The sequence below is a fragment of the Sphaeramia orbicularis genome, chromosome 21 (assembly GCF_902148855.1).
Source record: "Sphaeramia orbicularis chromosome 21, fSphaOr1.1, whole genome shotgun sequence".
In the NCBI taxonomy this organism is placed as follows: domain Eukaryota; kingdom Metazoa; phylum Chordata; class Actinopteri; order Kurtiformes; family Apogonidae; genus Sphaeramia; species Sphaeramia orbicularis.
Window position 1 is genome coordinate 13,396,174 of NC_043977.1, and position 72,089 is coordinate 13,468,262.

Genomic DNA, 72,089 nt, shown 5'->3' on the forward strand with positions numbered 1-72,089 from the left:
TCTGCCACAGCGCTCTTCCATCTCGATTAGAGGTGGCCTGCTGGCAGGACAGTTCTCTGTGTGTTCGTATATATGTGTGTGTGTGTGTGTGTGTGTGTGGTCTAAGACTGGACTGACCGCTACAGAAACATCCACCTCCTCTTCTTTTCTGTCATCCACCTGTCAAAGTCATAGCCATTGTCACAGTGTGGATTTGAAGAACATCGCTACTTTACCTCCACAATGGCAATTACTTTTCCCTAGAGATGGGAAATGGCAGCTAACAACAGCCAATCTCAGATCTGGCATTTCTGATAATTGATGTAATGGTGTGACTCACTTTTTTTTTTTTTTTTTTTTTTTTTTTTTTATAGACGTCCCAGCCCTGAGAATGCACACACACACACACACACACATACACACACACATACATGCCATGTGTCAATACTTTCCACCGTGATATGATGGATTCGATTCAATTTGCTGACTGAATTAGATGACCTTTTCACGCCTGCGGAGAAAAAAAAAAAAAAAAAAAAAGAAAAAATGTTGCTTTTTCCATTCACAGATTATCAGTCATCCATCTCATAATGGAAAACTCAATGGAATCAGCTGTGTCTTTTTATACACATACTATATACTTGTATGGATTTTTACAATTGAGATACAAAAATGTCTTTTAAATGATCATTCTTTCTTTACTTTTTCTTTCATAACGCAATTATTGTTTACCCTCAACATGAAAACTAAAAAACTACTGGAAATATAGTTATTGACCATCAACGTCATCAAAACATACTTATGCTAGGGCTTGCTCGATTATAGAAAAAAAAATAATCACGATTATTTAGCAATAACTCGAAGCACTCGGAGAGTGCGACCTCCGCCAAGGCTGATCAGTGGGCCCCCCCGTTGGCCCCCCCACCACCAATCACCCCAAAAAGTTAATCATTTCTTCCTTATCCCATTTCCAACAAACCCTGAAAATTTCATCAAAATCTGTCCATAACTTTTTGAGTTATGTTGTTCACTAACGGACAGACAAACAGACAGACAAACAAACCCTGGCAAAAACATAACCTCCTTGGCGGAGGTAATTATTAAAAACGATTATTGTTAACCTTAAAGTTGTTTATTTTTTTCTTGCAAAACAATGTAAGATATACTCTTAAATATAAATAAAGCTTTTAACCATTAAACAACAGTATGTTCACTTTTGTATGAAACAAAAAAAATCTTTGAATGCAAATAAGTGTACTGTAAATTCAAGTATGTTTCCTTTTGTAAACAAATAGTGCACTAGAATTAAACTGCTATAGACTTACCATAGAACTGGAGCAATAAAAAAAAAAAAAAAACTCACATAAAGTGCAAATTATAAATTCAAGTATGTTCAGTGTAGTATGAAACATAGTAAATTCAGTGGCGTGCCGTGAGGTTTCAGTTAGGTTAATACGGGAGTTGCAGCATAAAGAGATTCGGAGATTGAAGATTGCATTGCGGACGAAGTTGTAGACGGAGTTGTTTTATGTGTTTTAGTTTTTCATAAGATTATGATAAAGGTGGCGGTGGTTAAACTTTAGATGGTTAAAAAGGTTTGCTGTGTTACCGGTCGGTGCGGACACAAGTACGAAACACTTTTTGCACGTAATGGGTTTTTGCTCTTCATCAAACCCAAAGTGATTCCATACAATTGAATTTGACTTGCCTTTTTTGTTTACCAAGCACTTCTGCTGCGATTCTCCTGCTATTTTTCCAGACCGCTAGGTACAACTTTCATCTTGGGGTGGACCTGCCGGCTAGCAGGCAGCTGTAGCTTAGAGGGGGGCGGGGCAGAGCAGCTCATGGTAGCTTGCGTGCGCGTGAATTAAACAACTCAAATTAATAATCGTTTTTTTTCGATACATAATTTTTGTAATCGTTGCGTGTAATAATCGAAATCGTAATTGAATTTCGATTCATTGCACAGCCCTAAGTTAGCAATCCAGTACTTACTCTTGTGTGTATCATGTGACTAAAACAGACAGAAAAGAAAACATGGAATGTCTAAAAGCACTGTTTTTGTCAGTACAGTGTCATAGATACTGATGTAAGAACTGAAGTGATTTTGGTTATTATCAAGAAACATGGAAAATGGATAGATATCAGCTCTGAAATTAAACTACTATGAGCTATTTTTGTTGTTATCATTATATTTGTCCAAACAAATGTACCTTAGTTGTACCAGGCATTAAAATGAAAAAGAAACTGAAGAAGAAAACAACGCAGTCTAATAATAGTATTTTTATTTTTATCTCTGTAACATATAGATAACATAGGACATCTGGGCTGTCAAAGCCTGTAACATTATACTGTACAACAAGTATCTGGAGCAGGAGGGGGATGAAGAAGGTGCTTTTGAAGAACAGAAATATTTTCTTGAGGTAGGATCCATACCCAAGCAGAAAACCCCCCAGAAACCTGAAGGGAAAAGCATGAAATGAATGTCAGACTTTTATGCTGCTTTTCATGTTTTCAAATACTCCAACCAAGAAACAAAGAAAACAATTCACATGTGTGTTTTTACAACTATTATTATTATTATTATTATTATTATTATATTATTATTATTATTATATCTTAGTAGTATAGTAGTAGTAGTAGTAGTGTAGTAATAGTTAGTAGTAGTAGTAGTAGTAGTCGTGTGGTAGTAATAGTATTAGTAGTATGTAGTAGTAATCATAATAGTAGTAATAATAGTAATCATAGTAAATATTAGTAGTAGTAATAGTAATGAGTAGTAGTAAATGTAGTAATCATAGTAAAAGTAGTAGTAGTAGTAGTAGTAGTAATAGTGATATTAGTAGTAATAGTAGTAGTAGTATAGTTAATCATAGTAAAATAGAAGTAATAGTAATAGAAATAGCAGTAATAGTAGTAGTAGTAGGAATAGTACTAATAGTAGTAGTAGTAATGTGGTAGTAGTATAGTTGTAGTAGTAATAGTATAAAGTAGTAGTAATAGTAGTGATAGTAGGTAATAGTAGTAATCATACTAATAGTAGTAGTGGTAATAGTAGTAAGTAATAGTTGTAGTAGTGGTGGTAGTAGTAGTAGTAGTAGTAATAGTATAATCATAGTAATAGTAGTAGTATGGTAATAGTAGTAGTAATAGTATATTGTAGTAGTTGTAGTAGTATAGTAGCATTGGTGGTAGCTAGTAGTAGTAGTAATAGTAGCAATATAAGTAGTAGTGATAGTAGTAGTAGTAGCAGTAGTAGTAGTAGTAGTGGTAGCAGTAGTAGTAGTATTAGTAGTAGTAGTAGTAGTAGTAGTAGTAGTATTGGTGGTAGGAGTAGTAGTAGTAGTAATAGTAGCAATATAAGTAGTAGTATGATAGTAGCAGTAGTAGTAGTAATTAGTAGTAGTATGGTGGTAGCAGTAGTGTAGTAGTAATATAGCAGTATAGTAGAGTATAGTAGTAGTAGTAGTAGTAGTAGTAGTAAGTAGTAGTAGGATTGGTGGTACGAGTAGTCGTAGTAGTAATAGTAGCAATATAAGTAGTAGTATGATAGTAGTAGTAGTATAGTAGTAGTAGTAGTAGTAGTTGGTGGTAGGCAGTATTAGTAGTAGTAATAGTAGTAATATAAGTAAGGTAGGAGTGGTAGTAGTAGTAGTAATCATAGTAAATGTAGTAGTAGTAACAGTAGTAAATAGTAGTACTCATAGTATCTAGTAATAGTAGTAGTAATAGTAGTAATATCATCGTAATAGTAGTATTAGTGGTAATAGTAGTAGTCATAGCAATAGCTGAGTAGTGATAGTAGTAATCATAGTAATAGTAGTAGTAGTATATCTTTTTGTGGACTTGATGACCGCTTATATATGTTCATAAATAATCCTCATTTTAAGATATACAGACTTAGTGTTATTATCCTGATATTAAATGAAGTTTAATTAGGTTATAAAAATTATACATATTATCCAAATTAATGTTAGTTAGTGGAAAAGACATGATATGAGATTAGAGGTTAGGATTAGTATTTTTTTTATATATCTCTTATTTACACTTGTAGTATTTTCTCTCATTTTATTTTCTGTTTTATAACTTTAAAACATGTTTATCCAAATGTGCGACTGTTGACTCACTGGATATGGATTTTTTTTTTTGTGTTTTTTTAGCATTTTATTTTATTTTCTGTATGTTGCAGCGATGTTGTATGTTCTCACTTCATCTTCAGTGGCTACACAGTTTCATATTCAGTTCCAGTCTGTGTTGAGTTAGCCTGTTCTCATCGCACCATCCTCATTTCCTCATGTCCTCTGGTTCCCCCCACCATCCAAACATGTAGAAGTAGGTTAATTATCCTGTCAGTGGTCTTCTTTACTAAGGTACTGATGAAGATCTGGAGTGTGTGCCTGAACACTTCAGTGGCAGCTCACTGCACCTCATGGGCTAATTGCTAATACTAATGCTAGGGTGCTGCATTATTTCCCTACAGGGATCCTAAAGTGATAATATCCTTAACCTTTAATGGTGTAATACTCAGTGCTTTTTTTTTATTTAACACAGTGATATAATTACAGCTGTGGATGAATAGGGGGGGGGGGGGGGGGGGGCATGGATCTGGACTGAATGACAACAGGTTTAACCCATGAAGACCCATCCTTTGTCCCCTCCAATTTTTAACCTTTTTTAAGTAATTTATCACAATTTATTGTAATATTAAGCTCTGGTGTTTTTCTATTTTTTAAATGAAAATCGGGTATTTTCCTGCATTTAATTCACTGATCGTGTAGATTGTTGAGGCTTATTTATCAAAGACAGAGAAAACTAAGAAAAAGTGACTTTTTTAGTAAGATTTACATTAACAGAACCTAAAACAAGTGTGTCCATCCACTGTCATTGATTGAACTCCATGGTTTTATTGTGAATCAATGTTGTAGAAGATGATGGTGTTTCCATGGTACTACAGAGCTCCTGACGTCCAAACGGGTCACATCTGATGACCATGAAAGATGAAAATCTGCATTTTACACCAGTTATTTAAATGTATTGAGAGTATTAATGGATCAACAGGTATTTAACATTTTATATCAGTAAATTATTTTGGTTGTCGGTGGATGTTTGGGTCTTTATGGGTTAATGTCTGGTTTTGTTTCTTTTGCTTCTACTAATCGTTGTCCGGCCCCTGTTAAATCCTGAACCATTAAATCATTGACAGAATATTCCAGTTCTTTGAAACCGGAGCCTTTATTGGTCCTTCTGAACACCCCAATTTTTTTTTTTTTTTGTTTTTTTTCCCAATATCAATTCCTTGAGTTTCAATTATGTATCATATTAATACATTGGGTCTCAATGCTCAAATATTATTTTTGAACAAACAAAAACATAATATAACACAAACATGTCTAACAAATTGGTAATTCCTTTATCTTTTTCCTCCTTCCTCATTAAAGCTTGAAACCATTAAATCATTGACAGAAAATTCCAGTTCTTTGAAACTGGAGTCTTTATTGGTCCTTCTGAACAACTAAAAAATATTTTTTCAAATATCATTCTCCATGTATGAATGTCAATTTTGTATCATATTGATACATCAGGTCTCATGCTCAAATATTTATTTTTTGAACAAACAAAAACATAATATAGACACAAACATGTCATACAAATTGGTATTCCTGTTCAAAATTGGCAAAGTTTCTTCCTCCTTCCTCATTCATTTAATCTTGTAGTGGTCACTGGAACAGGCCTCGTGGTGAATGAATTCCTCCCCCCTGGTGATTATCTGTGTATTGCATGTATCTAATTGTATACATCAGGTTTTTCAAGAAAAAAAAATCACACCGATCATGTAGATGCTTCAAAACTCATGTATCAAATATGATATGTTTGGCATTAAAGGGTTAAAATGAACTTTTCATCTTCACATGATATTTCATATACTGTGTTCTTTCAGGTTTAAATTTGTACAACCTGGTGGACAAAAGCTCGTTTCTGTGGCTGATGTTTTGTTATAATTCATTTTTGTTAAATCCCGCATCAGCAAACACACACAGACTACTGGGTCATGCACACACTGAGCTGGCCTCTACTGTGTGTTTGTCTTGACTAAATGTGTTTGCTCCTCTCTTCATTCGGACCAAAACCATTACGGATCTATCACCACCACATTTACTGTCATACCGGTGTCCTTCAAAACGCCTTGGCTGCACTACATCAATTGTCATGTTGGCACTATGTTCAAAATGTATCTGTGAAGACCTGATGTAGCAGGAGTAGTGCTTTGGCAAGTATGTACAGGGTGGGGAAGCAAAATTTACAATGGACATTTAGGTTGTTTTTTCTCAGCAGGCACTACGTCAATTGTTTTGAACCAAACATATTTGATGTCATAATCATACCTAACACTATTATCCATACCTTGTCAGAAACTTTTGCCCATATGAGTAATCAGGAAAGCAAACGTCAAAGAGTGTGTGATTTGCTGAATGCACTCGTCACACACAAAGGAGATTTCAAAAATAGTTGGAGTGTCATAAAGACTGTTTATATGGAAAAAAGAGAAATGACTATGAGCAAACTATTACCAGAAAGTCTGGAAGTGGAGGAAGCAACAAAAAAACGTACCAAAGCTTTATTAAAGCTCTCAAATCCAAATCCTTAAGGATCCAACCAAATCCATGAGAAAAATGGCAATTAAACTTGAGGTAGACAACAAGACCGTTAGAAATGCAGTAAAATATGATTTGAAGTTAAAATCTTACACAAGAACACCAAAACACTTGTTGACAACAGCAACAAATCCAACTTAGCAATTTTGGGAATCATGTTTATGTCCGCCTTCTAGCCCAGATCTAAACCCTCTGGATCTGCTATTTGGGGCGTTTTAGAACATGCTACTAATAGAACATCACACAGCAATGTCGACTTTCTTAAAGATACTATTAAAGAAGAATGGGAGAAGTTGTCACCTGAAATATTTGAGGAACACTTGCGCAAGTTTCAGGAAGCGTGTGAAGGCAGTTATTGAGAAAGAAGGAGGACACATAGAATGAAAACATTTTCTATTATGTCAATTTTCTTGTGGCAAATACATTCTCATGACTTTCAATAAACTAATTGGTCATACAACTGTCTTTCAATCCCTGCCTCAAAATATTGTAAATTTTGCTTCCCCACCCTGTACAAAACCCCCAAGGAGGTGTATACGACGGTGGGCCATACTGGGACGTTTGGTATCGATCTGATACCAAATAAACGTTAATGTGTTCTTTTATGGGAAGCTCTAAGGATGAGTCTGGATTCAGATCGGGCCTCAAAGTTGACAAAATTTATTCAGATCACAAATAGTTGGACTCTCAGTGCTGAGGACTCAAAGACGATGAGCCCCGAACATTACATGAAAGTGTACATTTATGGACCCTATGGGCAGGCTCACCCGTACAACTGGGCTGGTCTTTAACTTAACGTTATCTAAAAAGATCAAACAGATGTGGGGCCTTAACTGTAAGTAAACTTATGCCAACAATCAGTTTACCCTCATCACCTGTATTGACAACACGATGTGTATGATGTGTGTGTTCAGACGTGTATCTAGAAGAAGAACAGAACCTACTTAACTCTTGTGCAGACAGATGGTTCCTATCTAAACAAGCTTAACCTAGTGTAACATACTTAACCCTTTCATACACAGAGGTCACTACAGTGGACAGCTATTCTACAGCTGTTCTCTTATATATTCATGGTTTTATTGTGTTAGTTCCCTATCAGCCAACACAGTGGACACTTCTGCATCATCCCATACAGTGCATTTCATACCGTTACTGTAACTATGCTGTTCTTGATAAACCTGATCTGCAGTGACATGTTTTAGTGTAAATCAACAAACAAAACAGTTTTTTTGTGCATATTATCTCCATGAAATGAATATAACTAGTATTAGAGCATGTTAAAATGTGGGAAAATATCTGATTAGTAGCATTAAAAAAAATTTTATTGCATACTTTTCCATATCACTTTCTGATATTAGGTTTTAAATACATGTTTCTTGCTTGAAAAATTAAATGCTGGGGTCCGGCTGAGTGGACAGTTTGTAACTCCTTAAAAAAAAAAAAAAACAACTAAATTGCATGTTTTTTTTCATGCCTAAAGACAATAAAACACACAAATATTGTGACCAAGGGTCTCATATTGCATGAAAGGGTTAAACTACAACAGAGTACGAAACTCACAGTCGTGAAAACTTTGAGACCCATATTTTCGACATAATTTTATTTGAAACCCTAAAACTGGATTTTTTTTTCATATGAATCATTACCTCCGCCAAGGAGGTTATGGTTTTTTGCCAGGGTTTGTTTGTTTGTTTGTTTGTTTGTTTGTTTGTTTGTTTGTCTGTCCGTTAGTGTGCAACATAACTCACAAAAAGTTATGGACAGATTTTGATGAAATTTTCAGGGTTTGTTGGAAATGGGATAAGGAAGAAATGATTAAATTTTGGTGGTGATCGGGAGTGGGGGGGGCCCACGGGGGGGCCATTTCCAACAAACCCTGAAAATTTCATCAAAATCTGTCCATAACTTTTGAGTTATGTTGCACACTAACGGACCGGACAAACAGACAGACAAACAAACAAACAAACCCTGGCAAAAACATAACCTCCTTGGCGTGGGGGGGCCCACAGGGGAGCCACTGATCAGCCTTGGCGGAGGTCTGCGCTCTCTGAGTGCTTCTAGTTTGTTTAGGATACTGGCATACAGAAAACAAAAATCTAAAGTTTCAAGAATAATTTCAAAACAAAAAACTTAACAAAAGAAAATGGCACCTGCCGGCCTCGTCCCCATCTTTACTCTATAGTTCACGTTGTAAGAAAGAAATTGCACATTCAAATAGAAGTCCATGTGTTGTGTTGTGGCAGTCTGTCCCTGGTGGGGTTCCACTGTGGGTTTAAGTGTCATCCATGAGGAGGGGGATGTGGGTTCAGGCCGCTATGATAGCTTGGTTGTGATCCTCCTATCTCCCACCACCTGCACTGTGACATGGGGGGGGGGGGCTACTCAGGACAAAACTGGCCTTCTGATTAGTCTGTCAAATCTACTCCTGTTGGCAGTTGAGATGCTGCCGTCCCAGAAGACCACCCCATAGAAAAAGGTCCTCAGGAGAACTCCTACACCCTAGAGGACCTGATCTCTGCTTTGTCCTTTTGTAGGATGATAAGATTGGCACTGAAATGACACTCCTTTATCCTTCTAAGGGGGTAGCTGTGTATTTTCTCTAAAGTTTTCAGTTTTCTGGAATAAGGAGTTGCAAAAGGTTTTACACCCAAGAAAAGTCTAATGATTGATTGATTGGTTGACTGATTTTCCATTCATAGCTCTAATGCACACAAATAATTTAGCAATATTTCCTGCAGATGTGGTCTTCACAGGTCTTGAAATAAAATCCTAAGTCTGTTTCGTCCAATACCAAGACAAAGCTGAACAATACCATGCTCAATCATAAATGGTGCACCACAGGGCTCTGTTCTTGATCCATTTCTATTTGCGTTATATATTAAACTTATTAATGCTTTAATATTCTTTATATGCAGATTCTACAATTTTACACCCCTCAGTTCCTAATCTAATTCAACTGTGGTCTTGACAGGTCGTGAAATAAAATTCTAAATCCTCTTCATCCAAAACCAAGACAAGGCTGAATAAAAAAAAAAAAAAAAAAAAAAAAAATGTACATACTGGTTAATCATGTTTAATACTACAGATAATCTTAAACACAATATATCATACTCAATGATAAATGGTGCACCACAGGGCTCTATTCATGATCCATTTCTATTTGCATCATATCTTAAACATTTTTTCCTTATTAGTACTTGAATATTCTTTGTATGCAGATTCTACAATTTTATACACCTCAGTCCCTAATCTGATTCAACTGTGGTCTTCACAGGTCTTGAAATAAAATCCTAAATCCGTTTCAACTAATACCAAGACAAAGCTGAACAATATCATGCTGAATGATAGATGGTGCACCACAGGGCTCTATTCTTGATCCATTTCTATTTGCATTATATAGTAAACTATTCTTCCTTATTAGTACTTTAATATTCTTTATATGCAGATGCTACAATTTTATACACCTCAGGCCCTGATTCATCTGTGGTCTTCACAGGTCTTGAAATAAAATCCTCGGTCCTCTTCATCTAAAACCAAGACAAGGTTGAATTAAAAAAAAAAAAAAAAAAAAGAAGATACATACTGGTTTATCATGTTCAATACTACCGATAATCTAAAACACTGTATATCATGCTCAGTGTTAAATGGGGCACCACAGGGCTCTATTCTTGATCCATTTCTATTCACATTATACTATAAACTATTGTTCCTTATTAGTAATTTAATATTGTTTATATGCAGATTCTAGAATTTTGTACGCCTCAGGCCCTAATCTGATTCAACTGTGGTCTTGACGGTTCTTGAAATAAAATCGTAAATCCTCTTCATTCAAAAACCAAGACACGGCTGAATTTAAAAAAAAAAAAAAGTTACATACTGGTTAATCAAGTTTAATACTACAGATAATCTAAAACACAATATATCATGCTCAATGATAAATGGTGTACCACAGGGCTCTATTCTTGATCCATTTCTATTTGCATTATATAGTAAACTATTCTTCCTTATTAGTACTTTAATATTTTTTATATGCAGATGCTACAATTTTATACATCTCAGGCCCTAATCTGATTCATCTTTGGTATTCACAGGTCTTGAAATAAAATCCTCAGTCCTCTTCATCTAAAACCAAGACCAGGCTGAATTTAAAAAAAAAAAAAAAAAAAAAAAAAAAAAAGATACATACTGGTTTATCATGTTCAATACTACCAATAATCTAAAACACCGTATATCATGGTCAGTGATAAATGGTGCACCACAGGGCTCTATTCTTGATCCATTTCTATTCACATTATACTATAAACTATTGTTCCTTATTAGTAATTTAATATTGTTTATATGCAGATTCTAGAATTTTGTACGCCTAAGGCCCTAATCTGATTCAACTGTGGTCTTGACGGTTCTTGAAATAAAATCGTAAATCCTCTTCATTCAAAACCAAGACACGGCTGAATTTAAAAAAAAAAAAAAGTTACATACTGGTTAATCAAGTTTAATACTACAGATAATCTAAAACACAATATATCATGCTCAATGATAAATGGTGTACCACACGGCTCTATTCTTGATCCATTTCTATTTGCATTGTATAGTAAACTATTCTTCCTTATTAGTACTTTAATTTTTTTATATGCAGATGCTACAATTTTATACATCTCAGGCCCTAATCTGATTCATCTTTGGTATTCACAGGTCTTGAAATAAAATCCTCAGTCCTCTTCATCTAAAACCAAGACCAGGCTGAATTTAAAAAAAAAAAAAAAGATACATACTGGTTTATCATGTTCAATACTACCAATAATCTAAAACACCGTATATCATGGTCAGTGATAAATGGTGCACCACAGGGCCCTATTCTTGATCCACTTCTATTCACATTATATAGTTTACTAGTCTTCCTTATTAGTACTTTAATATATTTTTTATGCAGATTCTACATTTTATACGCCTCAGGCCCTAATCTAATTTAACTGTAGTCTTGACTGTCTTGAAATAAATCCCAATTGTCTTTGTCCAAAACCAAGACAAGTGTAAAAGTCCAGACCTTCAACAAGTGGTGGATGAGACTGATAATACAAAACTACACCTTAATCATATTAATATGTAAATAAGACATGGCCATATTATTGATATTAAACATTATCGCTGATTTACATGTAATTAAAATTTACATAGCACCAATATTCCTATTAATTGTTACTACTGCAAATATATATGTAATTTGTGTGATCTAAAAATACAAATTAGACTTATATTCTGAAATAATAATTACTGTCTTTTCCATTGGTTTATATATATATATAGTAATACAGCATAGTTTTATATTATCTTCTTTTTTTATGGGTTTTAATGGGGGTAAATGCCATGAAATCCCCTTGATATCGACACATACAATGCTTTCTATCTTTTTAAGGGTATAAATAGTATAGTTTAATATATTTCAGTTCTTTTTTTTTTTATCTGTACTTTATGGTGGGAGCAGGGTCATGCTACTCCATTATTTCTGCAGTTCCACATAATACTATAGACCGTATCACTAATGATCATATCTGGACTCATCACTGCTCTCAGCGTCGCAGAGTTCAATAGACTTTCTTTCTGATGAAGAGCTAATCATATGATCCGGTTCTTATAGAATATTTGACTGTTAGCACCTCAAAGCTTTAGTTCTCTCAGAACCATGTAAGTACATGCACCATTTACGATTAATCTTTAATATTTCATACATGTATGCACCAGCTGCAGCAAGAATTCAAGTATGAAGCTTTTGAAAATACACGATCTCCAGTCAGTCTGATGTTACATAACTTCTCCTTGTGGTTTATTACCTCCGCCAAGGAGGTTATGTGTTTTTTTGCCAGGGTTTGTTTGTTTGTTTGTCTGTTTGTCTGTCCGTTAGTGTGCAACATAACTCAAAAAGTTATGGACAGATTTTGATGAAATTTTCAGGGTTTGTTGGAAATGGGCCCCCCGTGGGCCCCCCCACTCCCGATCACACACCAAAATTTAATAATTTTTAGTCAAACTCAAACATTTCAGGGTTTGTTGGAAATGGGATAAGGAAGAAATGATTAACTTTTGGGGGTGATCCAGAACAAATCCTGGATTCTGGATCACTTTGAAATTTTCATTAACATTGTGGTAAATGGGGCCAAAATTTTCGTTTCCCAATATCTCGCTTAATTATTGACCAAAACTCATGAAATTTCACTCAGGAATTGACAATGGGGTCCTCTATCACATTTCAAAGGCTGATCCGGATCTGATCCAGAAGGCGGATTTTATCTCAATTTATATAAAAAATGGGGGTGCCCTTACTTTTGGCCTACTGTGGCCTTTAATATTAAAAGAGAAATTCTGACAAGCGCCATCGTGTAGCTCAGTCAGTTCCGCATCGGGAGGAGGCCACCAGATTTCATGTAGCTTTAATACTTAAGGAGCCAGATCCAGAAGAAAACCGCCATTACGAGAAATGTGATTTTCGTGAATAACTACTGAACTAATAAGGATATAATTATGAATCCAGTTGCTAATGGTATGTTGTTCATGGTCAAGGAATCTTAAAATATAGGTCAAATAAATATGGGACTAATATTTATGGTGGAAATCACAACATGGGGGAATTGTGGCAAATCTCATGCAGTTTGACTCAGGGATTTACAAATGGGGTGTTCTATCAAATGCAAAGACTGATCCGGATCTTTCAAAAAGTTATGGACAGATTTGGATGAAAATTTCAGGAAATATTGACACTGGCACAAGGAACAAATGATTAAATTTGGTGGTGATCGGGGGGGGGGGGGGCACTGATCTGCCTTGGCGGAGGTCTGCGCTCTCAGAGTGCTTTTCTAGTTGTGTATGTTTTATACTCTTATAGTCATATGATACATGCTTATATTTAGAGCTGGTTTTCAGGCTAAGAATTTGTTCTATACTATATACTGTAGTACACACTGGATGAGACAACTTAGAAAATATTAATGATATTTCTATATATGTACATTTCATCATCTATAGTAGTTTCCATTAATGCAATTCACACACTATTTGATATTTTGCACTGAAAAAATCTGTATGAAACAGCAAAAACACTTCCCAAATGTGAGAAAAGGGTTTTTTTTTTGTTTTTTTTTTGTTTTTGGGGGGGGGGGGGGGGTGGGGGGGGGGGGGGGGGGGGGGGGGGGAGTTCTCACTCACCTGAGGTGTTTCTTTGTTTAATTTTTCACCAAGAATAAATACACATAGAAGGAAATGAAAAACTTCTTTTTGAAATGTTTTGATGGAGCGAACATTTGATTGTAATACGTCAGCGGACTGAACTGTTATCTATATCGTCGCAATATTCCATTAAAGGGGTTATATTTTGTTAAACCCACTTTTAATGATCTTTGGTTCATGTATTTGTGGATTGGACCCTAATAGTTTGCATAAAGTTTTGAAGTTGAACCCTCCGGTGCTGCAAAACTATCATTATATTCATTTTGGTAAAAATTGAGTGGATTTCTACAACCTGTTTTAATTCCTGCTTAATTTGATACTCTATAACTAGCTACATCACGACATTTGCACATATAGGTCAAGACTTCGGACGAACATTTCTCCGAGTACGACATAATTGTTTATCAGCAGCAGCGGTTGTAGTAAAAACTGAAAATATGTCCAAACTTCGAGCCGACTACCTGAAATGTTCAGTTTTGTGTGTATTGTCTTAAACACAAAAAATATTCAAACCACAGGACACATAAGATAAGATAAGATAAGATAAGATAAGATAAGATAAGATAAGATAAGATAAGACTTTACTGATCCCACCTTTGGGAAATTTCACAGTTGACAGTAGCAACAAACAACACAAAAGAAGACAGGTAGAAAAAAAAAACACAAGTGAGAAATGACATATAAAGGAAAAATAAGAAATTTGGTGTTTACATAAATATTTATATAAATAGAGAATTAGATTTTAAACATTCTTACCATTTAAATTTAAATGGTATTTACATATGTACATGATTTACATTGTGGTTGCAGGGGACAGATAAAAACAGTACTCCCAGCAGCTCAATGATCATGGTTAAAACAAACTAGAAATAAATATCCAATCTAATCCAACTTTATTTGTAAAACACTTTAAAACAACTACAGTGGACCAAAGTGCTGTACAGAAAAATAAATACAAAACCGAAATAACAGAGTAAAAATACAAGAATAGATTAAAAGACAAAGACAACTGTAAAAATAATGAATAAATAAATAAATAAATATACAGAAGAATAGATAAAACCTAAATAACGAATAGAAATAGATTTTTTAAAAAAAGACTAAAATAAATAAAAGTAATCAGACATCACTAAAATATCACTAAAAATGCCAATGTAAAACCTGTAAAAAGCAGGATAAAAACATCATAATATAATATAATATAATATAATATAATATAATATAATATAATATAATATAACATAATATAATATAATATAATATAATATAATATAATATAATATAATTTAATATAACACAGGGGACAATAGATAAATAAATGATAAATAAGTTAAGACCATGTTAAAATAAGCCAGAACCCCAGATATATGCTGTTTCAATGCACACTCCTTTTTTTTTTTTTCTTCAACTTTATTGAAAATATATAGGTATACAAAACAGAGACATTTTGAACAAACATCAAGATGTCAAAAAGGAAAAAGCATCCGAACAAATAAATTAAATATTAATAATAAAAACTTAAAATACAAAGAGCTAAGGAAAAAGAATAAATAAATACATCAGAGTGAGTTCAGTCCATTTTAAAGAATTCTTATAAATTGCCGGAGTGTTTGTGCTTTTTTTTGTTAAAGATAAATCCCATTGATTTAATATACTTTTCAAATTCTCAATGGCACCCTCCTTGGTTCAGCACAGGTTATTGATGACATAACATGTGATGACACTAGGGGGTGAAATGACCATGTTTAAGTTCAGGGTTCCAGTCCATTAACTGTGTGGAACAGTGGGCTTCTACCTCAGACCTGCTGCTCTGTACAACATTATACAAAAATATGGACTGGTTTAAACATGGAATGATGGATAAATATAATTAATTATTGCAGTTTAAATTGTAACTTTACACAAATGACTAATTCTGTTGTAGAATGAAACTGACTTTTTGTTTAAATGTAATTGTTTTGGAAGTTTTGTGCCTTTCACAGTCTGTTCAGTGCAGACACACAGTGTTCAAACTCAGGGAACAAACGGACTCAGTGTGTTTGTTATGAGGGAAAATGCAGCCACCTGTAGTCTAGACCTAATTTTAACGGCATAATGAGTCCTCGTCTGCTCTACTTTTATTTCCCTTTTCATTCAGTCTTCATTTGTGCACTGGAAAATAAACCAAGGAAAAAAAAAAAACTTAATAATACAAGATAATTTTGCTTGTATTTCGCAAAAAATCTGCCGATGGAACAGGTGAGAATTCTCTTGGAATGTTTCTTGAGATAAGACGTTATGTTTAAGGCCAAGGATAATCTTGAAATTCACCTGTAAAAGTCATTCTTAGCCGTATTTTATTAATATTGTAAAATTTGTGTCTCATAATAAACTTATGATACTCAAAAGTAGTATTTTCCCTCTCAAAAATTGGAATTTTTTTTTTGTTTTTTTTTAAAAACCCTTGTTGAGCCGCATTATGTAATAAATTCCCATTATGTAATAAAAGTTCAAAATGTAATAAGAATGTCACGTCATCTTGTAATAAAGCTGCATTATGTAATAAACTGACGCATTTTGTAATAAACTACATCAACGCATTATGTAGTAAATTTTTTCACAGTATGTAGTAAGTTATTACAATTTGAGAAATTTATTACAAAATGCGCTTGACACATTTTTATTAAAAAAAATGTAATAACATGGTTCATTATGTAATAACAATCCAAATTAATATAATTTCAGAGCAATCTAGAAGAAATTAGTCACAGGAGCTACAGGTAATGGAATCAGAACTTTAACCACACAGTTTAAAGATTAATTTAGCACATTACATTTTCCTAAAAATAAAAAATGTGTCAACGTGCATTTGTAATAAATTTCTCAAAATGTAATCACGTACTACATAATACGAAAAAAATTTACTACATAATACATTGAGGTAGTTTATTACAAAATGCATCAGTTTATTACATAACGCGACTTTATTATAAGATGACGTCACATTCTTGTTACATTTTGAACTTTTATTACATAATGGGAGTTTATTACATAATGCGGCTCAACAACCCTTCTTTATAATTTCATTCATTTTTAAACCCCTTTAGCCCTATCGGCCCCCCCGCGGGCCTAAAAAATTATATTAATATTCATCTACTATAAAAAATATAATATATCAGGACAATGGATGTTTTTTTTTCAACTTTTGCTCAAAGTTTAGACCCTAATGTTAATAAAAGTACATCAAAAGTGTATTTTAGTGCAAACTTTAATGTTCAAACATGATTTTTAATCTTTGTGGGGTGAAATATACGCCATTAAAAATCTCCGACACGAACAATTAATTTATGCACATCATCGTCAATCCAGCCGAAAAAAAACAGGCGAGGATAAAAAAATTCTGATTTCTCTTTTAGTTTGGTTACAGTTTACTCAGGCATAGTAACAGAAACAATATTTTCGACAATGGGAATAGATTCTGTGAGGTCTGTAAATGTCCACAGACACCAAGAACATCCATATGAACCTTATTATTGTGAAGTAATTCTTCGTTTACTTGGGTATGTCTTTTTAGGGCGTTTTTCCCTGAAAATATGGTCAGGGTTAAACAGGTTTTAAGTGTGTTCAACAAATTTTTAGTTCCAATTGTGACACTGGTCTAGATTTAAAGTCCAAAGTCTACTTGAAATAACAGCGTTCCTACAGGTTTCTACAACTGAACCCTTTATAGTTCACTCATAGAAATACTTTGAAATTCACAGTTTCAACCTTAGTGTGTTTATTGGAGGACATGACACATTATTATTGTGAATTTTCTGTTATGTTGAAAATCATGGTCCATGAAATTACCATATTTTGTTCCTTACCCATAAGTGGCAGAAAACATTCTAAGAAGTAAATATAAAAAAATACAAGAAAAACACATGTAATATGAAAGGAGCATGTATTTTAGAACATGAGAGCATCATAAGTGCTGCTCCAGACCCCTGTCCACATCCACATGATCCCTTTGAACATCATTCCTTCCATTAGTACCAGTACTTCATGGTACCGAACAAAGCAGGTCCACTCACTGTTCATGCACAGGTGGACCTTACAGACCCTGGAGACCACATTGGACCTTACAGACCCTGGAGACCACATTGGACCTTACAGACCCTGGAGACCACATTGGACCTTACAGACCCTGGAGACCACATTGGACCTTACAGACCCTGGAGACCACATTGGACCTGAGAATGTTGACTCACTGGAACTGTTGCTGTCTTGTAATGTCAATGTGTGCAGAAATGACTAAAAATAGTCACTTGTCTGATAAAGGGTTAAATTGCAGAGGACAGTGAGAGGTATGAACAGTGGTTATTGCACATTTTAAATTTCCATTAATGCACATTTTACATTTTCCTTATTGCACAATTTAGATTTTCATTATTGCAAATTTTAGATTTCCATTATTGCACATTTTAAATTTCCATTATTGCACATTTTAGATTTCCATTATTGCACATTTAATTTTCCATTATTGCACATTTTAGATTTCTGTTATTACACATTTTAGATCTCCATTATTGCACATTTAAATTTCCATTATTGCACATTTTAGATTTCCATAATTGCACATTTTAGAATTCTATTATTACACATTTTAGATTTCCATTATTGCACATTTTAGAATTCTATTATTACACATTTTAGATTTCCATTACTGCACATTTTAGATTTGATTTCCATTATTGCACATGTTAGATTTCCATTACTGCACATTTTAGATTTCTATTATTGCACATTTTAGATTTCTATTATTGCACATTTTAGATTTCCATTATTGCACATTTTAGATTTCATTATTGCACATTTTAGATTTCCATTATTGCACATTTTAGATTTTTGTTATTGCACATTTTAGATTTCCATTATTGCACATTTTAGATTTTCGTTATTACACATTTTAGATTTGATTTCCATTATTGCATATTTTAGATTTCCATTATTGCACATTTTAGATTTCCATTATTACACATTTTAGATTTGATTTCCATTATTGCACATTTTAGATTTCTATTATTGCACATTTTAGATTTCCATTATTGCACATTTTAGATTTCCATTATTGCACATTTTAGATTTCCATTATTGCACATTTAAATTTCCATTATTGCACATTTTAGATTTCCATTATTGCACATGTTAGATTTCCATTATTGCACATGTTACATTTCCATTATTGCTCATGTTACATTTCCATTATTGCACATGTTAGATTTCCATTATTGCACGTTAGATTTCCATTATTGCACATGTTACATTTCCATTATTGCACATGTTACATTTCCATTATTGCACATGTTAGATTTCCATTATTGCACGTTAGATTTCCATTATTGCACATGTTACATTTCCATTATTGCACATGTTACATTTCCATTATTGCACATGTTAGATTTCCATTATTGCACATGTTACATTTCCATTATTGTACATGTTACATTTCCATTATTGCACATGTTAGATTTCCATTATTGCATGTTACATTTCCATTATTGCACATGTTAGATTTCCATTATTGCACGTTAGATTTCCATTATTGCACATGTTACATTTCCATTATTGCACATGTTACATTTCCATTATTGCACATGTTACATTTCCATTATTGCACATGTTACATTTCCATTATTGCACATGTTAGATTTCCATTATTGCACATGTTACATTTCCATTATTGCACATGTTACATTTCCATTATTGTACATGTTAGATTTCCATTATTGCACATGTTACATTTCCATTATTGTACATGTTACATTTCCATTATTGCACATGTTAGATTTCCATTATTGCACATGTTAGATTTCCATTATTGCACATGTTACATTTCCATTATTGTACATGTTAGATTTCCATTATTGTACATGTTAGATTTCCATTATTGCACATGTTAGATTTCCATATTTCCATTCTTCCTCATTATAGTTTACTTCCAGTTTCCCAGTACCATGTGCTACTGTTACTACATACATGTTCAGGTGTTTGTTGAAACCAGTCCAGTAGAAGTTCCCGTCTCAGTGTCTGCTGTTTAGGCTGTAGATGCGATGGCGTCCCCTTGTGAGATACGAGCACATAACGCTACTAAGAAGGTGGGTGGACTTTGAACTTTGTATCTAACACAGCTGATTCAGGCAGCGTTGGCAATTAAAGCGTGGGCTGTTGAACTGTAAATTAAAACATGTAATGACCCCCGGCACCAGCGCATACCCTGGTCCCAACGGGAGCCTTTCATATCCACATCCCGCACTGCCTCAGTTTAGTAGGCGAGGCCACCACCCTGGGTATCAATCTTTGCGATTGGCTTAATGACGATGGTTTTGACCTCATTATCCTTGCCCCTCTGACCGTTTTTCTCCCTTCCTCATTTGTCTTTTCTTCTTCCCCTCTTCCTCCTGTTGTATGTGACCCATTTGTGAGGCTGGCACTGGGCTGCAGTTAAAAGGCCCCGAGGAAAAGGATCCTGCTGACTGGTCCCAGTATGTTTAACTGGTATTAGGATCCAATCACAGCCGAGAGTGGAAACTTAGATACAGATACAGATATAGATACAGATACAGATATAGATATAGATATAGATATAGATACAGATACAGATATAGATACAGATATAGATATAGATATAGATATAGATATAGATATAGATACAGATATAGATATAGATATAGATACAGATACAGATATAGATATAGATATAGATATAGATACAGATATAGATATAGATATAGATACAGATACAGATACAGATATAGATACAGATATAGATATAGATATAGATACAGATATAGATATAGATATAGATACAGATACAGATATAGATATAGATATAGATATAGATATAGATATGGATACAGATATAGATATAGATATAGATATAGATACAGATATAGATATAGATATAGATACAGATATAGATATAGATACAGATATAGATATAGATACAGATATAGATATAGATATAGATACAGATATAGATACAGATATAGATATAGATATAGATATAGATATAGATACAGATATAGATATAGATATAGATATAGATATAGATGCAGTTACAGGTACAGATATAGATACATATAAAGTTATAGATACAGATACAGATACCGGTACTGATACCGATATAGATACGGATATAGATATAGATAAAGATGTAGATACAGCTATAGCTACAGACATATAGATTTAGGTACAGATATATAGATACAGATACAGATACAGATATAGATACAGATATAGATATAGATATAGATACAGATATAGATATAGATATAGATACAGATATAGATATAGATATAGATATAGATACAGATATAGATATAGATACAGATACAGATATAGATATAGATATAGATATGGATACAGATATAGATATAGATATAGATACAGATATAGATATAGATACAGATATAGATATAGATACAGATACAGATATAGATATAGATACAGATATAGATATAGATATAGATATAGATACAGATACAGATATAGATACAGATACAGATATAGATATAGATATAGATACAGATATAGATATAGATACAGATATAGATATAGATATAGATATAGATGCAGTTACAGGTACAGATATAGATACATATAAAGTTATAGATACAGATACAGATACCGGTACTGATACCGATATAGATACGGATATAGATATAGATAAAGATATAGATACAGCTATAGCTACAGACATATAGATTTAGGTACAGATATATAGATACAGATACAGATACAGATACAGATATAGTTATAGATACAGATATAGATACAAATATAGATATAGATACATATAAGGTTATGGATACAGATAGCGGTACCGATATAGATATAGATAAAGATATAGACACAGATATAGCTATAGATGCAGATATATAGATATAGATACAGATATCGATACAGATACAGATGTAGATAGATATAGATACAGATACATATATAGATAACCAGATACATATAGTTAGAGATACAGATATAGATATAGACACAGATATAGATATATAGATACAGATATAGTTGTAGATACAGATATAGATATAGTTATAGATACAGATATAGCTATAGATACAGATATAGATACTGATACAGATATAGATAGACTTTATTTTGAACATAAGTGGGCAAAAGAAATTCCAGATTTATAAGAACACTCCAATATATGGAAATAAATCAACCAAAAAAGAAAATAAATGTCACACGATTGTTTAACTATTACTTTAACCCTTATAGTCCACTCATAGAAATACACTGAAATTCAAAATTTTAGCCTTAGTGTGTTGTTGAAGGACATAGCAAGACTTTATTACTTTTGTTAAATGTTTTAAAAAAAAAATGTTATTGTCATGTAGAAAATCAAGGTCAGTGAAGTTACCATATTTGGTTACTTGCCCGTAAGTGGCAAAATAAACAAATAAAAATCAAGAAGTATATACAAAAAAATACAAGAAAAAGATGTATTTTAGAACATCCCCCCCTGGTGGATTATCTGTGTATTGCATGTATCTAATTGTATACATCAGGTTTTTCAAGACAAAAAAAATCACACTGATCATATAGAGGGCTTCAAAACTCATGTATCAACCATGATACGTTTGGTGTTATAGGGTTAAAAACCGTCTAACGTTTCTGTTATTACAATATTACTGTTTGTTTTCATTTGTTGTTAGTACCTGTCTGTTAAACCTGTGTTCTTTCATGGCGTCTGCTGCTGACCTCCAGGTCACCTTAATAAAAGAGATCTGGGTCTGAATGGGACTCTGGTTAAATAAAGATATAAAAAAGGCAAAAAGTTAGATTTCTTCATTCTTTGTAAATAGGGATGGGAATCAATAAGAATTTAACAATTCCGATTCCATTATCGATTTTGCTTATTGATCTGATTCCTTATCAATTCTCTTATTGATTCTCATTGTGTGAGGGAATAAAAGAGTACAAACAGGTGTGTTTGCATTAACTGTCTTTTATATTTCCATCTCTGCACAGACAATATAACATATACAGTATGAACAAATAATAAGAACAGATGACGCCGAGCCCAGTTTGGGAGGAGCGGGGTGGGGACGGTGTGCAGTGAAAGTGAAACTAAAGACGCTTTAATATTTCCTCTATTGCCACATGTCCACCATGTGGAACCGGTCTCCCGTTGTTGTGCACCTCATTTCCTTTCCACTACCTTCAGAAACTTGTATTTGAGGAGTTATGACGTTTGTTGCCCACACCAGAACTGGAACTGGGCCCGGTGTTCACTCTGCCGCTACGTTCACAAGCACCGTTAAATATCGTATCAAATATGTGACATTCCTGTAAATGATTCACAAGCTGTGGACAAATGTTTGAGGATATTGGAGGGATTCCACCCTTTAGAAGACATGGAAGCTTTGACAGTGTTCCAGTGGACCTGGTGTCGTCTGTTTAGACCGTTTATGCCTCAACACCATGTTGGCTACGTTCTGACCTAAACAATGCAGCGTACGTGTGATGTCATTGCACATGCACAACGAAGGCAGAATCAATAAGCAGAATCGTTAAGCAGGCAGGCAAACGATTCCAAGGAATTGAACTACTGGGATCCGGTTCTCAAAAAGAACCGGTTCTTCATTCCTATCCCTAGTTGACAATGTAAGACATGGTATTTTCTACACTGTCTATACTGTATTCTATATCCAATCCAATCACTTCTGGTTTATCAATAGAAAAGCAAAAACATTCCACAGCCATTAAAATCAAATTACACTTACATTAAACGTGTGTGTGTGTGTGTGTGTGTGTGTGTGTGTGTGCTGATTTCAGTCCAGTCCCATACATACTTATTCACATTCCTCATATCACATCATTATATGTATGCCTGTACGCATTCTTAACATTTTACAGATTCCTCGTCCAGTCAAAGCTGTTCTGCATCACTTGGCTTCAGATGAATTGCATTGACCCTGAACAGTGTGTGTGTCAATAGTGTCTCTATTCATGTCTATTTAGCAACGTGTTGAATGTACAGTGTTTTAAAACAGTTTCAGTCCTTCTGTAATAATGGAACTATGGTCTGTGGGAGCTGAATAAAACCTCTAAACTGTGGATTTCATTGTTATTTAACCCATAAAGACCCAAATATACACCAGTGACACAAACCACCTACTGATCTAAACTGTTTAAGACCTGTTGATCCACTAATCCTTTTGGTCCTTGGTTTTTAGAGCCAGAGGTGACTATATTTGGACAAAAGGGGTAGAACTACAGGGGCACAAAGGGGTCAGAGGTGAGTTAAGGCTAATTGCTAGCTTTGAAAAATAGAAAACTTCATCAAACGTGTGTGTAATAAAGTGATCAGTGAAGCTGTCTGTCAAGAAAAAACATATTTTATTAACCTGTAAAGACCCAAACAGCCACTGACGACCAAAACCATCTACTGAAATGAACTGTTTAATACCTGTTGATCCACTAATCCTGTCAATACATGGAAATAATTGGTGTAAAATACAGTTTGTCGTCTTTTCATGGTCATCAGATATGACCCATTTGGACGTTCAGAGGCTCTGTAGTTACCATGGAAACACCATCATCTTCTACAACATTGATTCACCAGTAAAACACATGGAGTTGGATAAATAACAACGAATGAAGATGATTTTTACCAAGATAATTTTCACTTGAACCATTGGCAGATTTTTTTTGTTTATTTTTTTCAAGATTTTTTTTTTTTGCTTAATTCAAGATTTTTTTTGTTTGTTTGTTTGTTTAATTCAAGATTTTTTGTGCTTAATTCATGCAAAAAAAAAATTTTCTGCCAATGGAACAAGTAAAAATTATTTTGGTAAGATTTTTTGTTTTTTTTTTCAAGATAAAAGATAAAAAATCAGTTCTTATATCTAACTGAAAAGGTACTGTTTAGGTGATTATGTCTTATTTTAAGTGTGATGAGGTATTTTGAGTAGAAATGAGAAAAAATACACTTTACTTTTTTTTCTTTTTTGGCTTAATTCAAGATAGACATATATATATATATATATATATATATATATATATATATATATATATATATATATATATATATATACATATATGTGTGTGTGTGTGTGTGTATACATTTTTTTTTGCTTAATTCAAGATTTTTTTTTTTTTTTTTTTTGCTTAATTCAAACAAACAAACAAAAATCTGCCAATGGAACAAGTGAAAATTATCTTGGTAAGATTTCTTGAAATAAGACTTTCCAGATCTATTGTCTAAAAATCAGTTCTGAAAAGCTGCTCTTTAGGTGATTCTGTCTTATTTTATGCATGATGAGATATTTTGACTAGAAATGAGAAAAATACACTTGGTAATTTTTTTTTTTTTTTTTTGGCTTAATTCAAGATTTTTTTTGTTTGTTTTGTTTTTTTTTGCTTAATTCAAAAAAAATTGTGGTTTGTTTTGCTTAATTCAAGATTTTTTTTTTTTTTTACTTAATTCAAGATTTATTTTTATTTATTTATTTATTTTGCTTAATTCAAGCAAAAAGTTTGCCAATGGAACAAGTAAAAATGATCTTAGTAAAATTTCTTGAAATAAGATTTTCCAGATCTATCGTCTTAAAATGTTTTATATCTCACTGAAAAGTTCCTCTTTAGGTGATTATGTCTAATTTTAAATGTGATGAGATATTTTGACTAGAAATGAGAAACATACATGTGGTTAGATTTACATTTTTGCAGTGTATATATATGAATGTACAGACTGAAAACCACAATAATGTTCTGAGTTTTTTTTTTTTTTTTTTAACAACAGTGGAGAGGGAGTAACGTTAGAAATTCTGCAAAGTTTCCAGCAGCTGAGGCTGAACTCTTGTCCCCACCAAACTCCTCTCATCCTCAGACATGTCTCCCCTCTCTTTCTCTGATGCCATACTTCAAACAGCTTTTCACAGTGTGTTATGCTGCAAAGCACAGAGCGACTGCGTCCTTTCCCGTGTTTAGAAGGCGCCTGCATTTCACAGGGCTTGTCAGTAAAAATCTGTCAAAAGGACTCAATGGAGTTACTGAGGCCGAATAAGTACAATACCCCCAGACCAGGAGGGCTCACCCCTGGAAGCCCCGATACTTGGGATAAAAATTAAGGCGCTGGTTGACACCCGAACTGCAGGCTCCTTTGTTTGGCCCAGGGGAATGTACACAGTATACTTGTATTTACTCTGCTCTGTTTTCCTGTCTCAGAAAAAGCCCGAGGGAAGGGTTTATGTGCTCTCCACGCTGTCTCTCCCTCATTTACTTAATCACGTCACCTCTCATTTCTTTAGATAAGCAAATCGGCCTCCTGCCTGCCTCCTCTCCCATTGGCCTCCCTCAAAAAAAGCAGAGGAGGAGCTATAGGAAACTGGCTGGACCAGACTTGGTGAAAACTTCCACTTTCCCTGCCTGTAAATGTAAGTGTTGGGATAAACAGGTGGCGGCCGAACCGTTACAGACGCGCTGACTCACAGCTGCCGGGCATCAGATGAATGTGGGATTATCCAAAAGATGAGCGCAAGATTTCAAGGAATGTGAGAGTTTATCTGAGTGTTCCTTCCATGGGGGAATCACCATGCCATTAGTGAGAAGAAAGCCTGGGATAGAGCGTAAACAACACTGAGGTAAAACACCACCTTCCATTCAACTGAAACTTCTTTAACCCAGAACGACTCAGAGCTACTTTTGGGTCAGTTCCCAAAGGAAGTTTTCTCTATTTATGCTTAATTTAGTGGTTTATCACTATTTTTGTCATATTATCCTCTGTATTCAACATTTTTCAGTGGAAATCACACTGTAAAAAAAAAAAAAAAAAAAAAAAAAAATCCTGTTGTTTTTACAGAAAAAAACTGGCAGCTGTGGTTTCCAGAAATAATACTGTAAATAATACATTCAACTGTAAACATATTTGCAGAGTAACATGTAGATTTAACATTTTAAACTTGTAGATTTAACATTTTAAACTTGTAGATTTAACATTTTAAACATGTAGATTTAACATTTTAAACTTGTAGATTTAACATTTTAAACTTGTAGATTAACCATTTTAAACATGCAGATTTAACATTTTAAACATGTAGATTTAACATTTTAAACATGTATATTCAACATTTTAAACATGTATATTCAACATTTTAAACATGCAGATTTAACATTTTAAACATGTAGATTTAGCATTTTAAACATGTAGATTTAACATTTTAAACATGTAGATTTAACATTTTAAACATATAGATTTACCATTTTAAACATGCAGATTTAACATTTTAAACACGTAGATTTAACATTTTAAACATATAGATTTAACATTTTAAACATGTAGATTTAACATTTTAAACATGTAGATTTAACATTTTAAACATGTAGATTTAACATTTTAAACATGTAGATTCAACATTTGAAACATGTAGATTTAACATTTTAAACATGCAGATTTAACATTTTAAACATGTAGATTTAACATTTTAAACATGTATATTCAACATTTTAAACATGCAGATTTAACATTTTAAACATATAGATTTACCATTTTAAACATGCAGATTTAACATTTTAAACATGTAGATTTAACATTTTAAACATGTATATTCAACATTTTAAACATGCAGATTTAACATTTTAAACATGTAGATTTACCATTTTAAACATGCAGATTTAACATTTTAAACATGTAGATTTAACATTTTAAACATATAGATTTACCATTTTAAACATGCAGATTTAACATTTTAAACATGTAGATTTAACATTTTAAACATGTAGATTTAACATTTTAAACATGTAGATTTAACATTTTAAACATGTAGATTTAACATTTTAAACATGTATATTCAACATTTTAAACATGCAGATTTAACATTTTAAACATGCAGATTTAACATTTTAAACATGTATATTTAACATTTTAAACATGCAGATTTAACATTTTAAACATGTATATTTAACATTTTAAACATGTAGATTTAACATTTTAAACATGTAGATTTAAAATTTTAAACATGTAGATTCAACATTTTAAACATGCAGATTTAACATTTTAAACATGCAGATTTAACATTTTAAACATGTAGATTTAACATTTTAAACATATAGATTTACCATTTTAAACATGCAGATTTAACATTTTAAACATGTAGATTTAACATTTTAAACATGTATATTCAACATTTTAAACATGCAGATTTAACATTTTAAACATATAGATTTACCATTTTAAACATGCAGATTTAACATTTTAAACATGTAGATTTAACATTTTAAACATGCAGATTTAACATTTTAAACATGTAGATTTACCATTTTAAACATGCAGATTTAACATTTTAAACATATAGATTTACCATTTTAAACATGCAGATTTAACATTTTAAACATGTAGATTTAACATTTTAAACATGTAGATTTAACATTTTAAACATGTAGATTTAACATTTTAAACATGTATATTTAACATTTTAAACATGTATATTCAACATTTTAAACATGCAGATTTAACATTTAAACATGCAGATTTAACATTTTAAACATGTAGATTTAACATTTTAAACATGTAGATTTAAAATTTTAAACATGTATATTCAACATTTTAAACATGTATATTCAACATTTTAAACATGCAGATTTAACATTTTAAACATGCAGATTTAACATTTTAAACATGTAGATTTAACATTTTAAACATATAGATTTACCATTTTAAACATGCAGATTTAACATTTTAAACATGTAGATTTAACATTTTAAACATGTATATTCAACATTTTAAACATGCAGATTTAACATTTTAAACATGTAGATTTACCATTTTAAACATATAGATTTAACATTTTAAACATGCAGATTTAACATTTTAAACATGTAGATTTAACATTTTAAACATGTATATTCAACATTTTAAACATGTATATTCAACATTTTAAACATGTAGATTTACCATTTTAAACATGTATATTCAACATTTTAAACATGTAGATTTACCATTTTAAACATGTAGATTTAACATTTTAAACATGCAGATTTAACATTTTAAACATGCAGATTTACCATTTTAAACATGCAGATTTAACATTTTAAACATGTAGATTTAACATTTTAAACATGTATATTCAACATTTTAAACATGCAGATTTAACATTTTAAACATGTAGATTTACCATTTTAAACATATAGATTTAACATTTTAAACATGCAGATTTAACATTTTAAACATGTAGATTTAACATTTTAAACATGTATATTCAACATTTTAAACATGTATATTCAACATTTTAAACATGTAGATTTACCATTTTAAACATGTATATTCAACATTTTAAACATGTAGATTTACCATTTTAAACATGTAGATTTAACATTTTAAACATGCAGATTTAACATTTTAAACATGTAGATTTAACATTTTAAACATGTATATTCAACATTTTAAACATGCAGATTTAACATTTTAAACATGCAGATTTAACATTTTAAACATGTAGATTTAACATTTTAAACATGTATATTCAACATTTTAAACATGTATATTCAACATTTTAAACATGCAGATTTAACATTGGATTTAACTGGTAAATGGACTGCACTTATTTAGCCCATGTTCTCCACCTTCATGGTGTCCACAGCTCTTTCCAAATCCACCAGGTCCAACTGGGAACTATTTCGGCTTCAGTGTCTTCTATGTAAACTTTAACATATGGACAGTCAGAGCCAGGATTCGAACCACCAACCCTTTGGTTATAGGACGAGCCGCTCTACCAACTCTACCAACCCATTCATTTACAAATTTAAAATGTTACGTTGTTAAATGTTTACTTATTTATAACTTTATATAACTTTTTATCTCGCACTAGTAAATAAACAATCATCGCATTTGTGATTTGATGGAAAAACCGACTTTACGCACTTCTGTTTTTTCGACATTTAGCAAATATCAGTAAAGTTTTGTGCAGATGTCCAATGGAAAAGCGACTACTTACTGTAGCTTGTTTGTAACAGGTAGAAGTTCTACTATGTCATTTGCATCGTCCCTGTTAAATAAACTTTATAAATAAATAAATGTTCATGAGTGAATTCAACAGTTACACCGGTCTGCAAGGAAAAGGCTTCCAGAAGAAAAGGAATGATCTGACCATGTGAGTCACTGAAAAAGAGGAATCTTTACTTTACTTTTCCTTTCTTTTCTTTTTTCTCTCTTTCTTTACTTTTCCTTTCTTTTTTCTTTTCTTTACTTTCTTTTCCTTTCTTCTCTTTCTTTACTTTTTCTTTCTTTCTTTTTTCTTTTCTTTACTTTTCTTTTCCTTTCTTCTCTTTCTTTACTTTTCCTTTCTTTTTTCTTTTCTTTTTTCTTTTCTTTACTTCTCCTTTCTTTTTTCTTTTCTTTACTTTTCTTTTTCTCTCTTTCCTTTTCTTTCTTTTTTCTTTTCTTTCCTTTACTTTTCTCGTCTTTACCTTTCTTTTCTTTTCCTTTTCTCTCTTTCTTTCCTTTACTTTTCTTGTCTTTACTTTTCCTTTCTTTTGTCTTTTCTTGTTTCTCTCTTTACTTTTCCTTTCTTTTTTCTTTTCTTTACTTTTCTTGTCTTTACTTTTCTTTTCTGTTCTTCTATTTCTTTACTTTTCCTTTCTTTTTTCTTTCCTTTTCTTTTTTCTCTTTATTTTTCCTTTCTTTTTTCTTTTCTTTTCCTTTCTTGTCTTCACTTTTCTTTTCTTTTTTCTCTTTACTTTTCCTTTCTTTTTTCTTTTATTTTTTCTCTTTTCTTTGCTTTTCCTTTCTTTTTTCTTTTCTTTACTTTTCCTTCCTTTTTTCTTTTCCTATTTCTTTTCTTTTTTCTCTTTTCTTTACTTCTCTTTTTTCTCTCCTTACTTTTCCTTTCTTTTTTCTTTTCTTTGCTTTACTTTTCCTTTCTTTTCTTTTGTCTCTTTTCTTCACTTTACTTTTACTTTCTTTTCTTTTCTTTTCTTCAATAATGTATTTCTCTTCTGGTGCCTGATAATGAAAAAGACAAATCCAGTCCAAAATGCTAATTAGGTGAAGTTTCCCAGATACAGTCTTGGGTCAAAATGTGAAATTTGAGAATTAACGACAGAATGGGTTTAACTCCAAAGGAATATTAGTGTCAGAGCTACCAGATCTACTTCAAAACACTGTTTATACATGACAATACATGCACTTTACAGGTTCTATCTAGTGGAACATTTATAAATCTATTCCATAAATGTACAACCGATACATATGTGTAAGAACACTTTATCATATATCTTGAAAACATAAGCAAACCAGCACTTTTGTCATTTTTTTCCCAATTAATCTTACTAAAATACGTAACATTTAGCACTTTTAATCTCTGGAGAAATATCGTAGACTAGTGTTATTATATCAAAACAGAGAAAACTGAAGAAAAAGTGACTTTTTTAGCAAATCTATCAATAACAAATCTGTCCATCCACTGTCATTGATCCAACTCCATGGGTTTTACTGGCGAATCAATGTTGTAGAAGATGATGGTGTTTCCACGGTAACTACAGAGCCTCTGAAAGTCCAAATGGGTCATATCTGATGACCATGAAAAGACGACAAACTGTATTTTACACCAATTATTTACATGTATTGATAGAATTAATGGATCAACAGATATTTAACAGTTTATATCAGTAAGTTATTCTGGTCACAGGTGGATGTTTGGGTCTTTATGGGTTAATGTGTGGTTTTGTTTCTTTCGCCTCTACTGACTGTTGTCCTTCTTAAGATGAACTTTTCATCTTCTCATGATACCAAAACCTTGAAATGAACATGAAATGAACATCTTTTTAACCCATAAAGAACCAGCGCTACTTTTTCTGCCAGTTCTCGAATGAAATTTTCTCTATTTTTAACCTTTCCAAAGTGATTTATCACCATTTACTCTAATATTATCTTTATTATTTTGTATTTTTAAGTGACAATCATGTATTTTTCTATATTTAATTCACTGATCATGGAGATGTTCATTATAGCTCAGATTAAAGTTGAGGGTTATTATATCAAAAACAAATAAAACTGAAGAACACGATTAATTTTTAAGCAAAATATATCACTAATGGAACCTAAAATAAGCTTCTCCATCCACTGTCATTGATCCAACTCCATGGGTTTTACTGGTGAATCAATGTTGTAGAAGATGACGGTGTTTCCATGGTAACTACGGAGCCTCTGAACGTCCAAATGGGTCATATCTGATGACCATGAAAAGACGGCAAACTGTATTTTACACCAATTATTTACACGTAGTGATTGAATTAGTAGATCAGAAGTTATTAAGTATTTCAGAACAGTAGATGCTTTAGATGTTTGGGTCTTTATGGGTCAACATTTCACTCGTTTTAGATGAGTAAGTTGATTTTATTCATATCTGTAGTGCTCATAATGAAGTATTTCCTCAGTGTAAGAGTCTAAACTGGTGTTTCATTTACGTCTTACATACTTTGTTTTAGACTAAATACATGAAAACATTTATATTTACACAGAGAAAAATTTGGAGTTGTGAGTATTTATTGGTTATTATGAGACTGAATTGGTCTGAATGTGGAACCTGAACTAAAATAATCGTTAACATCTTTAGTGTAATTTTTGCATTTCGCAAATTCATCCCAAGGGCCGGACTGGACCCTTTGGCGGGCCGGATTTGGCCCCCAGGCCATATGTTTGACACCTGCGATGTAGATGTTCATTACAGCTCAAATTAAAGTTGAGGGTTATTATATCAAAAACAAATAAAACTGAAGAAAACGCTGAATTTTTCTGCTAAATATAACATTAACGGAACCTAAAATAAGCTTCTCCATCCACTGTCATTGATCCAACTCCATGGGTTTTACGGGTGAATCAATGTTGTAGAAGATGACGGTGTTTCCATGGTAACTACGGAGCCTCTGAATGTCCAAATGGGTCATATCTGATGACCATGAAAAGATGACAAACTGTATTTTACACCAATTATTTACACGTAGTGATTGAATTAGTAGATCAGAAGTTATTAAGTATTTCAGAACAGTAGATGCTTTAGATGTTTGGGTCTTTATGGGTCAACATTTCACTCGTTTTAGATGAGTAAGTTGATTTTATTCATATCTGTAGTGCTCATAATGAAGTATTTCCTCAGTGTAAGAGTCTAAACTGGTGTTTCATTTACGTCTGAACTACTTTTTTTTTTATCAGAATCAGATAGTTTGGCTGAAGTTAAAAGACTGTGGCGTGTATTGTTTGACCTGTGATGAAACACATTTGGTTGCTCCTTCTGTTCCACCTGTATGGGAGAATGTCAACACAACATTTCCTTCAGTAACAGACAAAGGAACAGATGGATAGTAGGAAGGAAATATTTGCTTGTTTTTTGGAGAACAAAACGCTCAGTCATACAGAGAGGGAGAGAGAGAGAGAGAAAAAGCAAGGCACCTTCACAAACTCGTTTCTATGTTTTTAGGTTAAACGCAGGAGAATGCGCTCCCAAATCCTTCCAGCAATGTTTTTAATCGGCTCTAGTGGGTCGGGCAGGTAGAAACTGAGAACGGGAAAAGGGAGGAGGGAGGAGGAGACAGAACAATAGATACTTTTACACTATTTGAGCTCTAGGTTTGTAATAGTTCCATGCACATGTACAGGGATATACCCACACACACACACACACACACACACACACACACACACACACACACAATAGGGTTTTTCCGGTCTGAAATCTATCCAGAAACGGGATAGGCTGTGATTTGAAATGCTCCATTTCCCAGCAGCCAACACTCACCCTCCACACAATCACTGACTTCCAAAAAGATTATGTTTAGGGCCTCAGAAACCCAAATCCTTCTGTTGCTAAGTCACTTTCTAATTTTCAGAAGGCCCGTTCGAGTGCTAAGGATTTTGCGGATGAATACTCTTCGGGGTTATTGGAATTAACTAAAACTAAGACTGACGCTGTTGGTGGATCCCATGAATGTTTGACCTCATGTCGGACAAAGCCTTGTTGCTCCAGACCAGGGGCGGGCAATTAATTTTCTTACAGGGCCACATGAGAAGCTTTTGCCGTGTTTCCACTACGTGGAACCAGCTCGACTTGGCTCGGCTCGACTCGACTCAGTATTCCTGGAGAGCGTTTCCATTACAAGATACTACCGACTTTACAGTACCTGGTCGTCATAGTGATGCAGTGCGTTACTTCTGTGTCGTCTGTTCAGAGAGTTGCTGATAAACTCGCTCGTTGCGTGTTGTCTCGTCTGAATTTTTACGTCGGCCACCAAAGACTGAATCTCCTCGACCAACCATGGTGTAGTTTTGGGCTGTTATCATGTGAATTAATGTACCGCTATATTTACTCTCAACTTCCGCATCTGTTTTTTGTAAAACGGCGGGTCACAGAGATGACTGTCTGACCAATCAGTGGTCTGCAGTATTATACGTCACGTTTTAGTATCTGGTCCCCAGTCCTGGAACCTCAGTGGAGGTGATACCAAAAAAGTAGTACCGGGTACCAGATTCCAGGTCTTTTTCGTAATGGAAACGTAAAAAAGGCCGAGCTGAGTCGAGCCGATACCACGTAGTGGAAACGGGGCATTTGATAGTCGTCAAGGGCTGGACCAATACACCTGCAGCTCTGCGACTGAAAAGTTTGGAGCCTAACATGGAAAGGATTAAGATATGAAGACCAAATCTGATCCATGAAATCTTTCATATATCTTAATCCTATCCACTAAATTTCTTGGTCATAGCAATCTTTTTCCCTGTTTGACAGGTCCCTGAACTTTCTGTATCAAGTGTTTCCTGAAAAATGGACAAACTTGAGTATGGGGCTGTCATCAAGTATGTGTACGATGATGCAATGAAAATGTGGAGCACAGAGTACAACTATTTAAACCTGCGGGAGACTTTTGTCACCAATTTTTCATCAAATCTTTAAAACCTCAGTCATAGCCGAAGTATCACGAATCCATAAGTTTTTCCATGATTACTCACCTGAATCTCTTCCCTCACAATGAACAATTTTGAAGTGTCCTCCACCATAAACAAACCATTTGTTTACAAACAGAGCCGCTAGGTCACTCTGGTATCTTCGGAATTTTGTTACGACGTGGATTGTAGGAAGCTGAGCTCTTTGTTGCAGCTGTATGATATCATATGGTTGTGCTGCCTCTGCCAGGGGGCTGCGCAAACCTCCGCTTCCCACAATGCACGTCGTGACAAATTTCCGAAGATGCCCAACTTACTTACGAGCTCTGTTTGCAAAAACATGGTTTGTTTACGGTGGAGTACACTTCAAAATTGTTCACCCCAAATTCTTCACTGTAAAATAAAAGCAGTGCTGTTGTATTGGTTTCATCTGTTTTGATGATTTATATTTGTATTGACTTTTAGTTTGCCACTGACCTCATGTGGGCCAGACAGGGTCGTCTATCAGGCCGTACAATGCCCAGGTCTGTTCTAGACTTCTGACCTAAAATCTGAAAGAGAAAACACAAAATCTTCATTGAAATATACAAATTAAGACTAGCCAATCCCCCAGTTCTTATATTAACCCATAAAGACCCACACTGCAAAAACTGATATTCAAGAAAGGGAAATCTACTTATTTTGGGGATATTAAACTGTTTTTTTTTTTTTTTTGTTTTTTTCTAGTTTAAGTGCTGATCTTGTCTTGTCAGTGCAAGAATGTCCGCTTTGTTTTTAGAACATATATCTTCTCTTTTCCAGGTCAAAATTTGCAGCTTATTTTGGTAAAAATGATCTAGAAATGAACTCCAAAAATGTGCAACATGAGCAACCAATGCTTTACCACATATTTAACCAATGTTTTCTCCTTATTTTAAGGAATCTTTCTTAATTCAAGAGTAATGCATTTTTTCTACAATCAAAGACACAGTGACAAAGCAATGTCAAACCATCACCAAATCTTTATTGATCAGCATCAGAAAGATTTGGGTTCTTCCAGCACAATTCATGATATATCATACAGCACTACTTTTGTGGTAGTTCCCAAATGATTTTTGCCAATGCTTTCTTTTTGAAAAAATGCAAACCCCTGCATAATATACGCTACTTGCTTGCTTATGCATTGAATTTTACGATCGCATAATCACGCTTTTCTGGAGGAACTGATTGTAATTTTGAGTATGAAATTGTGAAGCTGTTCTGAAATGTCTTATAAAATGAAAACTTCGCAAACAAGTCCGATTCCTCTTGTTTGTTTGGTTAATGTGCAGACCGAGGTCATTTTTCCAAAACTGTTATTACTTAAGATTTTAGACAGCTGGGTAGATTTTCTCCTCCATGTCTTGTTTTTGCTGAGTTTGCTGCTGAAACACAAACAACTCACCCAGTTCTCATGGGAAAGTCAACTCCCGTCAATTTGACTGATGTTGCAGATAAACTTTCTGCCTGTTCACCTCATGTTCATAGAGTTAAAATATGTTAACAGAGTGCAGCGATACTCCATCATTAAGGACAGATGAGATGATTCTGTAGAACAGTGATCAGATTTAGATCCACAGTAGTTCAGGGAAGCGCTTCTGTATTCTTTTTATTCTCTTGCTGAGTGGATGTTTAACAGTCCTGACCTGTTACGTATGTCAAACACATTCAATTGAATATTTCCTGCCTTTTTTTTTTGGCTTTGCTGGAGTTTGGGGAATTCTGCCAAGAAGACCATTTTACTTCATCTTACACTATTTGTTTTTAAAAGAGACAAACTCAGAGTGATGTGGGAGTGATGAGGTCAAGAGCACACTGATACAGATACTCGGCAGCTCAAACAAACACTGCTGATCACGTCTCAAAGGAGGAATCGCTTCGAGCTACAAGTTGGCAGGCGCTTGGAGATTCTCTCAAACAAACTCGTGAGGGAATATGTAGAGACCGGGAGAAGAGATGTTAATCAGATTGGAGCCAGATTCTTTCAAATGTACCAAAACATGTCATTATGAATAAGTTGTGCACATATCTTCTCCTTACTGTAAGATAATATTGTAGTAATAGTTATACCTTTGAACATGAAAACACTTAGCACATTACTGTTTATTTTTGTACCTTATGTTTGATCCTGTTTGTCCAGATTTTCTACACTTATTTTTTATTCCCCATAATTTATTATGTATAGTGTGTTTGCTCTTTTATTGTATTTGTATTCTTATATTTTATTTTAACTGTTTTGCATGCTGCTGCTGCTGCTGCTGCTGTTGCTGCTGCACTACAATTTCCCAGTTTGGGAGCAATCAAGTCTACCTACTACCAATCTACTACCTAGCTACTACCTACCAGTGGCGGCTGCTCGTCTTTCAGACAGGGGAAGCTCATTGTCAGCTTACATCAAGAAAAAAAAAATTTAAAAAAATTGTCAAGTTATTTAAACATAAATTCGTCCCTCCGTTCCTTTTTAAGAAAATGGTCAGTGACTTTATCGCACCAACTAAACAAGAAAACGTTGAAATTATGTTAAATTGAAACAAGGAAGTACAATGAGTGTGTTTTATTTACAGTGCAAGAAATGAACAAGTAATTTCATAGTGGTTTCTCTCTCGATTTCACAGCAGAATGTGTGACGGTATTAAACTGAACTGTATCAGTGAAGGCGTAGATCTGAAAATAACTGTCAATCAAATGGGATTCAGTCTTTCGACTGATCCTCCAATCAGCACGTGGAAGCCCGACGTCCAGCCCGGCCGAGCTCCGCCCACAGCTCCATTCACCTCCAGAGACGCTGAGCATCTGGGGGCGGGACAACATCGTGGCATTTATCCAATTACCGTCCAGTTTTGAGGCAATGAATAAAACTGTTCCACTCAGTCCCATTGAAGTGCATGGACGCTGAGCGTCTACGGACAAATGCACTGAGCAGAGATTGAATGAGAAAACAGCGCAACGGGAATGTATGAGAAGTGAACAACATCGAGTCTGTTCGTTTGTGATAAAGCTGATTCTGAACGAACTCGTCTGTGAGATGAACGTGTTCTAACACATTTGTAGTCAATGAAATGTCAACACAACCGAACATATTTAACCATTTAATTTTCGTAATTTAAAGCCGAGTTTCCCTTGTAGTCTATGAGAAATCGCCTCTGCTACCTACCTAGCTACTACCTACTTACCTGCTACCTGGCTACTATCAAGCTACTAGCTAGCTAGCTACCTATTTAATTTATTTATTTATTTTTTAATTTGACCTTTATTTAACCAGGAAAACCTCATTGAGATTAAGAATCTCTTTTTCAAGAGTTTCCTGGCCAAGACGGGCAGCAGTACATTAAACAGTTACAGACAGACTTCCATACATAAAACGAATACATAAAAAGTACATAGACAAGTCAAACCTTCCAAAGTCAACTCAAAAAGTGCTCATGAAATACCTAGCTACCACCTTCCTACCTACCTACAAACGCACACACTCCAGTTGACTGATATCCATTTTAGGGTTAGGGTTGTGTTTCTGTCTCACATTAAATAAAGAAACTGACATGTTCTCTCTCAGCTGAAGCTGAAGAACCTACATATTGGACTGACAGTTCTCTCACAAGTGGACGTTAAACAGCCAGAGTTAGGGAAAAGGAGAACGGCTAAAATAGCAAAGACAAACAAATCATAAATGAAGCCAACATGAAACAAACCTTCCAGTTCCATGAGTTTTGTGTGACACCAAAATCACCCCGACCACCTCTAACTAACAGTTTTCCACTGGGTCGATGTTGTCAATTTCTAATTTCTAAAGACTTGCATGAACTCATCAAACATTGACTGTCAGAATGTGGTGATTTCAGAGTGAGAACATGCTCCAAAATGATATTAACAGCACTTTATTTCAAGTAGGGATTGAAGAAGGAGGAAGATTTGTCTTGAGAACTCGTGTTAAAACCCTGGGAGGCGACTTTGTTGTGATATTGGGCTCTATAAATAAAATCTAATTGAAGTGAATGTATTATTTTGCTGATGGTCAATCTGATGGAAGACGGAAATGAGTTTGTAGCTAAAAGTGGTGCAACAGAACTTTTCTCAGTAAGAATAAAGTGTTTTTTGTTTGTACCTGGTACCTGGTAAATGAAGTAAACAAAACTAAAATGTGAAAATCAATGTGACTTCAACCCAACTCTCACTTACATCCCTTCAAATTTTCATTCTGGCATCCATTAATGTGTTTAATGTGTTGCCTCCTACATTTTTCATCTAAAATAAGTGAAATGTACATCAGCATGAGGTATGACTGATGAGCCGATGCAGTTTTTTCTTTCACAAAGACACAAAGATTCAATGCAAAAACAAACAGATACTAAAATACTTTGTGTGTTGGGTAAATTAGTCAACTACAGGGTGGGGAAGCAAAATTTACAATATTTTGAGGCAGGGATTGAAAGACAGTGTATGACCAATTAGTTTATTGAAAGTCATGAGAATATATTTGCCACAAGAAAATTGACATAATAGAAAATGTTTTTATTCTATGTGTCCTCCTTCTTTCTCAATAACTGCCTTCACACGCTTCCTGAAACTTGCGCAAGTGTTCCTCAAATATTCAGGTGACAACTTCTCCCATTCTTCTTTAATAGTATCTTCCAGACTTTCTGGTAATAGTTTTGCTCATAGTCATTCTATTCTTTCCATTATAAACAGTCTTTATGGACACTCCAACTATTTTTGAAATCTCCTTTGGTGTGACGAGTGCATTCAGCAAATCACACACTCTTTGAATGAATGAATGAATGAATGTTTATTTCAGTTAAATACAAAATACAAAACACATACATATTAAAAAAAAACAACAACAACAACAACAACAAAACAAAACACATACATATTATAAAAAAACAACAACAACAAAACAACAACAACAAAACAAAACACATACATATTAAAAAAAAACAAACAAACATAAACTTAACACATTTTGTAACTGAAAAAGGCAGAAGCTGAAGCCGGAGGCTTATTTCTGCTTCTCCTATTCACATCCTTAGTCCACACCTGAAGTTGCAGCAGAGAAATACTTAAACACAAATTATACTACATTCAGTGTTATAAATCATTTTGTAATCATATTACTTTCATAGCCCTTCATAATTTGACAAATTAAATTCTTTTTGAAACTCGACAGTGAGCTACACAATTTCACTTCATCCTTCAATTCGTTCCATAGCTTGACACCAATAACTGAAACACTGTGATATTTAACGTTTGTTCTAACTTTACATTTTTCAAACGCAAACATCCCTCTTAAATTATAATGTCCTTCTCTTAACTTAAAAATTTTCTGAATACAAAAAGGAAGGTTTTTACTTTTAACGCGAAACATAAATTCCATTGTTTTTAAATATACAATATCAAAAAAATTTTAGTAAACCAGATTCTACAAAAAGTGGATTACTTGATTGGAGATAACCAGCTTTGTTTATGACTCTAATAGCTTTTTTTTGGAGTTTAATTATCGGGTCTAAATTAATTTTATACACATTGCCCCATATTTCCACACAGTATGACATATATGGCATTACAAGTGAACAGTACAACATATGCAAACATTTTTTGCTTAACAAGTCCCGAGTTTTATAAAGAATCGCAACAGCCTTGGACATTTTGTGTTTGATATATTCTATTTGTGGTTTCCACTTGTTCTATTTGTGGTTTTCTTTGACGTTTGCTTTCCTGATTACTCATATGGGCAAAAGTTTCTGAAAAGGTATGGATAATAGTGTTAGGTATGATTATGACATCAATATATGTTTGGTTTCAAAACAATTGACGTAGTGCCTGCTGAGAAAAAACAACTAAATGTTCATTGTAAATTTTGCTTCCCCGCCCTGTATACATTATAAGTGTATGTGTCGTACTTCTTTTTTCTTTTTCTTCCTCTTTCGGATTTTGTTGACTTCTTCAGATAATGACAACTTTTTCCAGGATGTATGAATTCATTTTGGGGAGCTGCCGTATTTGGTATTCATTCATTTATTTGTGGGTAATGACAGATGGATTTGTGATCCCTGTGTTATGAAGAAAGTACAATGTTCTAGATGAGCTGCTGGGTAATGCTGTACATGAGAGCGCATTTGTTTGGACTGCAGGCTTTTGATTATAAAAGAAGAGTTTGCAGAGTGTGAGTCAGAGGGTGGAGCTCTGTAAAGATGTTCAAAGATTAAAAATAGAACAGAAGAACTGAATAAGACTACCAGGATTTTCTTTCAATGGGACGGTAAATGGATTTTTATTGGTGTCATTCATTGTCTGGTCGCAGCGCTGCGGTACGACCTGTTATATGTCGTGAGAAATAGTCGATAAATGTTTATAATCCAGTTCAGAGTGAAAACAGACAATAAACGCAACACTGTGGAAATGGTATTGAATTGTACTTTATTAGATTTGACAAGTAGAGTGAAAGCAGTTCGATATAATTGTGTGTTTGTAACTGAGACCAAAATGTGAATGTTTACAGGAAATAAGGTGAGGTAAGGTAAGGTAGAATAAGATAAGGTAAAATAAGATTAAGATAAGGTAAGGTAAGATAAGAGATAAAATAAAGATAAGGTAAGATAACATTAAGTTAAGGTAAGATAAGATAAAATAAGGTAAAGTACGATTAAGATAAAGTAAAGTAAGATATAATAAAGTGAGATTAAGGTAAAATTAAGATAGAATAAGGTAAGAATAAGGTAAGATAAAATAAGATTAGATAAAGTAAAGTGAGATTAAGATAAAGAAAGATTACAATAAAGTACGGTAAGATTAAGATAAGGTAAAATAAAATCAGGGAAGATTAAGGTAAGATTGAGATAAAATAAGTTAAAGTAAGGTTGAGGTAAAATAAAATAGGATTAGATAAAGTAAGGTTAGATTAAGATAAAGTAAGATTAAAGTAAGATTAAGATAAAGTAAGATTAAGGTAAAATTAAGAAAAGGCAAGATAAGATCAAGGTAAGATAAAATAAGGTAAAGTAAGATTAAGATAAGGTAAAGTAAGATATAATAAAGTGAGATTAAGGTAAAATTAAGATAGAATAAGGTAAGGTAAGAATAAGGTAAGATAAAATAAGATTACATAAAGTAAGATTAAGATAAAGTAAGATTACAATAAGGTATGGTAAGATTAAGATAAAGTAAGATAAAATCAGGTAAGATTAAGATAAGATTGAGATAAAATAAGATAAAGTAAATTTGAGGTAAAATAAAATAGGATTAGATATGGTAAAGTAAGATTAAGATAAAGTAAGATTAAGGTAAAATTAAGATAAGGCAAGATAAGATCAAGGTAAGATAAAATAAGGTAAGGTAAGATTAAGATAAGGTAAAGTAAGATATAATAAAGTGATATTAAGGTAAAATCAAGATAGAATAAAGTAAGGTAAGAATAAGGTAAAATAAAGTAAGATTAAGATAAAGTAAGATAGTAATAAGGTACAGTAAGATTAAGATAAGGTAAGATAAGGTTAGATAAAATAAAGTAAGGTTAAGGTAAAATAAAATAGGATTAGATAAAGTAAAGTAAGATTAAGATAAAGTAAGATTAAAGTAAGATTAAGATAAAGTAAGATTAAGGTAAAATTAAGATAAGGCAAGGTAAGATCAAGGTAAGGATAAGGTAAGATAAGATATAATAAGGTGAGATAAAGGTAAAATTAAGATAGAAGAAGGTAAAATAAAATAAGATTAGATAAAGTAAAGTAAGCTAAGAGTAAGGTTAGATTAAGATGAGGTAAAATTAAGGTAAGGTAAGATAAAATAAGGTAAGGTAAAATGTAATAAGGTAATATTAAGGTAAAATTACGATAAAATAAGGTAAGGTAAGAATGAGGTAAAATAAAATAAGATCAGATAAGGTAAAGTAAGATTAAGATAAGGTAATATTACAATAAGGTATGGTAAGATTAAGATAAAGTAAACTAAGGTAAGATTGAGATAAAATAAGGTAAAGTAAGATTAAGGTAAAATAAAATAGGATTATATAAAGTAAAGTAAGATTAAGATAAAGTAAGATAAAGGTAAAATTAAAATAAGGTAAAATAAGATTAAGGTAAGATTAAGATAAAATCAGGTAAAGGAAGATTAAGGTCAAATAAAATAGGATTTAATAAAGTAAGGTAAGATTAAGATAAAGTAAGATTAAAGTAAGATTAAGGTAAAATAAATAAGGATTAGATAAGGGAAGGTAAGATTAAGGTAAGATAAAATATATTTGGCAGCATCGAGTTATAAACATAAAATCCAAGGAAGACAGGTTGAAAATAGACAGTGTTAAACATGAAAAATATATAGAAAAAATATATTTAAAAAAAACCAAATAAACATATGTACATATTTATATACATTTAGCTTTGAACTTAAATATTATGTACATATTTACAATATGGATGCACATGGTGTTATATGGGGGTGTGGGGGGGGGGTGATGGCTGTAAATCTTGATGATAATAGTCTGTATCAGTTATTATCAGTTATTATTAGTTAAAATCACTTGTTATCAGTTAATATCAGTTCTTATCACTTATTATCAGTTATTATCAGTTATTATCAGTTATTATCAGTTAATATCAGTTATTATCACTTATTATCAGTTCTTGTCAGTTAATATCAGTTATTATCCGTTAATATCAGTTATTATCAGTTATTATTAGTTAAAATCACTTATTATCAGTTAATATCAGTTCTTATCACTTATTATTAGTTATTATCAGTTAATATCAGTTATTATCACTTATTATCAGTTCTTGTCAGTTAATATCAGTTATTATCCGTTAATATCAGTTATTATCAGTTATTATTAGTTAAAATCACTTATTATCAGTTAATATCACTCATTATCACTCAGTATCAGTTATTATCAGTTATTATTAGTTAGAATCACTTATTATCAGTTAATATCAGTTAATATCAGTTCTTATCACTTATTATCAGTTATTATCAGTTAATATCAGTTATTATCACTTATTATCACTTATTATCAGTTCCTGTCAGTTAATATCAGTTATTATCAGTTCTTATCAGTTAATATCAGTTATTATCAGTTAATATCAGTCATTATCAGTCAGTATCAGTTATTATCAGTTATTATTAGTTAAAATCACTTATTATCAGTTAATATCAGTTAATATAAGTTCTTATGACTTATTATCAGTTCTTATCAGTTCTTATCAGTTAATATCAGTTATTATCAGTTATTATCAGTTAATATCAGTTATTATCAGTTCTTATCAGTTAATATCAGTTCTGATCAGTTATTATCAGTTAATATCAGTCAGTATCAGTTCTTTCCTCTGTTTCTCTAAATTTGTGTTAGTCCCATCTGTTCCCTGTCAGGACACATAAAGCATCCTGTGTTTCTTCTTTGGTTTTCCTCAGTTTTTTTCCTGGTAGCGGTGAAACCAGTGTACAGAATTTGTCCGGAGCTCCGTCACAATGAGAGACCGACTGGAGGAGCTGCAGCACAAGGCCCAGGACTTGTCTGAGGCGTCCAGCCAGAACACCAACCCTTTCTCTGCGGACGGTGATGAAGATGACACTGAGGTGGTGGGGGTCATAACGCCACAGGCTGTGGTGTTTGAGGAAGAGCCAATCATTGAGAATATCCTCTCTGAGATTCAACAAATCCGAGATGATATCACAGCTCTGGACACAGAAGTAAGGTTTAGCTGGAGGGAATGTGTATTTACTTTCCATTATATGTCTTGTTTTGCAGTCACTGTATCTACTTCTATTTTTGTACTGACTTCCAAATGAAATATTCTCCACATTTAACCCTTTCATGCATGAATTATAAGAACCTCAATCAAGATTTTTTTTTTTTTTTTTTCCGGAGTGTTTTTATTTGTCTTTAGGCATGTAAAAACAGTGCAATTGCTATTTTAATATTTTATTTATGAAACTATTTTTAATGCCGTTACAAAATGTCCACCATACTTTTAACTTTTGAAGCAAAGAAATGTGTATTTAACATCGGAAAATGATATACTGTGGGAAGACTATGCAATTACACATTTTTAATGCTCCTATTCGGATGTTTTCTCACATTTTAACATATTCTAATACTAGTTGTTACTCACTTAACCCTTTCATGCATGAATTATGAGAACCTTCATCAAAATTTTTTCCTGAGTGTTTTTATTCCTCTTTAGGCATGAAAAAAACAATGCGATTGAAAATTTTCGTCCGAAAAATAAATTGAAAAAATAAATAAAATAAAAAATATTTTAAAAAATTTAGAAATACACAAAAAAACAATAATGAAAAAAAAAAAAAAAAATCTTTTGAACCTATTTTTCATGAAGTTGCAAAAAATGACCACTCAGCTGGACGCCACACGTTTAATTTTTGACGCACAGAAACATGTATTTACTGAAAAATTGTGTGAAAACTATGGGGAGGGCTTGTGATTCTGGGGGTTTATGCTCAGGAGAGATCTGCATAATGTTACCACTTCATGTCAGAAAAGATATGTAGTGTCTTAAAACTTTAATAAAGATATGTGTAAAAAAAAAAAAAAAAAGAAAAGAACCACAAAATCCATGAATATACAAGAGAACACCTTTGAACAGCTGTCCACTGTAGTGACCACTGTACATGAAAGGGTTAATATGCAAAAAAAACAAAAAAAAAAAACAACAACATTTAATTACACTCTAAGAACAATTAGCAATTGATTTACACTAAAACACGTTACTGCAGATCAATCAATTAACAGTAGAGTTACACTAATGGTATGAATTGAAGTTGAAATACAGCCAGTAATGCATGGCGTCCAATTTAGTGGACTTGATTAATTGCAAATTTCTTCCAATATGAAATAAATATCTGGAATTTTTTAACACTGACATTAATCCTTAGAGGTTACTGGATGCTAGCATATTTTCCTACCTACAGGGGTGTCCTGATATAGAGGGATTTACAAGATATTCCTGGGATGTTCAGCATTTCTGACTTCCTGTCAGCCATCTTGGTTATGAGTTAAAAAAAAAAAAAAAAAAAAAAAAAAACACTTCCCATGACTGGTCAATAGGAGACAGTGTTTGGGATCATGTACAAGCCTCCCACTATGTTGGCAAATAAAATGTCAAAACCCATAAATATACAGGAGAGCAGCTTTTGAATAACTGTCCACTCTACTGAGTACTATGCATGAAAGGGTTAACCTTTCCTAATTGATTTATCACCATTTATTTTATTATTATCCCCTACAGTTTTGGATTTTTTTGGTGTAAATCAGATATTTTCCCTGATATTTAATTCACTGATCATTTACAGTCGCAGAAAAAAAATTGTTAGACCATCTAAAGTCATCAAAAACAATGGTTATATAATCAAGTACTAACTCCTGTGTGTGTCATGTGACTAAAACAGACAGAAAAGAAAACATGGAATGCCTAAAAGCACTGTTTTTGACTGTTTATTATTGATGTAAGAACTGCAGTGATTTTGGTTATTATCAAGAAAACATGGAAAATGACTAGATATCAGCTCTGAAATTAAACTACTATGAGCTATTTTTGTTGTTATCATTATATTTGTCCAAACAAATGTACCTTTAGTTGTACCAGACATTAAAATGAACAAGAAATTGAAGAAAACAAGGGGTGGTCTAATAATTTTTTCCACAACTGTAGATGTTCCTAAAACCTCAGAGTAAATTCCAAGGTTATTTTATGAAAGTTGAGAAAGTTGAAGAAAAAAGGGGTTTTTCAGCAAAATATATCATTAACTGAACACAAACCAAATGGAGGAAATGCATTTTGAGGGAAATTCTGCATCTCATCCATTCATCTACTTCAACTTTATCATGTCCTAATTAAACTAGTTGATCCTCATCCTAATTTGAGGCTCTGTGGATAAACACAAAATGTTACCCCACTTTCACCAGTTTGTTCATTCTAAAGAAAAGATCCTTAACCCATAAACACCCAGCGCTACTTTTGCGACAATTCCCAAATGATTTAACCTCTCCTAAGGGATTTATCACCATTTATTGTTATATTATCCTCTACATTTTCCATTTTTTCAATGTAAATCATGTATTTTTCAATATTTAATTCACTGATTATAGCTGATAAAAGCTCAGATTAAAGTGGAGGGTTTTTTTAAATCAAAAACAAAGAAAACTGAATAAAAAGTGACTATTTTGGTAAAATCTATCATTAACTGGACATAAAACAAATATCTACAACCATTAGTCATTTTTCCATTGGATATTTGTGCCAAATTTTACCAATATTTACTAAATGTAAAAAAACAAAAACAGAAGTGCATAATATTGGTTTTTCCATTAAATCACAAATGCAATGATTTGTTTATTTATTATCGCAAGGTGACACGAGAAGTCATTCCATAAACATAGTGAGGAATGTAAATATGGTGTTGATTTACAGATGTATTCATTATTATTATATATTACCCCTCTATCCTGTACTAAATTTAAAAAAATTATTCAGTTTCCTGGTGTGTCCACACATACCGTGCCATGTTTCTTTTGAAACTTTTCTTCTTCGTTTGTTGTAATGTCCGTCAACATGTTTTGTTTTTTTTTTATTCACATGACTCTAATTGTGGAAAAAAGTCTTTCCATTGCAGTTTTATGTGATATACCATTTGCGCTACGCCTGAAAAACCACCTCCAAAAAATGAGAGTTTTGGCGAAATTGTCATTTTTCCATTTGGTAAATTTTTTTTTGTGCTAGTTATGTTTACGCAATTTGAGGATCAGTGGAAATGGACTACTGTCACTGACTAAACTCCATGGGTTTTACTGGTGAATCAGTGTTGCAGAATATAATAATGTTTCCATGGTAACTATGGAGCCTCTGAATGTCCAAATGGGTCATGTCTGATGACCATGAAAAGGTGAAAAACTGCATTTTACACCAATTCTTTACATGGATTGATGGGATTCTCGGTTAAAAAGTTGTTAAACATTTTAGATCAGTAGATGCTTTCGGTTTCTGGCATCTTTGTAGATCTTCAAGGGTTAATCTCCATGGTTCTATTTTTATTTTCAATTCTCCTTTTACATGATGATTAATTATATTCGGGTGTCTGAATTTGCAGCATCGAGCTCGTTCTCCTTTTCGAACCACACTGTGAAATGTGTTTTCTGTCTTCTCTCTAAATAGGTGCTAAAGTTCAGCCAGCAGCAAAAAACTCTGGTGGCAACCATGCGTCGCTTCAGTGTGATGAAAAAAGAGAGCAGCATCACCCGGGACATAAAGCTCCAAGCAGAAAGCATCCACAGACGCTTGGATGCACTATCCAAACAGGTCCAAAGGACGGAGGACCAGCAGGGACCCACTTCTGTTACAGCTCGAATACAACGCTCCCAGCATGCAGCACTTTACCGCAAATTCCAGCAGGTTGGGAATATGGTCCCACCTTAAAACCTTAACCCATAAAGACCCAAACATCCACCGACGACCAAAAGCATCTGCTGATCTAAACTGTTTCATACCTGTTGAACCACTAATTATATCAATACATGTAAATAATTAGTGTAAAATACAGTTTGTCATCTTTTCATGGTCATCAGATATGACCCATTTGGACGTTCTTAGTTACCATGGAAACACCGTCATCTTCTACAACAGGGCTGTCAAACTCATTTTGGTTCAGTTCCATATTCAGCCCAATTTAATCTCAAGTGGGCCAGAACCAGTAAAATAATGACTTACTAACCTATAAATAATGACAAATCCAAGTTTTTCTGTTTGTTATAGTTAAAAAAAAAAAAAAAAAAAGTAAATAATGAAAATATTTACATTTTACAAAAAAGATGTGAATAACCTGAAAAAACAGAAATTTCATTTGAAAAATTAGTGCAATTTGAACAATATTATGCCTCGACTTATTATTTATACATGTACATTTACACACAGTGTTCCATAAACATTTGCTAACAGGCCGAATATTGTTAAAATTTTGGAGCTGGAACTAAAATTTGAACAATTTCTACAATATTCCATCTGTTATTATTAACACAACTCCAGATCACAGTGGATCCATAAATGCACCAAACATTTAGTAACAGGCAGAATATTGTTCAAATTACACATTTCGGGTTGTTCATCTTTGTTTTTATTTATGTATTTTTTTGGGTTTTATTGTGAAAGAATTGTTTTGTAAATGTAAATATTTTCACAGTGTAATGTTATTTTTTTTCACTAAAATTTTTCCACATAATTTTTCACAAAGAAAATTTGTCGTTGGCATTATTTACAGGTTATTGTATTGTTATTTTTACTGGAGATCACATTGGTCTGTATGTGGAACCTGAACCAAAAGGATTTGGACAACCTGGACTGTTGAGTGGATTGTACAATTTAGTCTCATTGAAAAGTATTTAGATATATATATTTATCGGTCATTTGATTGTTTTAATACATGTAAATATTCTTTATTAAACATTAAAAAGTCAAAAAAAAAAAAAAAGAAGCAAAATCTTATGTAAAGTTAGGGCAAAAAAACTATATTTTAATCATGGAAAATTACAGTATTTTTATGAGATGGTTGTTTTCCATTATTTTACAGTATTTTTTCGGCACTCCTGCTGCCGGAATATTACTGTTTTTTATGGGGTTTTTTGTTTACAGTTTACATTTTCATGAATTACAGTCCTTTTTAGATGCTTTTTAAATAATGATAAAGAAGATGTTGATTGAAGTTCAGGTCGTAGATTATTCCAAAGATGTGTTTAAAGAACACTGACCGACAGAAGTTCGGCAGTACGGAATATAAAATTTGCTTGAATATCGTGTTGGATAATTGTGAATAACAGAAGATAACGTAAAGAAGTTCTGGAAAACTTTGGGAAGAACATGAGTTAACCCTCTGGTATCCCGTCCAGCAAGGCCCTTACTAAGCACTAAGTGTGCTTTTTTCACACACTTGTGGAATAATGTAAAAAAAAAAATTTCATACAGTTTGTTTTTAATTCTTTTACACTTTTTTCTATTTCACCAACTTGAGCCGTAAATAAAAATACCAAATACTCAATAATTGTCACATTTTTTAACCCTTTAAATGCCATGTTTGTAATGTAAACAAACCATTTTTTTGGACGCAAAAAACACAAAAAATTATTTTTTTTTCAAAATACTACATAAAAATTGGATCACATATTATTTGATTTTTTCATCCTGGCGCATGTCAATGATTCACTCCAACATTGGTTAATTTGCATGATTATTTTTGGCGCTAGGTCAAATGTTCAAAAATACTAGCATCTGTCACCAAGTGTGCGAAAAATGCACACCTATAAATCAAACTATTAAATATTATATATTGATTTATTTTTCTGCTCTAATTTGATTTTATTTTTGTAACTCAAGGTCAGCCCTAATCATACATATCAAATGGAAGAAATAGTGCGTTTTAGGCACACTTAGGAGACAGATGCTAGTCTGGTAATTTTCTTTTGTTTAGAATGTGCACATTTTAGTTGGTGGCCAGAATTTTAAAGATCATGCAAAAATGAACAACTTTTGAATTCTAACCTTATTTAAATTGTGGAAAATAATATCAAGTTTTTTAACATGAAGTGCAAAGTGTGCCTAAAAGGCGCACTCAGATACCGGAGGGCTAAGTGAACATATTTGTAATAATACGAGAGCTAATTTGGGAACTACCACAGAAGCAGCACTGGGTTTTTATGGGCGAAGCTTTTCTCTACACTGACCTTTAACTCAAAGTTCTGAAGTATTTTCATGTGTTTTCTTTTGGAATTGAGTCACTTCAGTCCAGTCTATTTTACAAAAGACTGTAAAGAAGAAGAAGACGCAGCCGTTCATAGTCCACTTTATTCTTTCTGTAATTATTTCCAGGTAATGCGGCAGTATAATGAAAGTCTGCTGACCAAGCAGGACCGCTGTAAACACTTCATTATCCGGCAGCTGGAGGTATCAGGGAGGGATGTGACCGAGGAAGAGGTGAATGAGATGGTTGCCACGGGGAAATGGGAGGTCTTCAATGAAAACCTGCTTAATGACGCCAGAATCACACGATCGCAATTATCTGAGATTGAACAGCGACACAAGGTCAGTCAATATTTGTCTTCTCTCAAATAAAACTGAAACAGAACTTTACCAAAGCTCAGTGTTAACATAAGTATTATTTTATTTAGATTACAAAAATGCATTATAATAGACTGTAAAAACACATAAAGGAACCGTGTGAGTTCTAAGTTCTATTATGACAGGCTTATCTTGGGTTATTTTGTATGGTAGTGTTTAATGTAAGAATTTAAGATTGTTTGCAGCTACCAGCCAGATTGTATATTTATTCATTTGTTTTTTAACCTTTATTTAACCAGGGGCTCGTTTCTGCACTAGCTCGTTAAATTGTTAAGCCCAGCGCAACGCAAACTGCATCTATTTAACACATTTTGCACTATCACGTTTCTGGGCTCGCTCTTTGTTCGCTAACAACTAACGCAACGCAAAATGTGCCATCCCATTTCTGGGCTAGTTTGTTAAAAGTGAGCGCTCGCCCAGTTCCTCATTAAAGAGCTGATTTTTAGAAAGAGGATGTGTTCTTGTAGCCTCATTTCACTTCGTTTCTGTCATGTATTTCCTTTGAAATATTATTTACATTTGAAAAAGATGATGTTTAACACAAGTTTGACAATATCTTTTAATGATATCAGATTTTTCCCATGGACATTTTGCGCCGATAAAAACAAATTTACAGAGTGAGGACTGATCTGCTGACTGAATTTTATTCTCTATCGATTTATGGATGAATATAGATTAGTTCAGGACAAAGTGTGTGTGACTTTGAGAGATGAATGAATGAATGAATGAATGAATAAATGAATGAATGAATGAATGAGAACCGTGTGGGGGTAGAGTCAGTGAACTGGTGACACACGTGCATGCATGTGTGTGTGTGTATATGTGTGTGTAACGCGATATGAGCGTGTGGATGAGAGGAACGGAACAGAGTTCAGTTTTTCTGTGCAATCTGTTTGTCCTGTTGTTGCCGTGGTTACGACCAACAGTGACCGTTTACAGTTCTGTTCATAAAGTCACCAGTGCAGAATAACTGGGCTCATCCTTAGACGTCCAGCCCAACGCACGATATATGTGTAAATAATTCAGTTCAGTTCAGTGTGTGTGTGTGTGTGTGTGTGTGTGTGTGTGTGTGTGTGTGTGGTGGGGGGGGGGCCATGCATACGGCTGAGGGGGTCCATCTATAGTCAGATGAGGGTGAGGAGGTCCATCCAGACAGGTGAGGGTAAGGGAGGAGGTCACAGATATCCTCTAATACAGTGGTTCTTAACCTGGGTTTGATCGAACCCTAGGGGTTCGGTGAGTCAGTCTCAGGGGTTCGGCGGAGGTCAAGACACACACTCGACTCATTAGTCGGGTGTGTGTGTCGGGCTAGGTCCGTGTATGTAAACAAACGGCTTCGGAGACTCTTTCTCTGATTGACATCCAATATACGCGGTGTACTGTTGTTGCTTATAGCACTCCAACACATCCGTAAGTGTTTATAATCTCTTCCACTCGTCTGATGATGAATTATTTGAGTATTTTCCACATTGTTGTTGTGACTTTTGCTACTTCCTGTTAACCACAGAGGCAGCCATGTGTAGCGTTTGTTTACATTTTTCGGTCACCGCATTGGTCAGTTACAATCATGTGACAACCGACGCACCGTTGCGGATGGAGAAATCGTATTACGCTAAAGCTGAGCTAGTGCCGTAATAAAACAACGATCACGAAAATACTGAAGGAGGATAACGAGAACTTTTTTTATACACTACATGCAGTTATCTTTTTTTATGTCAAAATTGCGTGGTTCGGAAAGTTCGGAGCGAGATGAAACGAACACCGGGTTGACCTGACGGCCTCCATCTGATTCGTGATGACACGCCCCGCTTGGCCATCACTGGCTGCAGGTGATCACAAGGTTAAAAATTAAAACCATTTCAGTGTGGTAGTATTAAAAAAGGTCATGTCTTTGTGAAAAGGTATGGAATTTGTTGTGAGTTCATGCACTGTATTGGTTTTTTTCTTTGAACACAGTGATGTTAATGCACGGTTCATTTTGTGCACCAGTAAAACATATGCCTGTGTCTTGAATTTGAAAAAAATCACATTTTGTTTTTTAATGAAGAAGGGCTCGGTGAACGCGCATGTGAAACTGGTGGGGTTCAGTACCTCCAGCAAGGTTAAGAACCACTGCTCTAATACTTCTTCATTCTACCCATACTGCTGTCAGATCAGCTGACTGGAAACAGTGGGAGCAGAGTTCATTCTGGGTTAAATAGTGAACACACCTGTTTAACGCACCCTTCAACGCAAATAGTGAGCGAACGATGGCTTAGCGAACGCAACGAGCGCAGAAACGGATTTTGCTTTCGTTAAGCCTCTGCGTTCGCCGACCCATCGTTCGCTCTATTTGCGCTGAAGGGCACGCGTTCACTATTGAACCCAGAAACGAGTCCCAGGTACGGTAGAGCACTGATTCTCATTTACAATAACGACCTGGTGAAGAGGCAGCACACCAATACAACAACAGGGGCGACCATGGCTCAGATGGTAGAGCAGGTTGTCCAATAACCGAAGGGTTGGCGGTTCGAATCCAGCTCTGTCCCAGTCATGTGCTGTTGTGTCCTTGGGCAAGACACTTCACCCTTGCCTCCAGTGCTGTTACTCACACTGGTGTGTGAATGTTCAGTGGTGGTGGGAGGGGCCGTAGGCGCAGATTCCGTCAGTGTGTCCCAGGGCAGCTGTGGATACAGATGTAGTTTACCACCACCAGAGGGAGAATGTGAGAGTGAATGAATAATGGATCCACTGTGTGCGCTTTGAGTATGCGTTGATAGAATTTTATTTTTATTCAACCTTTATTTAACCAGGAAAAGGATCCCATTGAGATTAAGAACCTCTTTTTCAAGGGAGTCCTGGCCAAGAGACAGCATAAAACACAACACATTGTTACAATAAACAGTTACCTCATACACTTACAACAAACAATAATTTACAGGACAATTCAACCTATGAAAAACACGTGCAAGTCATTGAGTTGTTCTCCAGCACTTTGCATTCAGGGAGATCAGTTCAGACAGCGCTATATAAAAAGCACTATATAAATCTAATCCATTATTATTATTATTATTATTATTATTATTATTGTTATTATTATTATTATTATTATTATTATTATTATTGTTATTATTGTTATTATTATTATTATTAGGGATGCTCCGATACTGATACTAGTATCGGGCATCGGCTCCGATACTCAGTGTGTGTACTCGTACTTGTACTTGTAAAAGTAATCCGATACAAATGCACCGATACCACTTACGGCCATGTGACATTCCCAGTTCAGTGCAGCAGGTACGCGGAGGAGGAATAATGTGTGAGGAGTGTGAAGAGTGTGGAGATTTTTCAAAATAAAAGACGGTGATAAAAGTAACGCAGACTGCAAGTAACGTCACAGACACAGACAGATACGGACGCAGCGTTCTGTCCATCCTCTGCGTACATTCCATCCGTTTTCCAGGTGCTGGTGGAGACAGAGAATACCAGCGGGAGTATGGACCGCCGCCAACGGAAGTGAAAATGAAACTTATCGCTCATTTGTTTTTTCTCTTCCTGCTGAAGCTAAACTTTTAAACCTTACCAGTGAAAATGCTGCAATATTAGTATCACATTAGTGTTACCTCTGTCGTTTCCTTGTTTGTTATTATTGACTTTCTTCTTCTCAAAAAACAACTTTATTCTTCTTGGTGGTATTTGTCCAGTATGGTTAATTCAGAGCGGCGCCCCCTGGTGGATTAATTGAAAAACGCTCATTCCAACACATTAAATGTCAGTAGCAGCACTTTGTTCCAGTCAGACTAATGACAACGACAATAAAGCACATTTACAAAAGGAACTAAGAACTGGAATGGGATTATTAAGTACTAGTATCAGTACTCGGTATCGGCAAGTACTCGAATGTAAGTACTCGTACTCGTACTTGGTCTGGAAAAAAGTGGTATTGGTGCATCCCTAATTATTGTTATTATTATTATTATTATTATTATTATTATTATTATTATTATTATTATTATTAACAACAGACATTCCTTTAACCCAGAGGTGTCAAACATGCGGCCCGGGGGGCCAACTCCAGCCCACCAAAGGGTCCAGTCTGGCCCTTAGGATGAATTTGTGAAATGCAAAAATTACACTGAAGATATTAACAATCCTTTCAGTTCAGGCTCCACATACAAACCAATTTAATCTCCAGTGGGTTGGATCAGTAAAACTCACTGGTCAACAACAAATTTATTACCTCTGCCAAGGAGGTTATGTTTTTGCCAGGGTTTGTTTGTTCGTTTGTTTGTTTGTTTGTTTGTTTCTTTGTTTGTTTGTTTGTTTGTTTGTCTGTCCGTTAGTGTGCAACATAACTCAAAAAGTTATGGACAGATTTGGATGAAATTTTCAGGGTTTGTTGGAAATGGGATAAGGAAGAAATGATTAAATTTTGGTGGTGATCGGGGGTGGGGGGGCCCACGGGGGGGGCCACTGATCAGCCTTGGCGGAGGTCTGCGCTCTCCGAGTGCTTCTAGTTATTTAAGTTTTTTGAGCTGATTTAGGATAATTTTGGTGTGCTGAATCCAAAAATCACGTTAATTTTGCTCAATCAGGTCAACTTTCTGAACTATGCTACATATTGGCCTTTGAACATTTTTGCTTACATTTATGGGCATTTTCACATCATATGATACAAAATTCTTTCACATTTCTTGCAATAAACGAGTTCTGAAGATTTTACTTTTGCCAATTTATGATTAATGTTTTTTTTAATATTACAGGTGAATGAAATGGCTTCGACTAGAAGATCTTACAAAAATAAGCCTGATGTATTCTGCTACATCTGCGGTGAATACACCATTGTACCTAACAGGAATCCTGTTAGAAAATTATTTTTTTTCTCTTAAAACCTATTTTGGGTGAGAACTATATTTAAAAAAATCAACTGATAAAGTCACAAAAATGTAATCAATTTTGTGAGAAGATCAAATTTTTCAAAATCAAATTAGCAAAAAAACCTGACCTGATTGAGAAAAACAGATGTCATTTTTGGATTTAGCGGTGCAAAATGCTCCTAATTCAGTTGAAAAAACCTAGACAACTTGCAAAAAACATTTGTTTTTCTAACCCAGTGATACTATCATAATAACTTATAAATACTCACAACTCCACATTTTTTCTCCAAATTGTATGTATGTACACTAAGACCAACTATTAGTATTGGTATAACTATTGGTAACTGTATTTCACAAAAAAATGCAAATATCCTGAACAAATATGAGCATTTTGAAATGTCTGAAGTGCAAGTTAACCGATATTCTAATACTGCTTTTGTGTGTTTTATTTGTATATTTTAGAGCAGGGGTCTCAAACATGCGGCCCGGGGGCCAAATGTGGCCCACCAAAGGTTCCAGTGCGGCCCCTGGGATGAGTTTTCAAAGTGCAAAAATTCCACAGTCAAGGCTGTGGAACTCATTTTAGTTCAGGTTCCACATACAGACCAATAGGATCTACAGTAAAATAAGAACAGCATTAATAACCTACAAAAAATAATGACTCCATATTTTCTTCTCAGTTTGATGTGAAAATAATAATATTACACTATGCCTATTGTTAAATAATGGCAACTTCAAATTTCTGTCTTTGTTTTAGTGCAAAAAATAGTATTAAATTATGAAAATATTTACATTTATAAACTATCCTGTAATGATAAAATGTGAATAACCTGAACAAATATGAACAACCTGAAATGTCTATAGAAAATTAAGCCCAATTTTAACAGTTTTCCGCCTGGTACTAAGTGTTTAGTGTCTTTATAGATCTGATCCATAATGTACATGTAGAAATGATAAGTTGAGGCAGAATATTGTTAAAATTGCAATTATTACCTTCGCCAAGGAGGTTATGTTTATGTTTTTGCCAGGGTTTGTTTGTTTGTTTTTTGTCTGTTTGTCTGTTTGTTTGTTTGTTTGTTTGTTTGTTTGTCTGTCCGTTAGTGTGCAACATAACTCAAAAAGTTATGGACAGATTTTGATGAAATTTTCAGGGTTTGTTGGAAATGGGATAAGGAAGAAATGATTAACTTTTGGGGGTGATCCGGAACAAATCCTGGATTCTGGATCACTTTGAAATTTTCGTTAACATTGTGGTAAATGGGGCCAAAATTTTCGTTTCCCAATATCTCGCTTAATTATCGACCAAAACTCATGAAATTTCACTCAGGAATTGACAATGGGGTCCTCTATCACATTTCAAAGGCTGATCCGGATCTGATCCAGAAGGCGGATTTTATCTCAATTTATATAAAAAATGGGGGGGGCCCTTACTTTTTGGCCTACTGTGCCTTTAATATTAAAGGTAGAAATTTCTGACAAGCGCCATCGTGTAGCTCAGTCAGTTCCGCATCGGGAGTATGCCACCGGATTTCATGTAGCTTTAATACTTAAGGAGCCAGATCCAGAAGAAAACCGCCATTACAAGAAATGTGATTTTCGTGAATAACTACTGAACTAATAAGGATATAATTATGAATCCAGTTGCTAATGGTATGTTTTCATGGTCAAGGAATCTTAAAATATAGGTCAAATAAATATGGGACTAATATTTATGGTGGAAATCACAATATGGGGGAACTGTGCAAATCTCATGCAATTTGACTCAGGGATTTACAATGTGGTGTTCTATCAAATGGCAAAGACTGATCCGGATCTTTCAAAAAGTTATGGACAGATTTGGATGAAAATTTCAGGAAATATTGATACTGGCACAAGGAACAAATGATTAAATTTTGGTGGTGATGGGGGGGGGGGGGGGGGGGGGGGGGGCACTGATCTGCCTTGGCAGAGGTCTGCGCTCTCAGAGTGCTTTTCTAGTTTTTCTTAAGAAATGTCGTTTTTTTCCGGTTATTCACATCTTTTTTGTTTGGATAGTTTACAAAAGTAAGTATTTTCATAATTTAATGTTTGTTTTTTTAACTAAGACAAAGAACAATTTGGAGTTGTCATTATTTTTAGGTTATGTTATTATTTTACTGGTCTGGCCCACTGGAGATCAAATCAGGCAGAATGTGGCCCCTGAAAGAAAATGAGTTTGAGACCCCTGTTTTAGAGTGTACATCCTACATATAGACCCTTTAATCCGTTTTCATTCATACCAACAGGAGCTGTTGAGTCTGGAGAACAATATGAAGGAGCTGAGGGACCTTTTTATGGATATTTTCGTGCTTGTGGAGGAACAAGGTGCGTACATAGATCATATACAGACCAATGTAGAGCGCACACAGGATTATGTGGCTGCATCCAATGAGAAGTTCAAACTGGCTGCCAGGTACAAGAAGAAAAACCCCATCCGACAACTGTGCTGTTGCTGCTGTCCACCCTGGAGATGCTGCTTATAAAAAAACACATTATTAGAAATAGCTATAGAAATTATTTATACTGGTTCTTTACTGTTATACATCATTATCCCAGAAGTCGTACTTTTGATGTTGAGAGTTAGCTACGTCGGTCTGCAGCTCCAGTTAGAGAGCGTTATGGCAGTTTGTGCTGGTGAACAGAATGATGGTGAAACAGGTTCAGCAGAGCATAGAAAACAATTAGGAGGAAAGGCCAGAATTGGTATTTGAGGCACTTGTTTCTTTCAAGAGGATGTGAACAGACTGGTATTGGAAGAGACAGTTCAGTGAGTGGTGCTCACTAAAGCTGCTGCTTATTGGAGACCTTCACTGTCAGCTGACAGAGGTCACAAACAAGAAAGCACCGCCGCCGCCGCCTCGGCCCCTGCTAAATCAGCAAGACGGATACTCCACCAGCGTTTCAAAGACCCCCTCCTCTTTTTATCTGCCACAGGAGCTCCGGTTAATGACCACTTATATTTTTAATACGTGCACTTTGAAAGCTTTATTTTTCCACAGTCAGCTGAAATACTCATGCATTCATTTCATAGTTTTTTGGGGTTTTTTTTACCCCCACGCACTGATAGAAATCATTTACATATTTCAATGTCATTTGCATTTTAACCCATAAAGACCCAGTGTTACTTTTGTGACACTTCTCAAATGAAATTTATTCTTTATTTGACTTTTCTTAAGCGATTTATCAACATTTATTATAATATTTTTACCCCAGCCCCTGAAGCGGAGGCAAGGGGTGTTGTTTTTGGTTCGGTTTGTTTCTTTGTTTGTTTGTTAACACTTTAGCAGCAAAACTATTGGTTGAATTCATACCAGATTGGGTTTATAGATTGCCAGTGACCAAGAAAAGATCTCATTACATTTAGGGAAAAGTAGGTCCAAGTTCAAATTTCTTATGAATTTTTATTTATTTATTTTTTTTAATTTTCCATTTATTTATAATGGGCAAAATTTCAAATGTCTGTAGAAGCAAAACTATTGGTTGAATTCATACCAAATTGGGTTTATATATTGCCAGTGACCAAGAAAAGATCTCATTACATTTAGGGAAAAGTAGGTCAAAGTTCCAATTTTTTGAATGAATTTTTAAACCCCCCCCCCCCCTCTCCCATTTACAAATAATGGGCAAAATTTCAAATGTCTGTAGCAGCAAAACTATTGGTTGAATTCATACCAAATTTGGTTTATAGATCACCATTGATCTAGTATAGATGTCATTACATTTTGGGAAAAGTAGGTCAAAGTTCCAATTTTTTGAATGAATTTTTTAAATCTTGTTTTTCCCCCATTTACTTATAATGGGTGAAATAAAACCATTAATTTTGTTTCAATTTACTTCAAACTTGGCACATATATAGAGGCAACTGATATGCTGACATCAGCACATGCATAGACATGATGACATCAGCTGGATCGATGCCAAAATAGACTACAACATGTGCGAGGGGCGGGGTTTGTTGTGCCTGGAACCACTTGTTTCTTTGTTTGTTTGTTAACACTTTAGCAGCAAAACTGCTGGTTGAATTCATACCAGATTGGGTTTATAGATTGCCAGTGACCCAGAATAGATCACATTACATTTTGGGAAAAGTAGGTCAAAGTTCAAATTTTTTGAATTAATTTTTTAAATCTTGTTTTCCCCCATTTACTTATAATGGGTGAAATTTCAAAAGTCTGTAGCAGCAAAACTATAACTTGAATTCAGACCAAATTGGGATTATAGCTCACCAGTGATCTAGTATACATCTTATTACATTTTGAGGGAAGTAGGTCAAAGTTCCAATTTTTAAAGGAATTTCTTAAATCATTTTTTCTGCATTTACTTATAATGGGCAGAATTTCACATGTCTATAAAAACATCAATTTTGTTTCAATTTACTTCAGACTTGCCACATATATAGAGGCAGTTGATATGCTGACATCAGCACATGCATAGATGTGATGACATCAGCTGGATCGATGCCAAAAGAAGCTTCAATACGTTCGAGGGGCGGGGTTTGTTGTGATTGGCACCGCTTGTTTCTTTGATTGTTGACACTTTAACAGCAAAACTATTGGTTGAATTCCTACCAAACTGGGTTTATAGATTGCCAGTGACCCAGAGTAGATGTGATTACATTTTGGGAAAAGTAGACCAAAGTTCAATTTTTCTATGAATTTTTAAAATCCTTGTTTTTCCCCCTTTACTTATAGTGGGCGAAATTTGTCTATGCTTTCTATGTCTATGCTGACATCAGCACATGCATAGACGTGATGACATCAGCTGGAACGATGCCAAAATAAGCTTCAATACGTTCAAGAGGTGGGGTTTGTTGGGCCTGGCACCACTTTTTTGTTTGTTTTTCGGATTTGTTAGAGAAAATCAGGCATTTTTTCTACATTTAATTCACAGAACATGTAGATGTTCATAAAAGTTCAGATAAAAGTTGAGGGTTATTCTGTCAAATACAGAGAAAACTGAAGAAAAAGTTACTTTTTCACTCAAATATATCATTAACTGAACATAAACCAAGCATCTCCCTCAAATTCCATTGGTTTTACTGGTGAATCAGTGTTATAGAAGATGATGACAGTGTTTCCACGGTAACTACGGAGCCTCTGAACGTCCAAATGGGTCATATCTGATGACCATGAAAAGATGACGAACTGTATTTTACACCAATTATTTACATGTATTGATAGGATTAGTGGATCAACAGGTATTAAACAGTTAAATCAGTCAATTATTTTTAAGTCAGTAGGTGTTTGGGTCTTTGTGGGTTAAAAGGTCATCACGTTATGTAAAAAGAAGCCAACGTTTCTTCATTTATTCTGTTTCACCTAAGATGAGATCTGTGTGGAAAGTGAATAAATAACAGACCTTGATGAAAACCCTTTCTGTAACGATAACAAAACCGCAGAAAAACTCTCAAGTTATAAATTAACCTTTTCAGAACACTCTCCTTTAAGCGTGGTTACTTTTAGACGATATTTAATTTATAAACTGAAGATGCTTCGTGTTTTGGGAGTGAAACTTTAAAACTGGCTTTGAACTGTTACCACTGTGGAGGTGAGAAACAGAGTCTGTGTTAATATTATTTATGACATTAGATTTACAGAATATGAAGAGTTTTAGATGAATAGAAAATCTGTTTCCTGAGGGAGAACCAGTCACATGGGTACAAATACCAGTAATTGCCTCCTTTTTTACTTTTTCGCGTAATGCAGAGATGAAAATGAAAACGTATCCCTGGCGCTGTAATTAAGAGGCATTCACGGACGGAGCGTCTCAAAATGAGTTTCTAATCGGTGTTGACAGTGAAGGTCCTCGGTGCGTCATGACCCGTGGTGTCTGGTGACAAGGACAAAATACAGGTGAACAGGGTGTACCGAAGCACGACTGGAAAATCTGGTTTTCCTTCTATTCCACGAAGCTTCCAGACGAATCCCGCAGGACACAGTATGTAAACAGAAGCCATACAGATACCAGCTGATATGGACACGTACCGCTTATGTTTTTCCACCCGTTTGACTTAACCCTTTATAGGACACTCTTTGGCTACGTTCAGACAGCAGATCTTAAAGGAGTGATATTTTTGCTTTTTTTAAATGGAATTATACCTTTTAAAATATTTCCCTGTGGTCTACATAAACTGTAAATGCTCTGTTTGGGTCTGAATTCTTCATTAATTCAACTCCACAGGTCCATCTTCAACCCTATTTCTCAGTAATGACACCAGAAAGGTCATTTTGAGCGCTGGCCCTTTAAATCCAAATGAGCCACTTCAGGCCCCGCCCCCTCCAGGTCGTTGGCTGTGCTTTCTGTCCTGTTCAGCCACTTGTGTTTGTTAATACAACCAACAACTGAACATTTTTAGGTAATCAGCTCAAAGTTTGGACATATTTTCAGTATGGACTACAACCGCAGTGATGGCGTACTTGAAGAAATGTTTGTCGGAAGTCTTGACCTTATATGTGCAAATGTCGTGACGTAACTAGTTACAGACGTAACAAATTAAGCAGGAATTAAAACAAGTTGTAGAAATCCACTTGATTTTTGCCAAAATGAATATAAAGATAGCTTTGCAGCACCTGGAGGGTTCAAATTCAAACTTTATGAACTATTAGGGTCCAAATACACAAATAAACGAACCAAAGACTAATAAAAGTAGCAAAATATGACCCCTTTAATGCACAATTCAGATTCTTGGTGTTCACCTTATTGTCAGAAAATTAGTTAGAATTTAGTCGATAACCCAAACCCAGGGGTGTCAAACATACGTCTGTGGGCCAAAACCGACACGGTCCAATCCAGCCTGTGGGATGAATTTGCACAAGCGAAAAATTTCATTCAAGACATTAACAATCAAGGATGTTTAAATAATTTCAAAATAAAGTGGGTCAGACCAGTAAAATACTGTCATAATAAGGCTAATAACGTTCATTTTGTCTTCTTTTTTTTTTCTTTTGTTCAGACAAGGTATAGTTTTTAGATTTTTCCTTCTTGACAGTTTCGACTGTAACGCCAGCCTTCCTCAGATGCGTCACCTGACTTGCGGCTGACGTGTCATTTATCAGCTGGTCGACTCCACAACAATGAGGAAGACTGAACTCACAGTCAAAACCATCAAGGAGGTAATATCGAAAAACTATACCTTGTCTGAACAAAAGAAAAAAGGAACATCTATCATAATAACCTATAAATAATGAAAACTGCATTTTTTTCCTTTTGTTTTAGCGTAAAAATAAATAAATAAATAAATTACACAAACATGTTTACATTTACAAACTAGCCTTTTACAAAAATGTGAACAACCTGAAATGTCTTCAGAGAAGTATGTGGAATTTTACCAATATTCCACTTGTTACTAAATGTTCCGTGTATTTGTAGATCCGCTGTGATCTGTAAGTTGTAATGCATATGTATACATGATAAACTAAGGCGTAATATTGTTAAAATTGCAATTATTTTTCTTAAGGATTTTCAGGTTTTTCATATTTGTTCATGTTGATGAAGATGTAAACATTTTCATTACGGAATTTAACTTTTTTCACTCAAAAACACAGAGAAAACTTTGGACTTGACATTATTTATCAGTTCTTATCCTATTATTGATATTATATTACTGGTCCGGCCCACTTTAGATCATATATGACACCCCTGCCCTAACCCGAACCCCCCTCTGACTAACAGGCACCTCCCTGGATTCTTTGGTGAAATCCGATTTTTTTGTGTGCACATTAAATGTGACTTCTATCAGTTTTGAGAATGAACTGAATGCGACTCTGAAGTGACCCGCATGCACAAAAGAGGTCCTGATGTAATACATGACCATGCAGACACACACTGTGTTGATGGAAGGAACTATATTTTTCCCACCGCTCCTCCTCCTGGGACGCAGAATTGTGATTTTTCTCGCATTTCAGTGACGTAAAGGTCGGATAAATTTGACCTGGCCGTTCAGACTGAAGTCACATTGGAAAATATCAGATACATATTAGATTTAGGACCACATCTGAAAGTGGTCTGGGTCAGATTTAGGACCAGATATGAAAGTGGCCCGGGTTGGATTTAGGACCACATCTGAAAGTGGTCTGGGTCAGATTTAGGACCACATCTGAAAGTGGTCTGGGTCAGATTTAGGACCACATCTGAAAGTGGTCTGGGTCAGATTTAGGACCAGATATGAAAGTGGCCCGGGTTGGATTTAGGACCACATATGAAAGTGGTCTGGGTCGGACTTAGGACCACATATGAAAGTGGTCTGGGTCGGACTTAGGACCACATATGAAAGTGGCCTGGGTCGGATTTAGGACCACATATGAAAGTGGTCTGGGTCGGATTTAGGACCACATATGAAAGTGGCCCGGGTCGGATTTAGGACCACATATGAAAGTGGCCCGGGTCGGATTTAGGACCACATGTGAATGTGGCCCGGGTCGGATTTAGGACCACATGTGAATGTGGTCTGGGTCAGATTTAGGACCAGATATGAAAGTGGCCCGGGTTGGATTTAGGACCACATATGAAAGTGGTCTGGGTCGGACTTAGGACCACATATGAAAGTGGCCTGGGTTGGATTTAGGACCACATATGAAAGTGGTCTGGGTCGGATTTAGGACCACATATGAAAGTGGCCTGGGTCGGATTTAGGACCACATATGAAAGTGGTCTGGGTCGGACTTAGGACCACATATGAAAGTGGCCCGGGTTGGATTTAGGACCACATTTGAAAGTGGTCTGGGTCGGACTTAGGACCACATATGAAAGTGGCCTGGGTTGGATTTAGGACCACATATGAAAGTGGTCTGGGTCGGATTTAGGACCACATATGAAAGTGGCCTGGGTCGGATTTAGGACCACATATGAAAGTGGCCTGGGTCGGATTTAGGACCACATGTGAATGTGGCCCGGGTCGGATTTAGGACCACATATGAAAGTGGCCCGGGTCGGATTTAGGACCACATATGAAAGTGGCCCGGGTCGGATTTAGGACCACATGTGAATGTGGCCCGGGTCGGATTTAGGACCACATGTGAATGTGGCCCGGGTCGGATTTAGGACCACATATGAAAGTGGTCCGGGTCGGATTTAGGACCACATATGAAAGTGGTCCGGGTCGGATTTAGGACCACATATGAAAGTGGTCTGGGTCGGACTTAGGACCACATATGAAAGTGGCCTGGGTCGGATTTAGGACCACATATGAAAGTGGTCTGGGTCGGATTTAGGACCACATATGAAAGTGGCCCGGGTCGGATTTAGGACCACATATGAAAGTGGCCCGCGTCGGATTTAGGACCACATGTGAAAGTGGTCTGGGTTGGATTTAGGACCACATATGAAAGTGGCCCGGGTTGGATTTAGGACCACATTTGAAAGTGGCCCACGTCGGATTTAGGACCACATGTGAAAGTGGTCTGGGTTGGATTTAGGACCACATATGTGGCCCGGGTCGGATTTAGGACCACATATGAAAGTGGCCCGGGTTGGATTTAGGACCACATTTGAAAGTGGCCCACGTCGGATTTAGGACCACATGTGAAAGTGGTCTGGGTTGGATTTAGGACCACATATGTGGCCCGGGTCGGATTTAGGACCACATATGAAAGTGGCCCGGGTTGGATTTAGGACCACATATGAAAGTGGCCTGGCCTGGGTCGGATTTAGGATCACATGTGAAAGTGGCCTGGGTCGGATTTAGGACCACATGTGAAAGTGGCCCGGGTCGGATTTAGGACCACATATAAAAGTGGTCTGGGTCAGATTTAGGACCACATATGAAAGTGGCCCGGGTTGGATTTAGGACCACATATGAAAGTGGCCCGGGTTGGATTTAGGACCAGATATGAAAGTGGCCCGGGTTGGATTTAGGACCACATATGAAAGTGGTCTGGGTCAGATTTAGGACCACATATGAAAGTGGCCCGGGTTGGATTTAGGACCAGATATGAAAGTGGCCCGGGTTGGATTTAGGACCACATATGAAAGTGGTCTGGGTCGGACTTGGGCAGTTCAAACTGTCTTTAACAGATCAAATACAGTTATTGTAGATAATTCCTTTGTCCAGACAGGGGCAGTTGTTTGTTTACCTGCTTTACTAGTTTTCTAGTTTACTGTCTTGATAAATGAATTATCTACATTAATTGTATGTGGAAGACAGTATGAACTCTACCAGAGATCGGATACAGGTCACATATGGGCAAAAAAAAAATCGGATTTGGGCCACATTTGCCTGCAGTCTGAACGTAGCCGTAGAAAAACTCTGAAAGTCAACATTTCAACCTTAGTGTGTTATTGGAGGACACAATAAAACTTTATTACTTTTGTGACATTTTTCTAATTTTTTTTTATTGTCATGTAGAAAATCAAGGTCAATGAAGTTACCACATTCGGTTCCTTGCCTGTATGTAGCAAAAACAAAAAAAAATCCAAGAAGTAAATATAGAAAACACAAGAAACATACATGTAAGGTGACAGGAACATGTATTTTAGAACATCAGAACATCACTTTTAGAACATTAGACCAAAATACACCTATCCACATCCACATGATCCCTTTGAACATCATTCCTTACATTAGTACACAGGTGTCAAACATGCGGCCCGGGGTCCAAATCCGGCCCGCCAAACGGTCCAGTCTGGCCCTTGGGATGAATTTGTGAAATGCAAAAATTACACTGAAGATATTAACAATCCTTTTAGTTCAGGTTCCACATTCAGACTAATTCAGTCTCCAGTGGGCAGGATTCAGTAAAATACCATCATAATAACATAGAAATAATGACAACTCCAAATTTTTCTCATTGTAAATGTAAATATATTCATGTATTTACACTAAAACAAAGTATAAATTTGCAAAAAAAATGTGAACAACCTGAAATTGTCTTAAGAGAAGTAAGCACAATTTTAACAATATTCTGCCTGTTTCTAAATGTTTTGTGTATTTGTAGATCCACTGTGATCTGTAAGTTATAATGTACGTGTGGACATGATAAACTGAGGCAGAATAGAGTTAAAATTTCACTTATTTTTTTCAGTTTGTTCATGTTATTCACATCTTTTGAAAGGATAGTTTGCAGATGTAAACCTTTCCATAATGTAAATTTACTTTTTTTGCTCTAAAACATGGAGAAAAGTTTGGAGTTGACACTATTTATATATTATTATGTTATTATTTTACTGGTTCGGCCCACTTCAGATCAAATTTAGCTGAATGTGGAACTGAACTAAAATGAGTTTGACAGCCCTGCACTAGTACCATTACTTCATGGTACCAAACTGAGCAGGTCCACTCACTGTTCATGCACCGGTGGACCTTACAGACCCTGGAGACCACGTTGGACCTGAGACTGTTCCCTCACTGTAACTATTACTGTCACTGTCTTGTATGAAATGACCAAAAATAGTCACTTGCCTGATAAAGGGTTAAGCAAAAATCTTAGTTTTACGTAATTTTTTTTTTTTTTTTTTTTTACGTATACATTGAGATTCTACTGATGGAGGTTTAAGCCTTTCATGCATGAGTTATGAGAACCTTCGTTGAGGTGGTGTTTTTTTTTTTTTTGGTTTTTTTTTTGAGTGTTTTTATTCCTCCTTAGACATGAAAAAAACAATGAGATTGAGGTTTTTTTTTCATAGATTTACAAAAATGTCCACTCAGCTACACCATGAATTTTATTCTTGAAGCAAAGAAACATGTATTTAAAACCCAATATCATAAAGTGATATGAAAACGATGAAATGAAACCATGTTTGATGCAGCTAATCTGATGTTTTCTCACATTTTAACATATTCTAATACTAGTTATTTCTCACTTCATGGAGATAATATGCAAAAAAATAACAATTAACAATTGATTTCCACTCAAGAACCAATCCAGAACAGCAAAGTTACAGTAATGGTATGAATTGCAGTTTATAAAATGATGCATAAGCGTCCACTGTGTCAGCTGATATGGAACTAAAACAACTAAACCCATGATTATACAAGAAAACAGCTGTAGAATAACTGTCCACTGTAGTGACCACTATGCATGAAAGGGTTAAGTAAGTTTTCGCTCGACAAATACACAAATAAAGCCTGAAAAAAGTGACATAAATACCTGGTCCACCCATGAATAACTGTTATTATATATGTTACACACCAACGTGCATTAAAAAATACACCAAAAAAAAGCATTAAAATACACAGAAAATATGCTAAAATATACAAAAATACACAAGAAACCTTCTAAACAGAGACATCATAGTTATTATACACCAACATGCACAAAAAATACACAAAAGAATACACTAAATTTGACTAAAAATACCTTTTTAAGCATTTTTTTAAGGGCATGTTGAGCCGCATTATGTAATAAATTCCCATTATGTAATAAAAGTTGAAAATGTAATAAGAATGTCACGTCATCTTGTAATAAAGCCGCATTATGTAATAAACTGACGCATTTTGTAATAAACTACGTCAACGCATTTTGACACATTTTTATTTAAAAAAAAAAAAAAATTATAACATGGTTCATTATGTCATAACAATCCAAATGAATAGAATTTCAGAACAATTTAGAAGAAATTAGTCACAGGAGCTACAGGTAATGGAATCAGAACTTTAACCACACAGTTTAAAGATGAAAATAAAAATGTGTCAAGTGTATTTTTTTTTTTATACATTTCTCAAATTGTAATCACTTACTACATAATGCGAAAAAATTTACTATATAATGCGTTGAGGTAGTTTATTACAAAATGCGTCAGTTTATTACATAATGCGGCTTTATTACAAGATGACGTGACATTCTTATTACATTTTCAACTTTTATTACATAATGGGAATTTATTACATAATGCGGCTCAACAGGGCATTTTATTTATTTTCTGTATATTTTAGTGCATTGTAATACATTTTTAATTGAATTCTGTGTGTTGTGTATTTTTTTTTTTTGTGCATGTTACTGTATAATAACTATGAGGCCTATTGGAATGTTATTTATATGAATGTAAGCTCTAAAATTTGACCAAAGACGCTGGGAAAAATGTCTTAAAAAGTCAGAAATGTAGTTTCATCAAACCTGCAGATGCTCTAATAGTGTATTTAACATATTTTGGTACATTTTAATGTGTTTTATGAGTATTTTAGCAAATTTTTGTGTACTTTAGAATTTTTCTTGGTGATTTTTCTGTGCATTTTAGCATATTTTAAGTGTATTTTAATGTATTTTTTTTTGTGTTTTTTTTTTTACATTACAATACATTCAGTCTACAGGTTGTATTTATTGAACATTTACAAATCTACTGTATCAATGAACATAAACTAATATATATGTGGAATAACACTTGATCATATAAATGTACTTTTTTTGGGATTGACCGAAACACTATTTGTCCGCAGATATATCTATTTATGTGCAGTTAATCTTTTTTTTTTTCCAGGTCCGGTTGACTGAAGTCTAAAGTGTGTGAGCTCATATGTGTAAAATTTATTCCTTTTTATTCATGTGCGTGAACTACTTTTTCTTATCTTTGTTAAATCTGTGTGTGATTAAGATGATGAATTCAGTCCCAAAATCAGCATCTGAATTATTCCTCAAATAACTAAATAGTGCAGTTGCATGGTGTGGATCTCCCTACAGACCCTCATGAGCTGGAATGAAGTCCGGCAAATTACAGGGTTCCTGAAACAGCAACAATGCCATCCAGTGTTCACCGCGATAATTGTCAGTAAAATGGTTAAGCACTTAATATGTACAATATGTACCGTTCAAGTCTGTGAAAGCAAAGAACTGTGCAATCAAGTCCTACCTTTGGGTTTTGTGATGTTATTTAGCTGTAGCAGATAATTTATCAGCCTTATCTGGTCAGAAGGATACCAGATAATTTATTTTAACCCTTTCATGCATGAATTATGAGAATCTTGGTCAATATTTTTTTCTTGAGTGTTTTTATTCCTCTTTAGGCATGAAAACAACAATGCAAATTATTATTATTATTATTTTTTTTTTTTATGAACCTATTTTTCGTGGAGTCACTATTTATTACAAAATGCACTTGACACTTTTTTATTTTCAGGAAAATGTAATGTGCTAAATTAATCTTTAAACTGTGTGGTTAAAGTTCTGATTCCATTACCTGTAGCTCCTGTGACTAATTTCTACTAAATTGCTCTGAAATTATATTAATTTGGATTGTTATTACATAATGAACCATGTTATTACATTTTTTAAATAAAAATGTGTCAAGTGCATTTTGTAATAAATTTCTCAAATTGTAATAACTTACTACATAATGTGAAAAAATTTACTATATAATGCGTTGACGTAGTTTATTACAAAATGCGTCAGTTTATTACATAATGCGGCTTTATTACAAGATAATGTGACATTCTTATTACATTTTGAACTTTTATTACATAATGGGAATTTATTACACAATGCGGCTCAACAAGAACAGCTGGAGAAGAACTGTCCACATGAAAGGGTTAAAACAGATGTTAGGTTTTATTTTCCAGTTCACTGAAAATAATGCAACCTGGTAGATACAGAAACCTCTTTGACCTTTATATTATTTCCTCACATGAATATTTCTGACTGCTATAATTTCAATCAATTCTATTATTGTATTATGCTTTATCAAAAATGCATATTAAATATTAAAATGTTATGACAGAAATGACTAAATTCAACTCATTTCTACTGAATGTTGTGTTTTTTTTTTTTTTAATGCAAATCCATCACAGAATATTTTGTTTCACCCCTATTATAAGGAAAAGCAGAAACTAATGTGTATAAAAGTGAATAAAATACAAATACTCACCCTCCTTTGGATGTTCTGTCCTTTTACTGCTTTTATAAACTGGATTGTCATTTCACTTTGGCTTTTCTGAAATTAATTTACCTTCCAGACTCAGGTTTCTTTAGACTAGTCACTTATGCATTTACATAATCAGTAATATTCTTTATTTTCTTCTTGTAATTCTAAACATGGTAATATTCTTAAGGCTATTTATGTGACCAGTGACAGTGATTATTCCTCTTGTTTTCCTATTTACATTCAGCCATTCATACCACTTTATTTATTTATTTATTTATTTATTTGGTCTTTCATTCGTTCATTTATTTATTTATTTATTTATTTATTTATGTATTTATTTATTTATTTTCCATAGTTTTTCACTCCTTCTTTTACTCTTTCAAACTCTTTCTGGAAGTTTTTTTTTTTTTTTTCTATTTTATTTTATTTTATTTTATTCAGAACAGCCTCGTAACATATTACACAGGACATCACTAGAACAAAGGACACCATTCCTTTTTTTTTTTTTTTTTGAAAAAGAAAAAAAAAAGGTGTCAGTATTGCTCACTGAAAGGAAAAAAAGTAATTTATGAAAACTTTGCAATGCGAAATGTAACAGAAGAGTGATTTGTGAAGATAAATGCTTTTCATGGTCATCCTACTTTGTAGAACAATAACATGAATAGTAATAAAGGTTATATATACAAACAAACATGTTTACATTTACTTACACACACTCACATTTATCTACATGTATAAATGATAGTGGATGTGTCCATGAAGCACACACATGCAAGAAAAAAAGGGAATATAAATAAAGTAAATAAATAAGTAACTGGATAATAATGATAATAACAAGCTTGTACATGTAGCCAACCACACTTCTAGGAAATAACACAGGAAATTATATGTAAATACATATATATGTATGCACACATAGTAGTATTAATACTCATAATACAAAGAAAAAGAAAAAAAAGGGGGTTGAAGTAGCCTTGTGGTTATCTTTTTGATATGAATTATATGTACATTAAACCTGCTGAGATCTACTGTCATAATGTTTAACAGTATGAGTGTGTTTTCTCTTCTGTCAAGATTTTTTTTTTTTTTCTACCACAGAGGATCTTTGTCTTTACCTCAGCTGTCTGTAAACAGTGGTCATGTATCACAACCTGCAGGAAAAACATGTAAATTATGTCGATTTCATTTTCTGACTGTGCTGTGTCCAGTCTGAATAATTCACTGCAAAAATCAAACTCTTACCAAGTGTATTTTTCTGATTTCTAGTCCAAATATCTCATCACACTTAAAATAAGACCTAATCACCTAAAGAGGAACTTTTCAGTGAGATATAAGAACTGATTTTTAGACAAGAGATCTGGAAAATCTTATTTCAAGAAATCTTACCAAGATAATTTTCACTTCTTTCATTGGCATACTTTTTTTTATTTGTTTGAATTAAGCAAAAAAAAAAAATTTAAAAAAATCTTAAATTAAGCAAAAAAAAAATCTTGAATTAAGAAAAAACAAAACAAAACAAAACATTAATTACCAAGTGTATTTTTCTCAT

The 72,089-nt window shown here is 34.1% G+C and overlaps 1 protein-coding gene across 3 annotated transcripts; it reads left to right on the plus strand.

Moving 5' to 3' along the window:
* Window positions 1-26,271: 26,271 nt before the first annotated feature.
* stx19 (syntaxin 19) lies at window positions 26,272-59,013 on the plus strand. Of its 3 annotated transcripts, none has more exons than XM_030125779.1 (5): window positions 26,272-26,473; window positions 44,173-44,451; window positions 47,931-48,167; window positions 50,631-50,843; window positions 58,000-59,013. In XM_030125779.1, the coding sequence occupies exons 2-5, from the start codon at window positions 44,230-44,232 to the stop codon at window positions 58,234-58,236; spliced, it is 909 nt and encodes a 302-aa protein (XP_029981639.1). In that variant the 5' UTR covers window positions 26,272-26,473; window positions 44,173-44,229; the 3' UTR covers window positions 58,237-59,013. The 3 variants fall into 3 exon arrangements, with proteins under 3 accessions (XP_029981639.1, XP_029981640.1, XP_029981641.1); XM_030125780.1 differs by having other exon boundaries at window positions 44,188-44,451; XM_030125781.1 differs by having other exon boundaries at window positions 44,200-44,451.
* Window positions 59,014-72,089: the final 13,076 nt, after the last annotated feature.

Bases quoted from the DNA above. Each gene is read 5' to 3' on its own strand.
- stx19 (XM_030125779.1), top strand. From the start codon at position 44,230: ATGAGAGACCGACTGGAGGAGCTGCAGCACAAGGCCCAGGACTTGTCT. The intron at 44,452-47,930 runs GTAAGGTTTAGC...CTCTCTAAATAG, and splicing joins TCACAGCTCTGGACACAGAA to GTGCTAAAGTTCAGCCAGCA. The intron at 50,844-57,999 runs GTCAGTCAATAT...TCATACCAACAG, and splicing joins AGATTGAACAGCGACACAAG to GAGCTGTTGAGTCTGGAGAA.